Genomic DNA, 66,335 nt, shown 5'->3' on the forward strand with positions numbered 1-66,335 from the left:
AAAAAATTGAGAATCAAAATTTTATTAGGAAAAAACAATGAGGTGAATTTGTTATAACATGAAAGAAACACATGTTAATCCGCATCCGTTAAAGGTCATTCCAAACATTTCATGGTGGTCATTCTAGCATGGTCACGCTTTTGCATGATTAAATCCAAACATTGCATCATCACAAAAGATCTACACTTTATTTGCTATACCTAATTAGCACAAAATTTCACAAGAGAAATGAAAGGGTGATCCAATTTGCCTGAAACTGCTGGGACTGTACCATAGAAACAAGCAATCAATGGTCATGGTGGGTTTATTAATCATGTTTTATTCAAATATTTTCGGGCAATGTTAAGTTGATTGTTGACTTGAGGTTATATAATCTCTCCAGCCCAATCTTCAGCATCCATGTTTATGCAATAAATATCAAACACAAATTAAACATCAAGATTTTATGAAAGTGATTGGGATCCATTGCAAACACCCAATGTGTTCATAGAGTGTATAAGATGTTTACTAAATGATCTGAATATTGGATTGTTGTACTGACCTAAATATTCTCATGATTTTGGGTTGTCAAATAAACTATTCACACTTCAAAGCCTATATCCGAGGTAATATGAAAATATCTGACTTTCGTTTTACAGATTGATTCACTATTTGATTTCCTAGTGTGTGGTTAACAAAGGAGAAGCTAACTAATTGCAACTGCAAAATAAACAATAGGAAACCAGTTTGTTTAATCATGGAAATACTAGGCAAAAGCTGATTGACCCTTTTCTCTAATGTTAAGACTTCAATTGCAAGCTCCTGATAGCAACAACCAACAATGTGTTAAGAAAATATCTGCAATCACAATGTTAAATATAACAACCCATTCAAGATGTTCCAATATGACATCTTCGTCGAATGATTCTCGAAGTAGCTTTAAACTTTAGTTGCAGCAATCACTGGACCAGAACTTGAATCATAATTTTTGGCCAAGATCTGCCAAACAGTGAGAGCTTGTAAGCACAATCCTTTACTAGCATACAAGAATGCGAGTGTTATGGGAGGAGGTCCATTTGAAGTGGGTAAGCATGGAGGATTTCGATGAGACAACAACAATGTTCCATAGAGGGGAGCCAACCAGTGTTAATGGTGTAATGAAGATGAGTGAAAGAAGAAAGAGTTATTAGATAAACAACTTAATGAAATTATATATTAATCTTTATATAAAACACCCATTATGCATAACTAGCCTTAATGAATGGTGTCGTATCCAATTTGACAAAAATATGTGAAAGTAGGCATCAGACTAAAATAGAGACAAGATGAAAAATGTCAATTAATTTGAATAAGTGATTGTTCATTTATGTTAGTCTAGAATAAATAAAGAGACAACTTTCAAGGAAGAAATATATGACCCTTAGTTTGCCTAATAGTGAAAAGTGCAAGGAGATTCAGGGTTTCAAGTTTCTACTTGTACAAAGAGTTAATATTGATTCCACGATGAAATAGATAAAAAACTAATGCATCCAACATGAACATAGAAGAATTATAGACAGACTTAAAACTAAGTTGCTAGAGACAGGTTAAGCATGACAACACAATGATTTTGTTTCTAGTAAAGTTGTATTTCTTAGAAGAATAACTTGTAATTGCAATGAAATATGTAACACAAACACTCTTGAAGGAACCTAGTGTTGGCAGCTTCTCATATCAAGAAATAAACTAATATACAACGACTTCTTTTCCCTGTTAAAGTTATCCATGCTTTAGAAAATTCAACAAGAAATTAGTAAAACAAACCTAGCAAAGGAAAGACTTCTCCAAGACACTATTTACAGCAGTTCATCTATTTTCTGCCCAACAAGTTTTCCATCAAATTCATTTAATTTAATCTTGTTTTCACAATCGACCGATATAAAAAGATTCAATATATCGTCTGATCTCATTTGTAAGTATTCCCAACCGTTGTCTCAAATTCCTAAAAACCTCTTCCTTTAATATACAGTTTCTCATCTCGTCAGTAGAATCTGATTTCTTCTGGTTAGGAAAGCGCACGATTATCTCTTTCTCTGCCTCGGTCGGGTTGAATGTTAAATCGTCATCATTATACAATAACTTTTCCCTGCAGAGTCGAATCACCTTGTTGTATTCCTCCTTGCTTTGCCAAAACTTATCGCAGAAGTTACCGCCGTCTATAGAATTTCCCTGCCCTAAATCCGGTATCTCAAGCCACGTGTCGGAAGCCACATCGTACACGAGCGCCGATTGCAACTTTTGACCTTTGTCGTCAGTCCCGCCGACGAGTAACATCTTCCCTCCAGTCTTGACTTTTTTGTATGAAAATCGCTCTGGGGCTTTAGGGTTTGGAGCGCCTGGGCGCCAGGCCCCAGAGAGTAGGTCGTAGATGTTGACCTCCCCAGTACGGCGGTTTTCCATCGCGTCCCATCCACCTATCACCACCAGCTCTCGCCCGACGACCGCGGCATTGCTGAAGCCGCCCATCCTGAGGTTGGAGAGGTCGGGGGGCAGCGGCCGCATCTTTGGCCGGTCAGGGGCCAGCTGCCGCATGGTGCAGACGTCCGTGTCAGGCTCGTATAGGGCTAGGTGAAACTTACCCATGGTGTGCGGGAGCTTGCCCCGGAGGAGCAACGAGACGACGCGGGGGGCGAGGCCGGCGGCCCCGCGGATGTGGTAGAAGGACGGCGAGTCGAGCTCGTGCTTCCACCTCTTGCAGACGGTCCGAGCGTTGAGGATGCCGTGGAAGGGGAGGCGGAGGAGGCACTCGAGAGCGAGGCAGTCCGGCAGCCCTGGAATTAACTCGGCCTCCATGCTCATGATTCGTTTGGCACGGGAACGCTCCATGGCCGGAACGGTTGGAACGGGATCGGAATGATGATTGCCGCTAGAGAAATCGATCGGAGAGCGACGACGTCGAGGACACTCCCCGGCGTGGCCTGATCGGGCGGCTCACGGGCGCGAGCACGAACAGCGGTGGAGGGATGTGCGCGAGAAAGCACCGGCCGTTTAGGGTTGAGGGAGTTCGATGGTTTTAATAAACAATTTTCTCAATCTAACTCTTATAAATTAGATAGTTTCAATACGATTTTGACAAAGTCTAAACGATTTATTCTATTAACATATAATAAAAATTATTTTAATTGTTTAAAAAAATCTAATAAATTTTATATAATCATATAAATTTATTTTTTATTAATTTTTATTATTATTTTATATATATATATATTATTAGAAATGGTAGATTGTGTATAAAATATTTTTTAATTTTCATTTTCTTTAATTTAAATCTTAAATCCCCTCCACTCCTGCCCGCCTCCTCTCTCTATCTCTCTAAATATATATATATATAGAGAGAGTTTTGTTTTGCTGGGCGACTCTTCCTGGGCGATTCGTGGGCGACGCCGATGTGGAGATGCCGACGTCCGCCCGCGTGGCCAACGATTCCGCGCAAAACAAAAATCCCCAAAATCGCGATTTAACCCTAAACCCATGATCGCCCTCCCTCGTCGCCTCCCCGTCCCGATCGCCGCCCTCGCTCACTCTTCGCCTCCTTCCCCATCAATGGCGGCTTCTTTGATCTCCATCGTGAGTCGATCTCTCCTATTTCCTCTATCCTTTGAATGCTTTCGTGGGTCGAAATCCTGGCTGCGGCCAGGAATTTTTTTGTGCTTATGCCTTTGGCGCTTGTTTCTCCAAGAAGAACCCGCTGCAAACGTGTCGAGCGTTTCTAGCAGCAAGGTGTCTGCTTCATCTTTGCCTTCCACTCCGCGGAGTGAGGACGATATCTTGTCATCTTCGAACCTGAAGAGCTTTGCCTTCAACGACCTGAGAACTGCCACCATGAACTTCTGGCCGGACAGCATGCTGGGAGACAGGTTTCGGTTCGGTCTTCAAGGGTTGGATTGATGAAATCACATTTGCAGCAGCCAAGCTCTCGCCAATCGCGCCCGTCGTCGCTCGTCCGCCGTCGCTGCGTTCAGGCCCGAGGTTAGGTTTCGCCTCCGCCATCGCTTCCACCGCCAGCGAGGTCATCGAAGCACACCGCCTTCGAAGATCTCGATGGTGGTGGCTCACCGGCCGCATTCACGTTGGTGCTTCTCAAGGTATTCTCAGCCTTCTCACGGAGGAACATCAACCTGACAAAACTGGAGGTGATCAACTCATCATCGTTGAGTTCGTGAGGATCTTGGGCTGCTACACCACCGACGCCAAGATCTACGACCTTCATTAACAACCGTGATCTATTTCTCAAGGAAACCTTCCTACTCCAGATAATCATATCATTGTATTTGTTGTTAGGCTTTATATTCCTTATTTTTCTTGCTTTTTGGTTTGAAAATTGCAGATGCTACCTCTATTAATCCCAGGTTGAACCTGAACCAACTCACTGTTAGTGGCAATGCCAAAAATATGAAAACTGCAACTAACAGTATCATCCCCATCTCAATCAAAATAGAAATCAGATGGCTCCTCAATTCCCAAGAGTGGTGTCAGCCCAAAGTTCCAGTGCCTACAATCCTACTTATATCTCTTCTTCTGCCCTAATTCGATCGCCATAAGTTTTCATTCCTGGTCCTTCAATTGAAACTTGATTTTTTTTTTGGGAGAGATTGCTTTTTTCTAACCTTAGGTTTATGATTCTGAAGCTGTGAGCTATAGATATGGAATCAGGGAGATGTGCACGAAAGCTAATACCGGATATTATTGTCTTTTAATCGATACGTTTTCACATTTGGTTATCTGGTGATAGGTTTGAAGTTATAACATAAAAATCCTGTCTTAATTCACTATTGCTTGTCTTTTTTTATTATTATTTTTTTGAATTCAGATCTTGATGACACCCTCTATCCATTGAGTTCCGGAATCGCCACCGAGTGCCCCAAGAATATTTTAGGTATATCATTATGTTGTCTTTTTTCTATCTTATGGTCTCTATTTTGTTTCCATATCAACTTTTCCCTAAGAATTGAGACGTATATTTTGTCATTTTTCAGAATATATGCTTGAAAAATTAGGGGTTGAAGAAAGCAATCTACTATAGTTGTGTATTTTTCTGTATAAGCACTATGGAACAACAATGACTGGTTTAAATGTAATTAAATTGTGTTATATTCATATCTTGCTCATGTTCGATAAAGGTGTGCGCTTGTAGTAAAGAGAAGCTTTCTACTTGTTTCTCAGGCCATTGGCTATAACTTCGATTATGATGATTTCCATGGGTTTGACTCTATCATTTTTTTTATCTTTGCTTCACATGTTTCATTCTATGGTTTTAGTCAATCAAAGAGTTTACTGATTTCCCGTGGTTTAATAGCTCTGTCCATGGAAGATTACCATATGAAACATTAAAGCCAGATCTTCTACCCGTGAATCAAAGAGTTTACTGATTTCCTGTGAAGCAGCATCGATGAATTGGTGCTTGCTCTTTGTCTGCTGCATTTAGGTCTGTTCTTAGAACTTCTACCTGTCGTTAGCATCTTGAAGCTGTTCTAAAGTAGTCACTACTTGATCCATGGTTGGCTTGTCCTTTGCTTCCGTGGATAGGCATTGTAGTGCAAGAGCAGTTGCCTTCTGGGCTCCAACCACCGAGTACTGCCCTTCCAATCTGGGATCCATGATGTTCATAGTACTTCGCTTGCTCTTGCTCATGAGATAAGGTTTTGCCCACTCCACCAAATAGTGTTGTCCAGACGGTTGGTTCTTGTCGATGGCCCATCGGTCGATCGGTCAAACAATTCAAGAAGAACAACTACAAAGCTAAAAACATCACTCCTAGATGTCAAATGACTTGTTGAGAGTCGGGTGAGTCAGTTATCAAGTTCATGTCTCAAGTTATTGTATCATCAAGAACACAATGAGGTCAGAATTTAACTGACACAAATATAACAACAAATGTGTTGATATATAGACGTACTTAATTTGTATTATTGATATGTCTGAAATTTATAGTGATTGAAACAATTGTGGATAGATTGAAGAAATTAAGTTTAACATGCTAGATGATAAGTACAATTGTACTAGAACATGGTCAGAAACACTACACCAATATCAACAAAAGTGAAGCAAATTACCAGTCGCGAGATACTCTGGAGCAGCATATCCATATGTACCCATGATCCTTGTAGAGACATGGCTTTTATCCCCAGTCGAGCCATCTTTCGCCAAATCCAAAATCAGAAAGCTTCGCCAATCCAAAAGAAAAGTAATCAATTTATTCAGCATCACCATAAGAGGATAAACAAGTAAAGAAGAACGACAAAAGAAAACATTAAATTCATCTGCACTCTAATCTGCAGTTGCATCGACCTGTACGCACACTTTCTAAAATCATAGCAAAAAATGCTAGGCTTAAACCAATCAAGATGGGCCATGATAAATCAAATAGGAAAAGACTTGTCCACAAAGCGCTCAGGAGAACAATCCTCATTATCTTATCTTCTGTGACAACATTGAATAAGCTTTATTTAATAACCAAACTTAGCCTTTTGACAAGAAAAGAAAGCATATTTTAAACAAATATATTGCAAAAACCATGCATAGTGATTAGTTTTACCAACTCAATTGGAGATGCTAGCTGCAAGATCATCTTTTTTATGTCGAGAAGTGCATTGAATATAATTCTCCAATGACCAACTTCTCTTTCAGTGACTGCAGCTGGCTTGTGAAGTAGCTAGCACGTGAGGATTTGATTTTGTGAACTAATTGGCAATCTCGCAAGAGAAAAGAAACAGGCATGGGCATAAATAACTACTTTAATTTGTTGAAACATGAATAAATGAAATAATAGATAGGAAGTCTACTAATAGACGACAACTATAAAGTCTAGTTTCTTAATATATAACATATATAATTTACTAGGTTTGCTAAATCTACTCAAAATACAATTAATAATGATATTATACATGCAACTAAATAAAGAATCCAACATTTAATAAAAATTCTTGATAATAAATAATTAAATCACCAAGACAAGTCAGCATGCACCACCATGGCCAAACAGGTAGGAGTTCTAGACTAGGTTGTATTTCTCCAGATCATCTGGATTGAGACCAAAAAAAAAAAAAAGTTTCCGACCTGCATATTGGCAAGAATATGAGCTAGCTTTTCCTTTGGATAACGGAAAAGTATAGGCTTTCAAATCCCAAATATATAGTTGTTCATTTTCTTAATTTCCATATGAACATATCCATATATGATTGCCCCACTAAGAATACACACACACACACAATGGGCTGGCTACAGGAGATCCTGATCGTGCAATAAAAAACAATTAAAATGAAAATACATGCATGACTAAATGATAGAGCTGATATATATATATGCTTAAACGTAACAAGCACCTGCTTGTTTATGTCATTTGACACAACTTCCTCAAAAACTCCAAATGGTAGAGCGACTGATGTGGGAATGAATGCCCACCTATGAAGGAACCTTAATTTCCTTTTAGAAACGAGCTAGATATTCCGTGATTTAGCACCAACCTAGCTAGCTAGCTAGGGGTATAAAATACAATTACAACTTGTTGAATGAATAAAATACAAGGTTTTTTTTAAAGTAGCAAATGATCGATGTCAAACATTTAAGGTGATTTCTAGTTTCACCTTATTGTAAATCTTACTGATAGGATCGGAACAACAGTGAGTTTGATAAAACAAGAACAAAAAATGATAAATAATATGTATTTTAGCACAAATTAACCATTAATTTCATTGGTAAATTCTTCAGCTGATATATATAGTGTACTTGCCGCTGAAGTGCTTCCGATCGAACCAATGTCACAGATGGCAGTGATTGCTAATCTCCAGCTTGAACTGGACCCATGTACATCTTCAGGTTCAGTTTTTAATTTCTATTTCACTAAATGAGCTGCAAAGAGACAACATTGATTATATATAGTATTAAGCAAGTCATGTATTTCTAGTACTTCACAAGATCGAGGTTCACAAAATTTAATTGTTTTATTGTCTTTAAACGAGGATTACCTATATACAATATCATCAGACGTGGGCATTAGATGAAAGAGCTAATTTCCTGCATTTCTCCGAAACTCATCCAGGATATATATTGTCATCAAAGCTGCAGGTAGCTAGCAAAGCATACCTGCATGGTGGTAATCTAATCATGAAAATTCATTCTGAATGAATTGAACAACCAAAGCATTAGTATGAAATCAGCTGGACCTTGCTGTTTCTAGCTCGCACAGAGACATACATGAGATAGAACATCGATCTGGCATATCATGTGTTAGTTAGTTAGAACAGCAACTGTGCCATCTGCATGGTATTTCCTCTTCTCCCCTTACATGCATGTTTTGCAACCAAAATTGTTGATTGCATGTGTATATGATTTATTCTGGACAGCTAGCAAGCAATTCTTCTACAATTTCAACATATCCAGCAACTTCAACAGGGCTTATGACCTGCCAGCTGTTCCAACCAGCTAAAAATTATGAAATTGAAATAAAAAAGAAAGAATCTAAAAGGCATCAAAGTACATGCTTAGAAATGATTAGCTCACTTATGATATTATAGTTGAACTTTTGATGACCGGACAACTCTCATATTATCATGGAATGAAATCTTGAGTCATTTCGTTCGATGCAAGCAAAATTGACATAGTCAAGCCTCCAGTGTCGGCACACCTTAGGCCCCACAGAGGCATTGTCGGGCCCTCACGACTCATCCGAAGGGGCCCCCGCTGCCGCATGACTCTTCCGGAGGCGTCGCGTGGGTGCGAAACGATGGTAGCAAGTTGAACTTAAGTTTTATTAAATTAATAATTTTAATAACTCTCAAATGGAGATAAATTAAATAGATTTAATTCAAATCTAATAAAATTATCTCATTGATTATATATATATATATATATATATTATTTTTATTTTTAAATATTTAAATTAATTTTTTTAATTTTTAATTAATAAAAAATAAAATTCGATCGGGAGAGAGCACTCGGTTTCCGATCGGGAGGCTGGGACGAAACGTGCGCATGATCCGGAACTAATTAGAAGCCACAATCGGAAATCTGTAGTAGATATCATCGATGCATGGATTCTGATCGACAAATTGACAACTTCGATCAGCCAATTAAAGCAAAGCAAAGATATACCTCGCGAAAATTAGCAAATATTTAATTTATTGAAGAAATTTCATTTTCGGCTTCAAGGTACGTAATTCCTCTTTTTTTCTTACTAAAAACCTCGTACAGATTGCTCTTCCGAGACGTTCCAACCCAATTCGACTTCGACGCTGCCGAAAACCAGATCTAATCGACCTTCATTGGAAGAAATTAGGGTTCTTGGCGAGGTAGCATTAGGGTTTACGCCGGACAGCAGCATCCTTCGGCTTCTTCTCCAGCACTCCACTCGCCGATGGTCCAATAATATTATATATTCTTAGTGGCCCACCGATCGAAGACTTCGCCTTCTGAGCTGACCAGCGCCGGCGTCTCTCTCCCTCTCCGTCCGTCTCTCTCTTCCCCCTTCAACTTCGCTGGTGTATTTGAGAAGCAAAATTGAAGCTTTCAACGCGGGCTTGGCCCCCTTTCTCTCCATCCCCCAATCTAACAAAGCAACTTGCTTTGATTGTTCTACTTTTCTATGCCAAAAATGTATGCACTTTAAATCATCTTATTAGTTCAGATAAGCTTTATATCATATTGTTAATCACGACTGATCTTGTTTGCTTTATCTGTCTGTGTTCATGCCTCCTGCAGTGGTTGCTTCGAGGACTCTGTATATATAGGTTTATACTGACAATCTCTAATTAGTGATTACTACAAGTTAAAAAAAAAGAAGCAAAATCATGATACAAGTTGCTGAAATCTCTTTACTTTTCTAGGCTTTATCATTTGCAAGTAGAACCATCAATAGTAAGCATACGATACTGTAAATCGAGTATTGCAAATCAAGCAAAGATCTTTTATGCAGAAAGTTTGCAGTATCTTTATTTAAGATCATATCAGAGGAGCAATCATAACCTGAAAAATACTCTGGAGAACTCTTCATGCAATCTGAAGAAAAAAAAAACAGCATGAGGAACCTTGTGGCTTTTGAACACTCAAACTGAAATTTGGAAATTTAAATGGAAACCAAAAATCATGTTTCATACCCCTAAACGCTTCTTGGCCGCGGCCAGTAGCTTTTTAGGGTCTTGTACGGTAGATGTATAGGCATCAATCTTGTTCAATTCCTAAACAATGTTATTCTTGTTAGAATTAACATAAGTAGGAAGCTTGCATTGTTGGCTTATAAATATTAGACTTGAAAATAATTTTTGCATCTAAGTCAAGCAGACATATAAATATAACTTGTATCGAAACATGAATATAGAAGAAAGATGCATGTGATTGAAGAGCATCCAATTTTCTAGGTGCATGGAACTACCTCAATCCACAATGCCAATTTAGGCCGGCCTTGTGTAATGTCATAATTCTTCAACTCGGTTAAGCTGTACTGGAATCTTTCAACGAAAGGAGCATAGGCAATATCAACCTAGAACAAAACAAGTTTAGATACGCAAATACTGAAAAGCTAAAAACACAAGTCATCAGCTTATAGTATTGTTCTCTAAATGCCTAAACATCGTATCTGAAATAGAATATAAGTTATGGAGCTAATGATTCATTGACCAAAAAAATTTATCAGAGATCAACTTTCAAAGTTGAAGCACCACTTCCAATATAGAACAACTCGTAATGCACACTGAATAACTTCATTGGATAATGCCATTTCAGAAAAAGAAAACACCGGATGGTGTATGTCTATTGATAAGTGCTTAAAATTCTTGAAGATATTTAATCCTTAAGTGGGCATCCAAACCAACACAGACAAGTAAAATAGAAGGAATAAATATTGACTGAGACAAAAAAAACAGTGTGAAGGGTTGTTTGATTTATAGAAGTTGGCAGGAGAATAGATAATAGTACATTATTGATTGATTATGAGCAAATCTGTTGTTTAAAACTTCGAGCTTGTCCTGATTCTGCCCTCGGCTGAATATTCAATAAAGAAAGCAACAACTGACTTAGGAATTCTAGTTTGTACTGATTATATTAAGGGGACTAAAGATTTGCATTACATTGTAAGACACAGATATATAAAGTTTTCAAGACAATACAAAAGACAGATAATGAAGCATATAATATCATAATTAAGAAAGCACATTGCCAAAAGATCTGTACACAAGGAATTAACTTGACAACGTGAAAGGCAGGAGTAATATGTGATTGAATTTACATTATATATTATTTATACAACTGCATAGTTACTCACCAAACTAAATTGTCCAAGGAAAAATGGTCCGTCGTCAAACTTTGAAAGGGCATCTTCTAACTTGTTGAAGGCAGCAACTAGTGAAAAAAAAGTGAAGTAGATTAGTGCTTAATACATCAATTTCATACAATAAGATAACAGAAATTAATTGATAAGAATTGTAACTCACCAACTTCTTCACCAATATCTCCCAGAGCAGGCAATGACTTGAAATTGACTATGTTAAAGTTATCACTGTATGAAAAGAGCTCCTCTGCAAACTGCCTCTTTGCGGGATCCTATAACTCCCAATATTATACACCAAAAAACCATAGCATTCGCAATCAGGAGAACTTTCAGAAATCACTTACATCAGGCAGTAACTTAGGACCCTCAAAAGTGTTTCATCAATAAATTTAATCAGATCAAGACTCTCTCCCTTCACCTCGTTGTTATGCTCCAAAGCCGGCACCTATTGAGAACACATTGACCTCATGACCAAGCTCGAATCATCAGCGCAAGCTATTGAACAGATCGATTGGAACCAATTTGATCGTTTCCTGCAAGCCCTGCTCACGAAGCCCGCAAACAAGAGAAAATATTTGATTTACCCACAACCGTCCAAAGCCGTAATCTTTCTAGACAATATTTGACAACTTAAACTTATTGCATCAGTTAAATCAGTAAAGGAAAAAAAATACCTTAAAATTCCTAACTATCCAAGGGCGTTGCGCATATGAGCAGATGTATGAAATGTACAACCTAACCTAAAAGCCGATCGCAAGGAAGCAAATCAACAAACTGCAATTCAAACATAATCCAAAACTAAATATTCGGCAAAGGGATTAGATTACCTAGTGGTGCCATGCCATCGAAGAGAGCTGGCGGTTCCGAAGACGAGATGAGGGACGGAGGAAGCACCTCCTTCACAGGTCTGCACAGGTGCAACTCCAGCATTAGCGAAACCTAGAGGCTACTAAGCGATCGAAAGAAAGGATTAAAAAGACTAAGAGAAAGGGAGATCAACCCGAAAGACGCCGCCCGCCCGCCCGCCATCGCGAAGACCAACGATGAAGGGGGCAAAAACTCCGATCCGGAGGATTAAGGAAGATATATATAATGACAAGGTTGAACTGAAGGTGAGAAATCGTGATTAAGGAAGGAATCTAATCAAGGCAAGGCGGTGATTGGTTGCTATTTTCAAAAAGATCTCATTAACAACGTATATTATTTTTTTATTTTATTTTAAAAATGTCATTCATTATTTCAACGAATATTTATGGTCAAAATTATATCTCGAGAGATTATAACTCGCATCAGAACCCACCCGTTACGCTCAACCGTTACATATTCACCGCCGATTTCTCGATACATACGTATATCGTGAGCGTCCGCCAAAAGGGCCAAAACCCCAAGGGCTCCGTTGAACCCGGTCGCAAAGCCATGGATGAGGATCCGCCTCCACTGGAAGCGGCGCGGCGGTAGAGAGTCCTACCGCGGGGGCGGTGGCCTTCGCCACCAAGCTTGCTCCTCCCCCAGCTGACCTCGCAAATCTCACCTCGACTGCACAGCAGTCCGATGGGAACGCCAAGGAGCCTGGAAAGCCTGGGCGGACGGAAGAGACGAAGGTGGCTAAGCTTGTGGGCGTCAGCTTAGGGATTTCGAGTAATTCCGAGGCCAGCGCTCGCTGTCACCGATCTTGAGAGAAAGCTCCGGCGAGCCGAGAGATTTGGGGTGCAGGTGGTTCTTTCCGAAGAGGAGAAGCGAAATTCTCGAGCAGAGAGGTGAAAGTTTTGAACTTCGATCTTGTTCCTTGAATTCGAACTGTCTAAGTTGCTCCCTTTTGTACATATGCTAATGCATGTTTTCTATTTTGATTTTTCCTCAAAATAAAAGAAGGTATGTTTTGTAATTTTGCAACTTAAGCATTTGAAAAAATGGAACCACGCTGAATTGGAGATTAAACTCTAGATAATACGGAATACCTTGGGCGGAGGTGAAAGATAATATTTTGGACAGGTCAAAACCTTTGTGCTGTGGTAGATAGATATGATTGAATGTTTAGTTCTTTCTTTCAATAGTTCACTGAAACTAGGCTTTCGTTTCATTATCTACTTCGTTTCAAATACAATTTCTTTATGAACTTTACCTGCCACTAGTATTGTTTATTGTATTGTGACTTTGTAAATGGAAATATGGTCTATATATATGAATTGAATTGAATAGCTCAAAAGTATACGAGTCGAGGCAATGCCCTCCCCCGTAGTGGTCAACTGCAGTTTGTTAGGATAAGAGTTGAAGTTTTCAACTACAATAAAGCCTATTAATTAGGATCTAGTTTGACTTTACCACGTTATACGTGGATTGCTTTCTGAAAGTTTATCTCTTTGTAAGGCTATATAAAGCCAATTCATGTATTGATTTTGCACGGTGAATAAAAGTGTTTTTCTCCCCTAACATCTGGTATCAGAGCAAAGTCCTCGATAGAGCCCCTCTTCCTCCGAAGTTTCTTTCTTTCTCACGAGCAGGGAAAGTATATCTTTGGGCTCGCTGTTCTTGGTTGTCAAGCTCAAGCAGGACGAAGGGCGAAGGGAATCCGAGTGGTGTCGCTGCCTGGAGTTCGAGCAAAGAAGGAGAGTTCACTAAAGGAAGCATCGAACTCGACCGTCTCAAGAAGAACTTCAGCAACATCTAGGCAACTTACGGCGAAATCCCCAGCAACCTCGAAATTAATCGGCGCCAAGTTTCTTGAAGGATGACTGATGATTTTGTTCAACCTGCAATTACTAAGTTTGATGGACATTATGATCATTGGTCTATGCTTATGGAAAATTTCCTACGCTCAAAAGAATATTGGAGTTTGGTGGAAACAGGAATCTCTGTTGCAGAAAAAGGAGTGGAGTATACTGAAGCACAAGAAAAATTATTTGCAGACTAGAAGCTGAAAGACTTGAAAGTCAAGAATTATCTATTCCAATCTATTGATCGAACTATTATGGAAACAATTCTCAACAAAGACACTGCCAAACACATTTGGGACTCTATGAAGTAGAAGTATCAAGGTTCCACAAGAGTCAAAAGGGCGCAACTCCAAGCACTTAGGAAGGAGTTTGAGATTCTACATATGCAAGAGGGTGAAAGTGTTGATGCATACTTTGCTCGAACTCTTACTATAGCAAACAAGATGAAGATTCATGGTGAAACCATGCAACAAGTAGTGATTATTGAAAAGATCTTACGATCAATGACCTCCAGGTTCGATTATGTTATTTGTTCCATTGACGAATCTAATAACTTAGACACTTTAACTCTTGATGAGTTGCAAAGCAGCTTATTGGTACATGAGCAGAGAATGAACAGACATGGAAACGATGAGCAAGCATTGAAGGTGACCTACTATAAGATTGGTAAAGATGCAGGAAGAGGGAGAGGCAGAGGAAGAGGCAGAGGCAGAGGGAGAGGCAGACAAGCATACAATAAAGCAATGATTTGAGTGTTATAAGTGTCATCAATTAGGGCACTTTCAGTATGAGTGTCCTAAATGGGAGAAAGAAGCGAACTATGCAGAGTTGGAAGAGAAAGAAGAATTATTGCTGATGTCATATGTCAAGCTTAATCAAGCAATGCGAAAAGATGAAGATGTCTGGTTCCTTGACTCAGAGTGCTCTAATCATATGTGTGCACACAAGGAGTGGTTCTCGGATCTTGATGAAGAATTTCAGATTTCTGTGAAGCTCGGGAATAACTCCACAATGGATGTATTGGGAAAGGATAACATCAGGCTGCAAATTGTTGGAGTTACTCAGGTAATTACTGATGTTTTCTATATACCTGAGTTGAAAAATAACTTGTTAAGTATTGGACAATTGCAAGAAAAGGGTGTAGCTATTTTGATGCAACATGAAGTATGCAAAATCTATCATCCAGAAAAAGGGCTTATTATGCAAACAACAATGTCTGCAAACAGAATGTTTATACTACCTGCAAGAATTCTACCGAAATTACCCACTTGTTTCCAAACAACTCTCGAAGACCATACTCACCTTTGGCACTGCAGATATGGGCATCTAAGTTTCAAGGGTTTGAGAACGTTGCAATACAAGCAAATGGTGAGAGGGTTACCACAATTGAAGGCATCATCCAAATTTTGCACTGATTGCATGATAGGAAAGCAACATAGGAATGCAATTCCAAAAAAGAGTTTGTGGAGAGCATCACAAAGATTGGAGTTGGTTCATGCTGACATCTGTGGACCCATCAAACCTGCTTCCAATAGCAAGAAGAGGTATTTTATAAGTTTTATTGATGATTTTAGTCGTAAAGCGTGGATATATTTTCTTGCTGAAAAATCTGAAGCTTTCACTATATTCAAGAATTATAAATCCCTTGTTGAGAAAGAGACAGGAGCTTTTATTCGTTGTCTGCGCACAGATAGAGGTGGAGAGTTTACCTCTCATGAGTTCAATTTCTTTCTCAAGACTAATGGTATCAGCAGGCAACTCACAACAGCCTACACTCCCCAACAAAATGGAGTAGCAGAACGCAAAAATAGGACAATCATGAATATGGTTAGAAGTATGTTATCGGAGAAGCAAGTTCCAAAGACTTTTTGGCCAGAAGCAGCAAATTGGGCAGTTCATGTACTCAATAGAAGTCCTACATTGGCAGTAAAAGATATGACACCTGAAGAGGCTTGGAGTGGTGTCAAACCAAATGTTGAATACTTTCGGGTTTTTGGATGCATTGGTCATGTTCATATATCAGACAATAAGAGAAAAAAACTAGATGATAAGAGTCTTCGGTGCGTGTTGCTAGGCATGAGTGAAGAATCTAAAGCATATAGACTATATGATCCAGCATCCAAGACAATAATTGTAAGCAGAGATGTGATTTTTGAAGAAACTGAAGGTTGGGAATGGAGACAAAATAATAAAGAAGCAAGACTTGATATACTAGTGCAGGGAGGAAGTAATGCAAAAAGTACACATGATCAAAGTGAAGAAGAATATGAAGAGGTAGCAGCTAAAGAAGAAGAATGAGAGGTTAGTTTATCTTCAAGTGAGTCACCTGGAAAGAATTCTCCAGAAAGAAGGCAGAGAAGAAAATCAATTTGGATGGAAGATTATGTAACTGGGGAAGAATTCTCTGAAGAAGATGTTGAGCATAACAATTTGGTTTTGTTTACCTCTACCTCAGATCCAACTACCTTTGAAGAAGCTATTCAGAGTTCCAAATGGAAAGCTGCAATGGATTTGGAGATAGAAGCAATTGAAAGAAATGGGACTTGGGAGTTGACAGATTTGCCTAAAGGAATGAAAAAGATCGGAGTAAAGTGGGTTTACAAAACCAAACTCAACGCAAATGGCGAGGTTGACAAATGCAAGGCCCGGTTGGTGGCAAAAGGGTATACTCAACAGCATGGCATAGATTATACTGAGGTATTTGCGCCTGTGGCCAAGTGGGATACGATTCGAATGATAATTGCCTTAGCGGCTCGAAATAGTTGGAGCTTATACTAGCTTGATGTCAAAAGTGCTTTTTTGCATGGAGAACTAAATGAAGCAATATTTATTGAGCAACTGCAGGGCTATGAGAAGAAAGGCGAAGAGTATAAGGTGTACAAGTTGAAAAAGGCATTATATGGCCTTAAACAAGCTCCTCGCGCATGGTACAGCAGGATTGAAGCATATTTTGTCAAAGAAGGGTTTGAAAGATGCAATTGTGAACATACATTATTCATCAAATTGGGAGATAAAGGTAAAATTCTGATTGTTAGCCTATATGTTGATGATTTAATTTTTACTGGCAATGATGAAAGTATGTTTGTTAAATTCAAGAACTCTATGAAACTTGAATTTGATATGACTGATTTGGGAAAGATGAAATATTTTCTCAGTGTGGAGGTGCTAAAGAAAGTATGCAAAAGATGTTTTGGAGAAATTTGGTATGGAGAAGAGTAACAGTGTGAAAAATCCCATTATTCCTGGCGTTAAACTTACGAAGGATGAAGAAGGATCCAACGTGAATGTTACCATGTATAAACAATTAGTTGGGAGTCTTATGTATCTAACTGTTACTAGACCAGATTTGATGTGTGTGGTGTCTCTCATCAGCAGATTTATGGCAAGTCCAACGGAGTTACATTTGCAAGCTGCGAAAAGGGTACTAAGATACTTGAAAGGAACTGTGGATTTGGGAGTCTTCTACCAAAAAGAGGGTAATGGAGAGTTAACGGCATATACAGATAGTGATTATGCAGGAGATACAAATGACAGGAAAAGCACTTCTGGTTATGTGTTTCTGCTCAGTGGAGGGGCTGTGTCATGGTCTTCTAAAAAATAGCCCGTAGTTGCTTTGTCTACTACTGAAGCAGAATTTGTAGCAGCTGCCTCTTGCGCTTGTCAAGGGGTTTGGATGAGGAGAGTATTGGAGAAGCTCGGTCACTTTCAAGGCAAGTGTATCACTGTGTTATGTGACAACAGCTTTACCATTAAGCTCTCCAAGAATCTAGTCATGTATGGACGTAGCAAACATATTGACGTAAGGTTTCATTTCTTATGTGATTTGACCAGAGATGGAATTATTGAGCTAAAGCATTGTGTCACACAAGATCAAATTGCAGATATTATGACAAAACCACTCAAGCTGGATGTGTTCTTGAAGCTGCGTGAATCAATGGGTGTACGTGTGGTACCGTAACTAAACTGAAAGCATGGCTGTCAACAGTTTAGGGAAGGGATTGTTAGGATAAGAGTTGAAGTTTTCAACTACAATAAAGCCTATTAATTAGGATCTAGTTTGACTTTACCACGTTATACGTGAATTGCTTTCTGAAAGTTTATCTCTTTGTAAGGCTATATAAAGCCAATTCATGTATTGATTTTGCACGGTGAATAAAAGTGTTTTTCTCCCCTAACACAGTTTCTCGATTTATCTCTCACAAATGGTTGTGGGGTTGACCGTGTGAGGCCTCTGGGGTGTCGGATTTCACATTTTTGTTGAAATGAATTGAATTGAATAGCTCAAGTTTAGATTGTTTTGTAACGTTTGTTGTACTACTTTTGGTTGATTTTGACTTTAGATCATGAAACTAATCAGGTCAGATCATGTCAGATATATTTTACTTGTAATGTAATTCAGTAGAATTTTCTGTGCCGTATGGATGCTGCTGCAGTTATTTATAGAAAAAGAAAAGTGCAATCATGTGCATTTAACACTTGCATTATGAGCTAATGAAGAAGGAGAGGTAAAGGTAGATGAGTAAGATTAATAACAGACAAATGATTGATTTCTGTTTATTTAGGTGATGGTATTATACAACATGAAACTCAACGGTAATAAAAAGATCTCAGTAATGAACCTCCGTAAGTGCTTTCTTATCCTGTTTTTGTCATCAAATGGTGGAAGTCCTTGTGCTTGATACTTTGTGTTGTTTTCTCAAAATTATCAGTTACTTTCCCTTAAAAGTCAGGAAGATTTTTTAGGACGAAATTTTTTCACCTTTTCCCACTTGAATGAGCATAAACGCTTTCACTGTAGAATAAATATTGTTTTAATAAAAACAATAATGATGATAATGTCATACCTAATCTATGTATTTTGTCAATGTCTTGGTTATACACTTGTTCCTGCTTGAATGAGTATAAACGCTTACACTGTGGAACATATGAGGTTCAAAATTGTTTTGATAGAAAATAATAATGATAAAAATGCATGTACCTAGTCTATGTATTTTGTCAATGTCTCACGTTATGAACCAGATCTCCTTTTGTTTTTTTTTTCATTTTCATATCTTGTTTTAGTTCGATAATTGTTCTTTCTACTCTAAATGCTAGTCATTTCTCAATTTTTATGGTAGATGTGGTCTGAGCATCTGTGATTTTAGTTAAGTAGGTAATAGTATATTTATTGCCCAAGTTATATGACTGCATTGTTTCACACAATATAAGGACTAGCCTATTCATAATGTGCTTTGCAAAGTTCTTTCATTGAGAACATATATCCCCATCATTACTTTATGATCCCAAGGCTATTGCTCGAATATTATGTTCCTTTCTAGCAGGCAATTAGTTATGTTTTCAAAGGTACATACCCATTTTTCAGATTTACTGTGTTAAGGTTATAGTGGACAATTGGTTATGTTTTCTTCATACAATTATGCATCTTAGTTATTTTTATTTTACTAGCGATAAGAAATGCATCCAATTCTTGTTGTTTCTTGTCCTCAGCTGATGATGATAATTGTGTAGTCATAAAGAGCATTTAACTGGTCTTCCATATTTTGCTCTATGTTTGATTGTTAGCATTTTTTGGATCACTAATTCACTATCCATTTTTCAAAAATGCCTTAATAAGATTCAACTTGTTTATCAAGTCATGAATTGTGCTTTTCCCAATTGTTTTGTTGTTCATTTGTCAATTTAACTGAGGTTGCTTTTTAACATGTGATAAGTGTTACTGACATATATTAATTTTGTTAAATCTTATTTACAGGTTTGGAATTGGTTCAAACATAACTGGAAGCTGTAGGATCGTGTACGCGCTAGAGGGGGGGGGGTGAATAGCGCGTGTAGCTTTTGAAAATCGTTCGTTCAAATCTATTAAAATACTAAGCAGCGGAATTAGAAAACAAAACAGAGGGGACACGCGGGATTTACTTGGTTCCTAACCCCCCCCCAGGGTTAGTACGTCCAAGGCCTAATTCGGGAGGTGCCCGTCTACTAATGGTCTCCTTTCCGAACGTCGTTCGGAGACGGAACAACCCGTCTTACAGTCCAATAAGCAATAAATTAAAAATAGAAAAGAAGAACAATAATTTAAAAGCAAACTCTTATTGCCGATCTGGAAGTCCTGAGCGCCGCATACCCCTTCTGGATCTTCCCCGGTTGGAAGAACTTGGCCTCGGTTGCGTTCAAAATCGCCACTGGATGAAGAGGGGAATTTCTGGAATGAATGTCTTGATCGTGCACGTTCACCTCCTTTTATACTGGTCCTGAGTCGACTCATATGCCAATCTGGGTCGACTCTAGCTTGTGTGGCAGATAGAACTTCTTCCTGCTCGTTATTTACTGTCTGAGTCAACTCAAGTGCCCTTCTGAGTCGACTCCAGTCGACGTGGCAGATAAATCTTCTTTTCGTTCGTTTTTCCACTATTCAGTCGACTGTAGTTGTAGTTTCAGTCGACTGGCCTCCCAGTCGATTGGATTCCAGTTCCAGTCGACTGGATCCTCTAGACTGTTTGGTTTGGCTTTGCTTTGTTTGCTTCATTTGTGTTTTCTCCATCTTGCTTCCATCTCCAGGTTCCTGCAAGACAAACATGCAAATGTACAAACAATCCTAAGCCTTATCTAGTGGGTCTAACTTTAGATTTCTACCGAAATCTTAGGTTAGTCTAACCCACTCCATTCTAGAGAATTTATGTCAACCAAGTCCTCCAAACTTGTTGGACTTGTGCTCGGCTCTGTCCTCGCCCCCCAGGATTTTTGCTGCGGTTCGGTTCTATCTAACTTATCCAGACTTCTGCTGCGACTCGGTCACCCAGACCAGCCCAGACTTCTGCTGCGACTCGGTCACCTAGACCAGTCCAAACTTCTGCTGCGACTCGGTCACCTAGACCAGCCCAGACTTCACCTGGTGCACTTGACTCTGCCAAGACTTCCGCCTGATCCTCCAAATCAGGACTTCCCTTTGCCTAGCCTACAACTAGGACTTTCTCTTGCCCTGCTTCACTCACCAGGACTTCTCTTGCCCAATCGTCCAGATCAGGACTTCCACTGCCTAGTCTAACTGACTAGGTCTTCTCGCTCACATCCAAACATCAAGTCCTGTTTGGATCAACCCTTGGTCAAACTGATCAGACTTAGATGTATTGTCAAACATCGAAACTCTAGACAAGATCTTAGTGCATCTTGCACCAACAGAAGCAAGATCCCGGGACAAGCAGAAGTGGAGAAAAGAAAAGCCCGAGCAGAGAGGTGTTATTTTGATCCATCATAAGTATTACCTTTTCCAAATCCTTAAAAGTCTCTTTCTTTTCCATATCATAGGTTTGGACTTAAGGTGGATAATCCAATTGATGAGGCAGCAAAGAAGAAGGCTGATTGGAATGATTCGCACCAAACCCAAAGCTCGACACTTCAGAGGAGGAAAAAAAGAAGGCAAGAGCAATAAGGTGATTGGTTGTTTCATTGATCTTTGTCTCAGTTCGTTGTATTTTGAACATATGGTGTGCTGGTTTCTTTCCTTGATTTTACCAGACTGGACATATTGGAAAACTAGTGCATCCTCATTGATGCTCAATTTTGGAACATATTTTTTCTTGAGAAAATACGAAAAATGCAAGTGTATGTATTTGGAAAAGATTCTCATATATGATCATTTACCTTATGCATCAGATATTATAATATCACATAGATTATGAGATAAAATGCATTCAATATCATTGACAAACAATAACGATACCTACTTTTAATCCATATTCACCGGATTTGCACATGCTTAATAACAATATAGTTTACTAACAATCACTCACTTAAGAGAATAACATTCGACTTTATAGGGTTTTCTTTCTCATATATGTTGATTTGACAACAACACACTCTCAAGGAATTCAATTGGAATCCAACTCTGGGCATGACTGTTAGGGAGGTTATATCTTTATACTGTTATATGATATATAAAGCACTAGAAAAAAGGAAGATCTCACCTGAGAACTCCTTGACCGTCTCCTACAATTTGTGGACAAACACTGTCTTTTTTTTCCATGTCTCTCCAGTCTCCACCCACAAAGGAATTTAGTTGTGCTTTTATGAAGCTTGGGTCAAGTTATTTGTTGAAAATAGTTGACAGTGATCATAATCTTCCCTTAATCCTATTATAATCATTAATTTAATTAAGAATCTGATTAAATGTGGCTTGTTTCTCAAATTTTACCATTAACTATCTGATTATTTAATTTTTTTTAGAAAACAGGCTATAATAAAATCAATTTATTTAAATTGTCTCTAACAATCTATCTATTCACAATTAACTCGATAGAACTTGCAAAAAACAAAAAAAAAAAGAGAGAAACAACATATTGGATATGATTTTTTTTTTCCAAGATGTTTTATAGCCAAACCTAGACAAGCAAATTGTTTGTTAGATTCGTAGAGACGGCAGGCAATGACACCCTGAGGCTAGCAAATCTTACCCACAAAATCTTTGTTTAGTTGGCATTCTACCTAAATGGGCAAATGCCAGTACTGAGTGTTGGGTTGCAAGGGTACAAACATAGTCCCACATCTAAAACACATGGGAAAGATCATAGGTTTAAAAGGATGGAAAGTATCTCCATTGGAATGAGGCCTTTTGGGTAGAGCCCAAGAACAAAGTCATGAGGACTTAGGCCCAAAGTGGACAATATCATGTCATTGTGGAGATACGAACATCCTTTTAGACCCAACAATTCGTATCAGAGCGAGGCCGCTCTTCACCGGACTAACCGCCGGATGAGCCATGATCTGGATCTAACCATGTGGGGACTCTCGGGAAAAACAAAGGAAGTAGGGGAGGCTCGGACCATGAGGGACATGGCAGCTGGACCATGAGAAATGGTAGGGGAGCTTCCAGTGGTCCTTTGTTTGAGGGGGGGATTGTTGTGTTGCAAGGGTGCAAACATAGTCCCACATCTAAAACACATGGGAAAGATCATGGGTTTAAAAGGATGGAAAGTATCTCCATTGGGATGAGGCCTTTTGGGGAGAGCCCAAGAACAAAGCCATGAGGGCTTAAGCCCAAAGTGAAAAATATCATACCATTGTGAAGATACAGATATTCTTTTGAACCCAACAATTGGTATCTGAGCGAGGCCGCTCTTCACCGGATTAACCGCCGAATGAGCCATGATCCAGATCTAACCATGTGGGGACCCTCGGGAAAAAAAAACAAAGGAAGTAGGGGAGGTTCGGACCATGAGGGACATGGCAGCCGGACCATGAGGACATGGCAGTCAGACTATGAGGGACATGGCAGCCGAATCATGAGAAATGGCAGCCGGACCATGAGAAATGGTAGGGGAGCTTCCAGTGGTCCTTTGTTTGAAGGGAGATTGTTGGATTGCAAGGGTGCAAACATAGTCCCACATCTAAAACACATGGGAAAGATCATGGGTTTAAAAGGATGGAAAGTATCTCTATTGGCATGAGGTCTTTTGGGAAGAGCTCAAGAACAAAATCATGAGGGTTTAGGCCCAAAGTGGACAATATTATATCATTGTGGAGATACGAACATCCTTTTGGACCCAACACCAAGCAGGGAGCAAGGATCAACTTGTGTTGCTCCTAGCCTTGCCTGTTCATTTTGTGCTAGGTTTGGTATCAGCTTGACCATCATCTATTGGCACCTTTGACTTAGCATACTTTCTCCATAATACAATCATCTGATTCTTTCCTTCTGTGTATAACTTCCTCCTCTACAGGTTCTCGCAAGATTCATCTAAAGTGAGTGGCGAACCCAACTGTGATCTGGTAACTCTCACCTAGCCAGGAAACATTCATGAAGAAAGGCAGTTGCTTTCCCTCTAAATTCATCTTGCTTATTCTTTTTCTGAAACCAGAAGGCGAAAACCATGCCGCCCACCTGATTGGGTTTTGCAGCAGATCATCAACGGTTTCATGATCAGGGATTTGGATAAACTATTCCTCTTATGATCTTCATCAGTAGCTAACAGATTCTTGTACCGTCTGTAGACATCTCTTTTAGCAGGTTTCCTCTGTTGAATTGTGCCACCCAAGTTCAGTCAGCGTATGAAGTTTTGAAGTATCTCCGTGTTCTAAAACATGATTTTGATGACACTTTTGCTGTGTACTTATGTTCCCTTTGAGAACGGGTTTGGATGTGGGGGTTAATGTGCTTCAGAAATCTTGATATCATAATTGTAGCATTTGTATTGCTAATTACTTCTGATCAGCCTCGGAGAATACTAATTATCACTTTCTTTTTAGCATATAATTGGAAGAAATTTACGACATTGTTATTGGAACTAGTAAGATTTGTAACATTGCGGGTTTGATCGTGTCGTCTAAATGAATTACGACATCTCTTGTCATTTCCCAAGCACCAGATGTCATTTCCCAAGCACCACTCGTGGACAGGCTATTGGCCACATGATTGTTATTTATTTAATAAAAAATTAAAATCCTTCTAAATTATTTTTATTTTTATATTAAAATCGGGGTGTTTATTTGAAATATTATTTGAAAAGATGTTTTTGTTTGCTAGATTAATTGTATCTATTTTAGAAATTTAGATTTTTTTTTTAAAAAAAATGGAGTTTATATTTTATCATAATTTAATATAAGCTTGATTTTAGTTTTTTTTTATCTTAATTTTCTTTATTGTTTTATGAATTTAGATTTCAGAAAAAAAAAATCAAGGTTTAGATTTTTTATGATCGTAATTCTTGATTTTATAATATTTTTAAACTCCAATTTTAGAATAGTAAATCATGATTTTTTAAAACCAATTTTGGATTTTAAAAAATACAAAAGATTTGGGTGTAACCCTCTTATGTTGTGTATGTGTGTATATGTATATATTTCACTTAATTTATAGATTTTTTTAAAATGATATCTACAAAAATATAAATTTTTAGGTCACAATATTCATTCACTTTTTTTATCATCTAGTTATCTAATTATATGAATTAACTGATAATGAAAATGACAACTGATTATAAAAAACTAGGATTAATCAATTGCAACTTTTAATCGACAATACATTACAATGCACCATAATCCCAGGAGACGAACACAAAATTCGATCGCTTGAATCATCCACAGAGTGTTTTCACACATGAAACTCTTTACAATTACATTAAAAAAAGAAAAGGTTTGTGTTACAGGAGGGGTGTGTTTAACTGGCGCGTGGCTGGTGCACGAGAACGGAGATGATGTCGAAGCTGGCGGCTTGACGATCGGAATGGCAGAGGTTAAGGTGGCAGGTGAGAATCCTGATGATGCTGCAGATGAGAACAGTGGCCGTGGAATCCCGTGATGCATCTGCCATGTCTGATGGGCTTCTTTTTCTATGTTTTTTCCCTGCAATTTATAGGACGTCCTCAAGCAAGATATTACAATAATAATTTGCGATCTGCAAATAATAGCTTCTACTTAACTTGGAGTATGTATTCCAGAGATTTTCGACTGCTGTGATCGATATTACAGGCACATAATTTGATAGGTTGAAGCTAAATTAAAATGTACAAGGAACAGGCAATTTGGACAAGTATGCATCTTTGGCAGGAATTAGCATCATTAAGTAAGTGGTTTAAGGAAAACATTGCTAAATTTTGATCAAGAAACAAGAGAACCTGATACATCTAATGGCTAGTGCGCCGAACAGTTTGAGCACTCTACTATTTAAACAGAGGTCTAATGTTATTGGAAGGATCCTTATTCTGTTTGCAGTATCAAGATAGAGACAGCCACAGCTCGAAAGAAAAGGGGTGAATTACCTCGATGTTGGAATTAAAAGCAGCTGGACTTTGAGCGGTTCATGAGTGGGAATTCCAAGGGGATGTATCTGTATCAGTTCTTTCCGAGGAAAGATGATTATTCTGTAGTTAAAGAAGGATAGATGCCAATCAACAGCAATGAAAACTATTTTCTACTAAAAGATCAAGTCTTATGGTTAAAGAAATATAAAGTAGACGCAATTAGTGATGAAATAATGCTTCTGTAGGAAACCAGACAGACTATCCAACAGATGAGCAAGGTCGATGTTGAGCAATGTTTAAACAAGAAACAAAATAGGCAGGGAATTTTCTTTCTAAAGATGATTGTGATAGTTCGAACTGTCTGAGCTCTACAAGGAGCTATAGTTTTGAGTCTACCACTTTAGGAAGAGAAAACACTCTTCTGAATATGAGAACTAATGACTCAAAAGCAAAAGATATTGCAAGAGTAACAAATTACACTATTACCTTGTCAGTAGATGAAGCTTCAAATGAGATATTGTCTGGTTTAGTTACATTCCCTTTTTGAATATGAACATCAGGTTGAGAAATCCTCAAGTTCAAATCAATTTCATGGCCTGGAGGAATGACAAAACAATCCAAAGAGCACATGAATTACAGCAAACAGATGGTCTATGAGTGATAGGAAAGGAAAAACATAAAAATGCAGATTATACCTTCAGCATCAGCCTCGATCAAAACATCTCCCTCGTAGATACTCAAATCAAAATTTGTCACAGCCTCCCTCCCATTGCATTTTATAGCTGCCTTGTCATAAGCCCTAGTGTTGAACAACAACAAAAATAAAGAAAGCGATGTTGGCATATAAATGAGATACTTGAGGAGTTACAATTAAAATTTCAAGAGATTATAGTGAGGAATGAGGAAATTCCATGCTCAGTTGAACTTTGCAGCTTCTATTTCGCTGTTGAATAGGCCAAGATATATATACCTGCACATCCAACCATTGTTTTCGCATAGGTTAACTGTAGGTTTCAAAATCTTCTTTATTTAGTTTGGTAGAATATGTATATTTATCATTAGAACTTTTTGTGGTTTGATCAAAAGAAAGAATTGATGCTACCTTAATATTTTTTTTTAAAGGAAAAATATAACACAAGAATAAATGGCTTTGGCTTTTTACTTCTTTCCGAGCAACTGCCCGATACGAGCTTCCCAATGACCACACTTGTGAAGAGTAACCCCTCTGTATTTGGAGCTTCCCCTTGAAAAGCCATTGCTTTGTCGCCGTAGAATGTGTATAAATTCTTCTTTTGTCAAATTTATCATCTAACATTGTAGAAGGGCATTTCAATCTTACATATCCATCTATCATCTATCAGAACCATTAGACAGTATATACATGCCAGTATGCAAAATTACTTGTTTCATATCCTCCTTGTAGTCACTTAAAATGAAATTAATATCAGCATCAAGTCCCCTGAACTTAATTGCAGCTCGATCATATGCTCTATAAACAGAATCAAAGAACATTTAGAGTTGCTGGTAAATGAACAAAAAAATGGAAAAAAAATGCAACAGTTCAAATAATCATAGAAGATCATTCCAACCTTGCAGCAGACTGAGCAGTATCAAAACCACCTATTGGAATTCCACCCAATAAGAATATATATCTATTAGAGAATCTCATAGCACAAGTGCTAAAAATCATGAGAATAATATAGCTGAGAAAGATCTTACCCAAATAAACCTGCTTTCCGCAATCCCTGTTGTTTAGGAAATTTTCGTTAATTGATAGCAAGCCTGCACAAATATGTTTAGAGAGGAAGGGAAAAAAAGATACACAGCAAAATGCCTACCAGATGTGGGATTCCCATCTTCCTGTTCTCCGGTAAAAAGTGACTCCTCTGTATTGAGAGCTCCTGGATCGAGGCCCCCTTCTACTCTTCTTCATTTGTTGTTGCTGAAGCTGTGGCTGTAGCTGCTGCTGCTGCGGATGCAAAACTTTTGCCACTGAGGGATCATTAGTCTGATAAAGGCTAAGATCCATCAACTGTGATCTAGATGAAGACGGCAAGGAAGACGAAAAAGCTATTGTCTTTGAACCGTCAGGAACCACTGCCTCTAGAGGAAAGAACTGCTTTGTTACTAGCCGGGACACGTGTGAAAAATAATCTCTCTCCTCGTCGATCTTCACATCATTCTCACCTTCTCCTGCTTTGAAGACGGCAACAACAACCAGCCGAGTAGAGCACGATCCCTCGTCGGCTGGTGCGCCATTGGAAGCCTCAGTGTTGAGGATGGACGACTCAGAGGTTTCCGAGGTAACCATGCCCACTCCGCCGCCGCAACCATCAACAACCATCGACTCCCCCGAAAACACCATGTTGAGATCCAACATTTCTTTCTTCACCCACCGATACAGAATTTTTAAGAAAAAAAATCACCCTTGATTAATCCGAATCAACCCACCGATCGCACGCAATTCCTCCACAGCCCGGAATCTACTTCTTAATTATTTCAGAAGAAGAGCCAGAGCAAGTAGAGGTAGAAGCAGGATAAGGCAGAATCGTTCTTATGGAACATCTGAACTTCAATCCTCGATGATTCGAACTGAACGATGGATCCCAAAGCTCGATATCTCCTCTCTAAAGCGAAATCGATAAAAAGGTAAGTAAATCATTAAAAAAAAAAGTCAGCGCGGATTGCTCGAAATATCAAAAGGGATTGAAAGAACACAAACTCACGCCCAATGGAGCAACGATGTATCGTGAAGGAACATCAAGCGTGCGTCGACGAGAGATGGCTGACGACAATCAGCGGTAGCGGCCAATGATAACCAATATATAGAGAAGGCAGTGGTACCATAATAATAAAACGGCAGGCAGGGCCGTGACCAGAAGAAATGGGTATCCCGACTTCGCATTTCTCCAACCGCTACAAGACACAATATCACTGGCATTGACAACCCTAGATTTGCTATGTGTCACGAGTAGGGTTGCAAATTAGAATTTATAAATTTATCGAAAACTCACGATAAATACAAGCAAATCAAGTATAGGGGCCTCGAGTCGTATTTTTCCAAGGACTAATAGACAATTGCTTAAATTGAACTTGGGTGTGTCGCTTTTTTTTGTTTTCTATGAAAATAGAAGGTTTTGGAGTTTTGAAATGAAATGCAAATTAAAATTGGAAAGTGAATGAAAATTGCAAGTCACTGATCTAGAAATAAAACTCTAAAACAAACCACACTCCAATGCAAACTCTAAACATCATCAAAGTAATTAAGTAAACAACTAAACTTGAAACGAAACTAGGCTAAACTAACAATTGAGAGGAAACAATTCTAGCTTGCTAAACAATGATGCGAACTGACCTATCAGCTACAATTAACTAATACAAACAAATGCTTAAACTAACAAACATCAACCCTGATACCATTGAGCTCAGATTGGCACGGAACAGTGCCAAACCTAAATTCAGATATCAGATTCGATGGCAAGAAGAGTTTGAGTTAAGCTATGGTAAATCTGAATCCAAACCAAGACTAAACACTAATTAATAACTAAATTAATGGAGTTTGATTCAAACACAACATCAAATTTGAAGTTAAACAGATACAAATCAGAAATCAGAAACATTGACAGAAACAGAAATGCAGTAACATTCAGCCTCCCTTTTCCAATTGTTTCTCCTCAAGTTGGTGTCAAAAACTTGTTAAATCCCACAATGTGGCTTCAATAATCCCTTTGGAGTCTTGTGTGTTATATTCGCTGCCCGAGCCACGAACAGCCGAAGAAACCCTCTCCGGAGCAGAACAAGCTCGTGCAGACCTCTTTTCAACTGGCAAAACTGGATTTCTGTCTTCTACGTGCTCCGATCAACTTGATGATGATATAAGAGCTAGCCACAAACCTCAGAGAACCCCTCAAAGGCTCACGACTTCGGATTGTACAGCAGGTGGCCGGAAAACGCGAAAACAGGGCTCAACACCGCCGGAGAAACCCTTTCCTTTGCGCCAAATTCAACTGTTGGAATATACCCATTCGGTCGGCGTTCGACTCCTCACGGAATAAAGATTACAATGGAAGAAGATTGGGTGGAATCGGGCTCGCCGTGAGTTACGCTCCTCAACAGAGGAACGCTATCGCGGGGGACGAAGCACAGTGTTGGGCAGCCACTGTTCATCCCGAAGGTTGCGGCTTATATGCCTTTGATTAATCAAGCAATCTCAGCCGTTGATTTCTGAATCCAGTGGTCAGAACTTGATCTAGGCTCTAGGGCAGCTTAGGGCTTCCAAAAATTTTAGGGATATTCCGGCTTGATCTTCCATGTTGGCTTGATCAATTTGAGCAAATTGACTTGATTTGGCTTGATTTGATTGCGATTAAGCTCGAGTTTGATCCGATTTGAGCCCTAAAATCAATTAAAACCCAATTAATGCAAAAATTATCATTAAATCATGAAAATTATAATCAAGCTTCAGATTATGCAATATAGGACAATTAAGATCAAATCGATTTATTTTATAATTTATTTTCATGTAAAAACTTAAAATGAATCGATTAAAAATGCATAAAATCCTAACTCATCAAATCCCCCACACTTACCCTTGAGCGTCCCGCTCAAGTCAACAAAATAAACTAAGGTCGTCGTACCCCCCTAAATCATTCTTAATCATGATTAAAAACAATTAAAAGAGAATTATCTAAGTTGTAGAGTCTCAAAAACTTAAATCCATGGACTAACCCTTGTATTTGGTTAACTACATAGCAAGTTTCACCCTTCATGATTAATTGAGATAAATATATCACACTAAATCTCACGAAATTATTTTCAGTGAATAAAATCAGTGGCTCTCATCCTACATTCTAATTCATGATCAAAGTGAAATGAAGCTCACTCAAGCAACTTAAGTTCATGCATTACCATAGGCTTGCTTGTTTTCTACTCTCCACCACCATTCTTGATTTGGAATCTACATATACTAGGCTTATTCAAGACATAAAAAGATATGAACTGAGACAAATGAAATAGAAATTTAGAAGTGAAATTTCAAGAGAAAAGAAATTCAAAAAAAGAGAATAAATGCAAGTGGTAAACATGAGTATAGTTAAATGCTAATCAATAAATCCTTGCCCTTTTTCTAATTTCTTTCTCTTGTATTCCATTTGTTTCAATGTGTTTTGCATATTCATGAATCAAAAATGAGTCAAACTCCTTAGGTTCATTTCCTTGATACATTCTCTTCAATTCTTTTTTTTGCTTCAAGATTCACCACATGTGCCATTTTTGTTTTCCCTTTGAAATTTAACTCAATTTCTTCACATTTAGATTTCACAACAGATAAAAAATAACATCCAATCATCACAAACTAAAATTCACTTCACATGAAACCACAATTTCAATGTATCATTGACACACTGAATTCCAAAAATTATTCAAATTCAATCTGAAATTTGACTTATTCTCTCTTGTTTCTTGTTGTTTTTACTCTATTCTTTTTCCATCATGAAACTTAATTGATAATGCTAATAACCATGCAAAGTTCTGTGCAATTCAAATTCGGATTAGCAATTCAAAAATTATAAGAATGGGCTGAAAAAACCAAACTGCAAATCTGATTTTTCTATTTTTTTCTTTCTGTTTTTCATTAATTCTTTTCTGATCTGTTGCAACACAATTTTGAAAGTTTAGAATCCGAATTTGTTGTTTAGGAAGTAACTGAATAGAAGTGGATTTTTACAGGATTCATCAACTGATCAGATTCTTGAAACCTTTATTGATGCATTCACAATTTCCATTTTTTTCTACATTCTGCCCCTTTTTTTCTCTGTTTGATTTCTTTTTCTCAATCTGATCTGATTTGATCCATGATATCTTGTATCCATTCCAATCCTACTTCTTCGATTGCTTTGCAATTGGTTTGTTGAAGGAAATCCAAGCAAAACAATTCACAACTTCAATTCATCATCATTTTTTTTTCTTTCCAAACTGTTTTCTTCTCATTTTTGTTTCAACTTTGATTCCTGATCATAAACACAGTATTAGCACTTCTTTCAGCCTTTCATAGCTTCACAACATAGAAGCTTCAGTAGATTACATCATAGCAAATCACAAGGGCTTCAAAATTACGAACTTGGCACATTGTTTTTCTTTCTTTTCTGATTCTGTTTTTTTTCTCTAATCTGATGCATTTCGCATCTAATTTGCATCCATAATTCCTTGCACTTCAATCCTAATTCTCCAAATGAATTTCAATCGATTTCTTGAAGACAAACAGATTACATTCATTCCATTCTTCACAGCCCATCAAAAACCTCATTTACCTCACTGTTTTTCCCTAATTTCCAGCCTTGTTTCCGTTTTAGTCTTCATCAATTTCCAGAAGTTAATCTCCATAATGACTCTTCTTTAGCACTGAAATAAAATGGTTGAATTCAGTTTGTAGATGATCAGGAATGAATCCAAAATTTCAGAAATTGAGAGTCATGCAAAACTCAATTTGTGCCATTCTTGTAATACTTCCATCCTTTCCTTTGTCAACCTTTCCAGATCTTAGACCTCTGAAGATTCACATTCAAGACTTTGACTTATTTCCAGAATTTAGATCCTCCAGAAGCTAGAATCTCAGTTCCAAAACAAAACTCCAAGACAAATTCGGTTGACTTGAAAAATTCTGAATTTTGTGTTTCAAATCCTAATGGCACACTGATTTTTGTTGCCTTTGTTTTCAGCTTCATAATTCATCACAAAAACATTGTATTATCAAATAATGATGAAGATATTAAGTGCTCTACTTGGAATTCTCATTGACAAATTGTTACAAATCAAGATTGGCACAACAACTCCAATTTGGCACATCTTTTTCTTTTCTTTTCTTCTTTCTCCTTTCTTCTATTTTTTTTTTTCATTCTCAAATGAATCTGATCAACTTATCATCTTGAAACACTTCAATTGCGGTCAATCACAAAAATTTTGAACATCCAAAACCTTGTAGCATCAATTCCATGAAAACTAACTCCAATTTAGAAAATTTTCAAAAATTTTCATGATAAAGAACACCTCCTCCCCCACACTTAAATCTTTGACCGTCTCAGGCAAAGAAACATTAATATCAATCAAAAATACTCATGTCCAAGAAAGTATAAAAATTAAGCCAAAAATGAGGGTGAAAAAGGCAGTGGTACCATAATAATAAAACACCAATGATAACCCCAATGAAACGCCAATGGAGGTTGAAGGAGACGCCAATTCGCTTCCCTTCAAAGTTCTGTGCAATTCAAATTCGGATTAGTAGCTCAAAAATTGTAGGAATGGGCTGAAAAAACCAAACTGCAAATCTGATTTTCTTTCTGTTTTGTTTTTCTTTTCTGCTCTGTTGCAGCACAATTTTGAAGGTTTAGAATCCGAATTTGTTGTTTAGGAAGTAACTGAATGGAAGTGGATTTTTACAGGATTCATCAACTGATCAGATTCTTGAAACCTTTATTGATGCATTCACAATTTCCATTTTTTTCTGCATTCTGCCCCTTTTTTTTCTCTGTTTGATTTCTTTTTTCTCAATCTGATCTGATTTGATCCATGATATCTTGTATCCATTCCAATCCTACTTCTTCGATTGCTTTGCAATTGGTTTGTTGAAGGAAATCCAAGCAAAACAATTCACAACTTCAATTCATCATCATTTTTTTTTCTTTCCAAACTGTTTTCTTCTCATTTTTGTTTCAACTTTGATTCCTGATCATAAACACAGTATTAGCACTTCTTTCAGCCTTTCATAGCTTCACAACATAGAAGCTTCAGTAGATTACATCATAGCAAATCACAAGGGCTTCAAAATTACGAACTTGGCACATTGTTTTTCTTTCTTTTCTGATTCTGTTTTTTTTTCTGATCTGATGCATTTCGCATCTGATTTGCATCCATAATTCCTTGCACTTCAATCCTAATTCTCCAAATGAATTTCAATCGATTTCTTGAAGACAAACTGATTAGATTCATTCCATTCTTCACAGCCCATCAAAAACCTCATTTACCTCACTGTTTTTCCCTAATTTCCAGCCTTGTTTCCGTTTTAGTCTTCATCAATTTCCAGAAGTTAATCTCCATAATGACTCTTCTTTAGCACTGAAATAAAATGGTTGAATTCAGTTTGTAGATGATCAGGAATGAATCCAAAATTTCAGAAATTGAGTCATGCAAAATTCAATTTGTGCCATTCTTGTAATACTTCCATCCTTTCCTTTGTCAACCTTTCCAGATCTTAGACCTCTGAAGATTCACATTCAAGACTTTGACTTATTTCCAGAATTTAGATCCTCCAGAAGCTAGAATCTCAGTTCCAAAACAAAACTCCACGACAAATTCGGTTGACTTGAAAAATTCTGAATTTTGTGTTTCAAATCCTAATGGCACACTGATTTTTGTTGCCTTTGTTTTCAGCTTCATAATTCATCACAAAAACATTGTATTATCAAATAATGATGAAGATATTAAGTGCTCTACTTGGAATTCTCATTGACAAATTGTTACAAATCAAGATTGGCACAACAACTCCAATTTGGCACATCTTTTTCTTTTCTTTTCTTCTTTCTCCTTTCTTCTTTTTTTTTTTCATTCTCAAATGAATCTGATCAACTTATCATCTTGAAACACTTCAATTGCGGTCAATCACAAAAATTTTGAACATCCAAAACCTTGTAGCATCAATTCCATGAAAACTAGCTCCAATTTAGAAAATTTTCAAAAATTTTCATGATAAAGAACACCTCCTCCCCCACACTTAAATCTTTGACCGTCTCAGGCAAAGAAACATTAATAACAATCAAAAATACCCATGTCCAAGAGAGTATAAAAATTAAGCCAAAAATGGGGGTGAAAAAGGCGGTGGTACCATAATAATAAAATGCCAATGATAACCCCAATGAAACGCCAATGGAGGTTGAAGGAGACGCCAATTCGCTTCCCTTCAAAGTTCTGTGCAATTCAAATTCGGATTAGTAGCTCAAAAATTGTAGGAATGGGCTGAAAAAATCAAACTGCAAATTTGATTTTTCTATTTTTTTCTCTTTCTGTTTTTCTTTAATTCTTTTCTGATCTGTTGCAGCACAATTTTGAAGGTTTAGAATCCGAATTTGTTGTTTAGGAAGTAACTGAATGGAAGTGGATTTTTACAGGATTCATCAACTGATCAGATTCTTGAAACCTTTATTGATGCATTCACAATTTCCATTTTTTTCTGCATTCTGCCCCTTTTTTTTCTCTGTTTGATTTCTTTTTTCTCAATCTGATCTGATTTGATCCATGATATCTTGTATCCATTCCAATCCTACTTCTTCGATTGCTTTGCAATTGGTTTGTTGAAGGAAATCCAAGCAAAACAATTCACAACTTCAACTCATCATCATTTTTTTTTCTTTCCAAACTGTTTTCTTCTCATTTTTGTTTCAACTTTGATTCCTGATCATAAACACAGTATTAGCACTTCTTTCAGCCTTTCATAGCTTCACAACATAGAAGCTTCAGTAGATTACATCATAGCAAATCACAAGGGCTTCAAAATTACGAACTTGGCACATTGTTTTTCTTTCTTTTCTGATTCTGTTTTTTTTTTCTGATCTGATGCATTTCGCATCTGATTTGCATCCATAATTCCTTGCACTTCAATCCTAATTCTCCAAATGAATTTCAATCGATTTCTTGAAGACAAACTGATTAGATTCATTCCATTCTTCACAGCCCATCAAAAACCTCATTTACCTCACTGTTTTTCCGTAATTTCCAGCCTTGTTTCCGTTTTAGTCTTCATCAATTTCCAAGAAGTTAATCTCCATAATGACTCTTCTTTAGCACTGAAATAAAATGGTTGAATTCAGTTTGTAGATAATCAGGAATGAATCCAAAATTTCAGAAATTGAGTCATGCAAAATTCAATTTGTGCCATTCTTGTAATACTTCCATCCTTTCCTTTATCAACCTTTCCAGATCTTAGACCTCTGAAGATTCACATTCAAGACTTTGACTTATTTCCAGAATTTAGATCCTCCAGAAGCTAGAATCTCAGTTCCAAAACAAAACTCCACGACAAATTCGATTGACTTGAAAAATTCTGAATTTTGTGTTTCAAATCCTAATGGCACATTGATTTTTGTTGCCTTTGTTTTCAGCTTCATAATTCATCACAAAAACATTGTATTATCAAATAATGATGAAGATATTAAGTGCTCTACTTGGAATTCTCATTGACAAATTGTTACAAATCAAGATTGGCACAACAACTCCAATTTGGCACATCTTTTTCTTTTCTTTTCTTCTTTCTCCTTTCTTCTGTTTTTTTTTTCATTCTCAAATGAATCTGATCAACTTATCATCTTGAAACACTTCAATTGCGGTCAATCACAAAAATTTTGAACATCCAAAACCTTGTAGCATCAATTCCATGAAAACTAGCTCCAATTTAGAAAATTTTCAAAAATTTTCATGATAAAGAACACCTCCTCCCCCACACTTAAATCTTTGACCGTCTCAGGCAAAGAAACATTAATAACAATCAAAAATACTCATGTCCAAGAGAGTATAAAAATTAAGCCAAAAATGGGGGTGAAAAAGGCTAGTGGTACCATAATAATAAAATGCCAATGATAACCCCAATGAAACGCCAATGGAGGTTGAAGGAGACGCCAATTCGCTTCCCTTCAAAGTTCTGTGCAATTCAAATTCGGATTAGTAGCTCAAAAATTGTAGGAATGGGCTGAAAAAACCAAACTGCAAATTTGATTTTTCTATTTTTTTCTCTTTCTGTTTTTCTTTAATTCTTTTCTGCTCTGTTGCAGCACAATTTTGAAGGTTTAGAATCCGAATTTGTTGTTTAGGAAGTAACTGAATGGAAGTGGATTTTTACAGGATTCATCAACTGATCAGATTCTTGAAACCTTTATTGATGCATTCACAATTTCCATTTTTTTCTGCATTCTACCCCTTTTTTTTCTCTGTTTGATTTCTTTTTTCTCAATCTAATCTGATTTGATCCATGATATCTTGTATCCATTCCAATCCTACTTCTTCGATTGCTTTGCAATTGGTTTGTTGAAGGAAATCCAAGCACAACAATTCACAACTTCAATTCATCATCATTTTTTTTTCTTTCCAAACTGTTTTCTTCTCATTTTTGTTTCAACTTTGATTCCTGATCATAAACACAATATTAGCACTTCTTTCAGCCTTTCATAGCTTCACAACATAGAGGCTTCAGTAGATTACATCATAGCAAATCACAAGGGCTTCAAAATTACGAACTTGGCACATTGTTTTTCTTTCTTTTCTGATTCTGTTTTTTTTTTCTGATCTGATGCATTTCGCATCTGATTTGCATCCATAATTCCTTGCGCTTCAATCCTAATTCTCCAAATGAATTTCTATCGATTTCTTGAAGACAAACTGATTAGATTCATTCCATTCTTCACAGCCCATCAAAAACCTCATTTACCTCACTGTTTTTTCGTAATTTCCAGCCTTGTTTCCATTTTAGTCTTCATCAATTTCCAAGAAGTTAATCTCCATAATGACTCTTCTTTAGCACTGAAATAAAATGGTTGAATTCAGTTTGTAGATAATCAGGAATGAATCCAAAATTTCAGAAATTGAGTCATGCAAAATTCAATTTGTGCCATTCTTGTAATACTTCCATCCTTTCCTTTATCAACCTTTCCAGATCTTAGACCTCTGAAGATTCACATTCAAGACTTTGACTTATTTCCAGAATTTAGATCCTCCAGAAGCTAGAATCTCAGTTCCAAAACAAAACTCCATGACAAATTCGATTGACTTGAAAAATTCTGAATTTTGTGTTTCAAATCCTAATGGCACACTGATTTTTGTTGCCTTTGTTTTCAGCTTCATAATTTATCACAAAAACATTGCATTATCAAATAATGATGAAGATATTAAGTGCTCTACTTGGAATTCTCATTGACAAATTGTTACGAATCAAGATTGGCACAACAACTCCAATTTGGCACATCTTTTTCTTTTCTTTTCTTCTTTCTCCTTTCTTGTATTTTTTTTTTTCATTCTCAAATGAATCTGATCAACTTATCATCTTGAAACACTTCAATTGTGATCAATCAAAAAAATTTTGAACATCCAAAACCTAGTAACATCAATTCCATGAAAACTAGCTCTTGGCACAACAACTCCAATTTGGCACATCTTTTTCTTTTCTTTTCTTCTTTCTCCTTTCTTGTATTTTTTTTTTCATTCTCAAATGAATCTGATCAACTTATCATCTTGAAACACTTCAATTGTGATCAATCACAAAAATTTTGAACATCCAAAACCTAGTAACATCAATTCCATGAAAACTAGCTCCAATTTAGAAAATTTTTAAAACTTTTCATGATAAAGAACACCTCCTCCCCCACACTTAAATCTTTGACTATCTCAGACAAAGAAACATTAATAACAATCAAAAATATCCATGTCCAAGAGAGTATTAAAATTAAGCCAAAAATGAGAGTGAAAAAGGGTTAAAAGTAAGTGGTGAAGAATGAATGAAACATGGAATTGTATGGGTTATGAAAAAATTTTAAAAATCTAGATAAAGGTGGACCCATCATAAATATTATAGCCTTAAAAGAATACAAGCAAGTTCTAGTGTGGCAATTGTAACATCCCCCTTCCTATATATAGGGGATGCTACTTACTTTAGCATTATTAAATCCTAAATAGAAATTTCCATAGATAAATGATAAAAAGAAATATTCTTAAAATAACGGAAAACTATTATTCTTAATGAAATAGAACAACTGTTCAACTCTTATGATGCGGAAGCGATTACTATAAAAGACATAATCAATACTAAGCATGGTTATTTATTTATTTATTCTAATCCACGGTTCCGCCGCCACACACATCGAACACTGCTCCTGCTGCCTCCCGACGCTTAAAGCTTTTCTTTACCTCTATCTGCAGTATAAGGAATGCAACTATAAACAAAGCTTAGTAAGTACATACCTAATCTCACAAAACAACGAAAATCATTGCATGCATTCTTAGTAATTAAACAGGAATGACTTATAATTATAAAAATATGTACTTAAGCAGAAACTACTTGAACATGGAATTTGCAGTTGATGCACTTTCTTAACTAAACTTGCTTTAACTTGAAAGCTTTAAAATACTGACAAAAGCTTGCTTTACTTGTCTTGAATACTTATAACTTATACTTTAAAATAATAATCAACTTTTTCTTGGGGCCCAGGCATAGTACCAAAGCGCACGCCCTAATAGAGACAGGGGTAGCGAGCCACCAATCCTAGGAGGGTAAAGACCTCGATCTTACCAGGGCCAAGACTTCGGAATTGGTCACCTGGATTTATTTTACGACAACTTCGGAAGTCGGGTACTAGCCTTTTCAAAGTAAAATACTTAATATCCTTTTTCTACTCATATAGTACAATGCTTGGCATTTCTTCAAACATTTAGTATGCCTAAACCTCTAAATCCTTGGATTAGAGATTCTTGGAAGGCCTCGGCCTTATAACTTTCTTGTAGTATGACCACATAATGTTAAACATACTCTCGATCGTATAACATAATTTCTATGCTTAAACCAGAAATTTTCATGTTTGTACTTAAAACTGATAATTCTACTAAACCTTGAAACAGAAAACATGCTAAATCAATTCTAAAAGCATAAAAACGACTTCGAAACTACTCTTACTGCAGGTAAATAGTACTTACAATATCTTACCTCTTATATCATGCAATTCTACCCTTTTCATATGTTTTAACAAAATCATGCCTATATACTTCAATCAAATCATGTTTAACAGAAATCATGTCATGTAAAGCTTAACAGAATCATGCGAAAGAACAATACGAAAACAACTTATACTGCAGGTGAGAGATGTACTTACCTTGTCCGCTCACTAAGATTTTAACGCTAAGGTTTGTGAAATCGCAGACCTTCTCCGAGGTGCTCTAGCACCTTCTTCGCACGACCTTAATTAATATAATTAATTAATTAACTTTAATCTTCTTCTTCGCGTGAACAGGGGCTCGGGCCGGCGTCAGCTGAGGCAGGGCAGACCGGCGGCGTCTTTTCTTCAGGATGTCTAGAAGGAGTGGATGACCCCTTGATCTTCAACTGTATAACCTTTCCTCTTCTCGAACGTTATATGGGCAACGATCCTTTGAGATGATTCCACCAATTCTCTTCTCTCCGATGGCAAGCAAGCAAGGAATAAGAACCCTCCTTTCTTTCTCTTCCAGAAGCCTCCAATTAATTTGCCATGCAAATTAATTTGCCTCCATCAATCATGGTCATGATTAATGATATTGCCCTGCAATGGGAACCAATGGGAAAGAAGGCCAAGCATGCAATGCATGCAACGCCCAACACATCCCATGGAAAGCTCTTTCCATGCATCCAACGTGTAAGACAAATCCCATGGGAAAGTCATGCAAACAATCCCATGGACGTGCAAGAAATCTCTCAAAGCCAAAATCCCATGGAAAGCTTCTTCCATGCATGCAACGTGTAAGATAAAGCAATTGGAATTGCTTTATCACGTTGATGCAATTAGCATGCAACGTTGCCTTCCCATGCATGCTTCCAACGTTGCCTTCTCTCCAATGCACGCTTCCAACGTTCGTTCACCGCCGCTGGCCCTAGGCACGAAGAGGAGGTGGGGTTGGCGGCAACAAAAAACGGAGAGATTCCTTGGTGCCGCCGCCTCTAAGGGAGGAGAGATCTATTGAGATGTTCTCCGTTCTGATTCTTTCGCCGGCGGAACCCCACCACGTCGGCCACCTCTTCCGCGAGCCGCGTCCGCCCGCGCAGACTGCGTCCGCCGCGTCCGGTTCCGCTGGCGAAAGAATCAGAACGGAGAACATCTCAATAGATCTCTCCTCCACTAGAGCCGGCGGCACCAAGGAATCTCTCCGTCTTTTGTTGCCGCCAACCCCACCTCCTCCTCTTCGTGCCTAGGGCCAGCGGCGGTGAACGAACGTTGGAAGCGTGCATCGGAGAGAAGGCAACGTTGGAAGCGTGCATCGGAGAGAAGGCAACGTTGGAAGCATGCATGGGAAGGCAACGTTGCATGCTAATTGCATCAACGTGATAAAGCAATTCCAATTGCTTTATCTTACACATTGCATGCATGGAAGAAGCTTTCCATGGGATTTTGGCTTTAAGAGATTTCTTGCACGTCCATGGGATTTCTTGCACGTCCATGGGATTGTATGCATGGCTTTCCCATGGGATTTGTCTTACACATTGGATGCATGGAAAGAGCTTTCCATGGGATGTGTTGGACGTTGCATGCATTGCATGCTTGGGTTGCATGCTTGGCCTTCTTTCCCATTGGTTCCCATTGCAGGGCAACATCATTAATCATGACCATGATTGATGGAGGCAAATTAATTTGCATGGCAAATTAATTGGAGGCTTCTGGAAGAGAAAGAAAGGAGGGTTCTTATTCCTTGCTTGCTTGCCATCGAAGAGAAGAGAATTGGTGGAATCATCTCAAAGGATCGTTGCCCACACAACGTTCGAGAAGAGGAAAGGTTATACAGTTGAAGATCAAGGGGTCATCCACTCCTTCTAGACATCCCGAAGAAAAGACGCCGCCGGTCTGCCCTGCCTCAGCTGACGCCGGCCCGAGCCCCTGTTCACGCGAAGAAGAAGATTAAAGTTAATTAATTAATATAATTAATTATATTAATTAATTAAGGTCGTGCGAAGAAGGTGCTAGAGCACCTCGGAGAAGGTCTGCGATTTCACAAACCTTAGCGTTAAAATCTTAGTGAGCGGACAAGGTAAGTACATCTCTCACCTGCAGTATAAGGTATTTTCGTATTGTTCTTACGCATGATTCTGTTAAGCTTTACATGACATGATTTCTGTTAAACATGATTTGATTGAAGTATATAGGCATGATTTTGTTAAAACTTATGAAAAGGGTAGAATTGCATGATATAAGAGGTAAGATATTGTAAGTACTATTCACCTGCAGTAAGAGTAGTTTCGAAGTCGTTTTTATGCTTTTAGAATTGATTTAGCATGTTTTCTGTTTCAAGGTTTAGTAGAATTATCAGTTTTAAGTACAAACATGAAAATTTCTGGTTTAAGCATAGAAATTATGTTATACGATCGAGAGTATGTTTAACATTATGTGGTCATAATAAAAGAAAGTTATAAGGCCGAGGCCTTCCAAGAATCTCTAATCCAAGGATTTAGAGATTTAGGCATACCAAATGTTTGAAGAAATGTCAAGCATTGTACTATATGAGTAGAAAAAGGATATTAAGTATTTTACTTTGAAAAGGCTAGTACCCGACTTCCGAAGTTGTCGTAAAATAAATCCAGGTGACCAATTCCGAAGTCTTGGCCCTGGTAAGACCGAGGTCTTTACCCTCCTAGGATTGGTGGCTCGCTACCCCTGTCTCTATTAGGGCGCGCGCTTTGGTACTATGCCTGGGCCCCAAGAAAAAGTTGATTATTATTTTAAAGTATAAGTTATAAGTATTCAAGACAAGTAAAGCAAGCTTTTGTCAGTATTTTAAAGCTTTCAAGTTAAAGCAAGTTTAGTTAAGAAAGTGCATCAACTGCAAATTCCATGTTCAGGTAGTTTCTGCTTAAGTACATATTTTAATAATTATAAGGCATTCCTGTTTAATTACTAAGAATGCATGCAATGATTTTCGTTGTTTTGTGAAATTAGGTATGTACTTACTAAGCTTTGTTTATAGTTGCATTCCTTATACTGCAGATAGAGGTAAAGAAAAGCTTTAAGCGTCGGGAGGCAGCAGGAGCAGTGTTCGATGTGTGTGGCGGCGGAACCGTGGATTAGAATAAATAAATAAATAACCATGCTTAGTATTGATTATGTCTTTTATAGTAATCGCTTCCGCATCATAAGAGTTGAACAGTTGTTCTATTTCATTAAGAATAATAACTTTCCGTTATTTTAAGAATATTTCTTTTTAAAATTTATCTATGGAAGTTTCTATTTAGGATTTAATAATGCTAAAGTAAGTAGCATCCCCTACATGTAGGAAGGGGGGATGTTACAGCAATCACCTAAGTGCATCACATAAAATGGTTAACCTCACTAGGTAGAAAAATCACATTATCTCAATTTCATCATTCTAGATTCCATCACTAAAAGTAATTCAAGTTTTCAAAAATGTTCATCGATGGACTTAAATTCCTAGAATAATCAATCAAATTTAACTCTCTTTCAAGAGCTTCCAACATGATGTAAAGAAGTCCTAGGGGGATACATTTATTCCCTAGCCTAAACCATGCATGAAGTGAACTTCAAGAATTTATTTCAAACTAAAATGCTCATGATAATGGAAAATTGCTACTGATATAAAACTGAAAATTAAAAAGAAATACAGAAAATGATATTAACAATGAAAAGAAAGTGCAAAGTTGGAACACTCCCCTGAGTTCTGGCGGTTGTAGACGGTTCAACAATAAAATCCATGCCGACAATGGAATTGATCGGGGAGAGGTAAACATCTTCATAATATGGCCATGCATGTGCTAAGTTGCTTCCTTAAAATTCTTCACCTCCTTGGATGGTATCTCAGGTGGTCGGAATCGACTCAATAATATCTTCCACCCTGGAGATGGAACTGTAGTGGGTGATGAAAATAAAACTCCTTCTGACATAATCTCTTCGAGTATTCTCTCTGGTGGTCGAAGATGATTCAGATGAAGCACCCACATTGGTAACTCGACTGTTGCTTGAAATGTTGGGGTTTTATTCAGCATTAAAGGAGACTTTATCAACCTTGGAAGTGTACAATCTGAGTTTTTAAATACATCTGCAAGTCCAAAGAAAGAATTCATCTTCCACACGCATGTGGAGTAAAAAAGAGCAGAAATAACAATATCAAACTGTGTAGGTCATGCATAAAGAAATGAATCACATCCAACAAAATCAAATACCGGTACCTTTATGATATTTTCTGAATGATGAGCATGAATACTAACCGTGGATGAATAGGAGGTACCTAAAGCATGGCAAATACTGGAGTGACTACAAATAGGCCCTAATTGCTGCTTATGTGGCTCCACAACTTTATCCTCCTCGGATAAGGATTCCTGTTCTGACTCAAGTGAATGTATAATAAAAGAAAGTGATTCTTGGGGTATTGCCTCCATGCAATCCCCTACACTCATACATCTGCCCTCTAAATCCTTTGATACCTCAATCACTAATAATGGTCCCTGGGGCTCAGTGCAATCCCCTACACTCATTTGGTTAGGCTCCATCATTCGAACTGAAATTAACTTGCACTTATGTGTTTCCTGGACTTGGTTCATAATTAATTTCTGAACTTTGAGCTTGCATTTGATTCATGGTACTTACAAATTGTTCAAGTTGCCTCTCAAGATTTTGCAAGGTTGTAACAGCCCTTTGTTAAGATTGTTGTTACAGTAGCATTTGTTGCATCATCTCCTCAAACTTTTGTTGTTGTTGAATAAACTCAATAAAATTTTCATATTCATCTTGGTTTGAGCATGCATTTTGTTAATCTTGAAATGAGGTGGGATGTTGAAAATTGCTTGAAATCTGTCCACTTTGAGAAAATAACGATTGACATTGATTTTGGGCTTGAAACAATGCATTTTGATGTTAGAAACTTGCTTGAAAGTTCAAGGGAGGTTGCTGAAAATTTGTGCCTTGAAAATCTTGATTTAGGGGCTGTCGGAAACCACCATAAGATTGAAAAATTTTGATTTGAAGGCTGGAATTGAGCTTGCTGAAAATTGTTGAATTAAGGTTGTGAATAATGAAATTGTGACTGAAAATTATTATATGGTTGCTGAAAACTTTGTTGTTGTTGATATGGTTACTAAAATTGATTTGATTGCTGTTGAAAACCTTATTGAAACTGCCCACTTTGAAAATTCTAATTTTGAGGTCGAAATTGATGATCCACATGTTGAAAACCTTGATATGGCTCCTGCAAATAAAAATTTTGCTGTTCAAATTGTTGATAAAATGGTTGTTGATAAAAAGAATTTTCATATATTTTAGAATCCAACAATGATCCAAGTAACAATAAAAGAGATTATTCATAAGCTCAAATCAAACAATTCCTACTAATTAGTCCTCGGCAACAGTGCCAAAATTTGACAACCCTAGATTTACTATGTGTCACGAGTAGGGTTGCAAATCAGAATTTATAATTTTATCGAAAATCCACGATAAATACAAGCAAATCAAGTATAGGGGCCTTGAGTCGTATTTTTCCAAGGACTAGTAGACAATTGCTTAAATTGAACTTGGGTGTGTCGCTCTTTTTTGGGTTTTCTATGAAAATAGAGAGTTTTAATGTTTTGAAATGATATGCAAATTAAAATTGAGAAATGAATGAAAATTGCAAGTCACTGATCTAGAAATAAAACTCTAAAACAAACCACACCCTAATGCAAACTCTAAACATCATAAAAAAAATTAAGTAAACAACTAAACTTGAAACGAAACTAAGCCAAACTAACAATTGAGAGGAAACAATTCTAGCTTGCTAAACAATGATGTGAACTGACCTATCAGCTACAATTAACTAACACAAACAAATGCTTAAACTAATAAACATCAACCCTGATACCATTGAGGTCAGATTGGCACGAAACAATGTCAAACCTAAATTCAGATATCAGATTCGATGGCAAAAAGAGTTTGAGCTAAGCTATGGTAAATCTAAATCCAAACCAAGACTAAACACTAATTAATAACTAAATTAACGGAGTTTGATTCGAACACAACATCAAATTTGAAGTTAAACAGATACAAATCAGAAATCAGAAACGAAATCAGAAACATTGACAAAAATAGAAATACAGTAACATCCAACCTCCCTTTTCCGATTGTTTCTCCTCAAATTGGTGTCAACAACTTATTGAATCCCACAATGTGACTTCAATAATCTCTTTGGAGTCTTCACGTCAGTCTCTTGTGTGTTGTATTCGTTGCTCGAGCCACGAACAACCGAAGAAACCCTCTCTGGAACAGAACAAGCTTGTGCAGACCTCTTTTCAACTGGCAAAACTGGATTTCTGTCTTCTACGTGCTCCGATCGACTTGATGATGATATAAGAGCTAGCCACGAACCTCAGAGAACCCCTAAAAGGCTCGCGGCTTCGAATTGTACAGCAGGTGGCCGGAAAACACGAAAACAAGGCTCAGCACCGCCGGAGAAACCCTCTCCTTTGCGCCAAATCCAGCTGTCAAAATATACCCATTCGGCCAACGTTCGACTCCTCACGAAACAAGGATTGCAATGGAAGAAGATTGGGTGGAATCGGGCTCGCCGTGAGTTACGCTCCTCAACAGAGGAATGTTGTCGCGGGGGACGAAGCACAATGTCGGGCGGCCACTGTTCATCCCGAAGGTTGCGGCTTATATACCTTTGATTAATCAAGCAAAATCAGCCGTTGATTTCTGAATCCAGCGGTCAGAACTTGATCTAGGCTCTAGGACTGCTTAGGGCTTCCAAAAATTTTAAGAATATTAATCCGGCTTGATCTAGGTCATATCCTCCGTGTTGGCTTGATCAATTTGGGCTAATTGGCTTGATTTGGCTTGATTTGATCGCGATTGAGCTCGAGTTTGATCCGATTTGAGCCCTAAAATCAATTAAAACCCAATTAATGCAAAAATTATCATTAAATCATGAAAATTATAATCAAGCTTCAGATTATGCAATATAAAACAATTAAGATCAAATTGATTCATTTCATAATTTATTTTCATGCAAAAACCTAAAATGAATCGATTAAAAATGCATAAAATCCTAACTCATCAGGCATCCAAAGTTGCTACCGTCCGATTATATCAGACGTACAGTATCATTCCACATGGCTCCATATTAATAAATTGTCATCCACAGGACCAAGACACGTCTCAAATAGTTGACACTCGAATCGAAACACTTATTTTAATACCTACATTTTGGTTGGTGATGTTCAGGGAGGACGTAGGCGGTCTCATAAGATGCTTTCGGGTGGGCAAAGATGAGTGCGAAAAGTGACATGGTGAATTAGCGAAAAGTGATAAGATTAAGGTAACGTTTGATGTTTGGTTCGTTAATATTTGGAAGGGTATTAGAAAGGGCACTTCAAATGTAATTCATTGTGTTTGAGGGGTGATATTGACATTTTATAGTATTAATAAATAATAATAATAATAAAGTGGTTAGAGTAAGATGTAATATTTTAGTTCATATTAAAATTTACAATAAAATTATTAGTGACTTAAGTCTAAATAAGCACATTATTAATAAAATGTCTTAGAATAAGTATATAAAAATGTCAAAGAAACCTATCCGTACCCACTTGCTCAAGTCTCCACATAGGTGGGTCCCGCTCGAGATTGAACGACATTTCCAATTACGATAACCTTTGCCGAACCTCAAAAGAGATTAACCAAACGAAAGCAAAATTGTATATTAAATCTTACTGCCTTCCTATTTATGGCAGCGCTGGGTGGGTGAGTGGGTGGGCCACTTGGGGCCTGACCAACCAAGAGGTGCCACGTGAAATGGAGACCTTCTCGAACATTCTTGCTTGGTTCGCAAAAAAGTCCTTTATTATATGTACTATTTATAACAATTATAATAAAAGTAGCAAATTTTAGAAAAAGGTGCCTAGTATATGGGATTTAACAAAAGACACCTTCATAATATCAAAAGTGCCTTATTTCATTCTCCTTAAATTTAAATACACAATATATTTTAAATATCCAACCCTTTTAGGACTGCATGGCAAATGGATTCTTTGGCCTATTGCACTTTAAACTTTTCAAAGTTGAATATTGTGTCAATATGTAATTTTTTAAAAGTGTAAGTAAATTATAATTAAGTTTATATATATATATATATATATATATTGAATTATCCATGAGCACTCTAAGCATTGTGTTAATTTTTTCCCAATTTTTACTTCTTTTAACTTAATCATTATGTCTTAAAATCTAAATCATAAAAAAAATTAAAAATTTATATTTTTCAATTTTTACTTCTTTTAACTTAATCATTATTATGTCTTAAAATCTAAATTATAAAAAATAAAAATTTATACTTTGTTTTCATGGATGCAACATATCATCTACTTCCCAATTTTGACATTCATTTTTCATGCTACCTATCATTCAGAAATCGAATAATCCAACATCTAGTATGGTTTTAAAGACAAAGCACCTAAGGGGGAATGATATACTGAGCTAAGTAGAAACGAACTCAAAACATGATAAACCCCTATATTAATTAATAAATGCCTCGAGGACAAAGCCACAAAGAAATACGTAACTGTAAACCTTGAAGCTGAAAGCGGAGGCAAGACTAAGATACATTAAACTAGAAAAAGAACACTATAAAAAAATATTTTCTTCTTCAACAACCAACTACATCTCCATACGTGAAAAAAAAAATCCGGACTAGAGACTTCACCAGTAATTCCAACTTTAAAAAAATCAAGATATGCACATCGAGGACTATGACACCAGGAAACGATAAGTTAAAAGGCCAAGCAGATGGTTTAAAACAAAAAACAATGCCTTTCGTCGATTTATAAAATTCCATAAGCAAAGACATCATCTTTGACAATCATAACGAGACAACATCCTCCGAGTTATATCAATCAAAAGTAGTAGCTAGTTGCTCTAGTGGAATACAGACAGATTCTATAACAAGGTTGCTTAACGATTCTGCCTACGAATAACGAATCCGTCCGATAGATGTTATGCAAAACTACAACAGCGTTATTAAGGCAACCGGTAATTAATCCAACATATAAAACTTATAATCCGAAAAGTAGAAACAAAATAACTAAATCATTACGCGATATCCCAAACGTGTTGCAACAATTCCGATCTTCTTAACCGCATGATAACCAGCTAAAAATAGTAATAACAGACGATAAGAACGATATCTCACCAAATGAAGAACTCGAGGAGAGGAAGAGACAGCTGGCCGCAACAACCGAGCGCCGAGCCAAGCAAATGAGAGGGGTTGCAAAGTTCGCCTTCTCGTCGACTTTATAGACGGAGGGGACTGGCAACCCGCATAGGTTTTCTATTTCAACCGTCAGATTGTAATCTGATGGTCATGATCGGATGGGAAATCTACGGCCACGCAATGTTTAATCAAATAAGTAATATCTCTTTGTGAAAGCCCAATAACCGTTCTTTTTTATCGCAGTAGCCCAAAACATTTGGCCCAAATAAATAAAACTCATTAATTTTTAAAATAATAGAGTGATTAAAGATATATAAAGTAATAAAATATCATATATATATATATATATATCTTTTTATATGCAATTTTTTTATTGGTCTATAGGCATTAATTATCATTAGTTTTAGCATATGTCTTCATTTAGGATTGTAAATGAACAATATTCTTGTGAACAAGTTCAATGCACTTGCAAATGTCTACTCACGATTAGTGCTTCTCAAGCGTATGGATAAAAGGAATCTTAATTACCTTAGTTCCATCGAAAAGGAAACTCTTTATACTATTTTTATATGAAAAATTAAAGGCAAGTCTAATTGTCAAAGATTCCGCATGATATTGATAATGCCTTGTGATTCCTTGGCCTTAGGAGCTGACAAAGGCCATCTAAGCGGCCAATTTAGTTATCCTAATGTTCTTTCTCTAATGAATTTGAAGTAGTACATTTTAATACAACATTAAGTTTAACACATAGAACATGAGTGTGCGCCTTTTTCAGAATCTACAACTTTTTTTTATATACAAGTGGAAAATAGTATTGAAAATAAGTTTATCGATATGGATTCCTCTCAAGTCTCAATTGACGTGCTCGACAATTTGAATCCATTGTGATCGTGGTGATGGTCTACCTTTCCATCAATTCTCTTCCCACTCGTGATGGATTGTTTTTAGTCTTATTGATGGAGAAAGCTTTATGTTTTATGGCATTACGTGTTGAATTGTTATTGGGTAGAGTGAATGGGTCCCATGAATAATAAAGGATCCTTTAAATCAAAATTATTATAAGAGTAATGATAGATAACATGAAAAATACAGCATGAATGTAGCATGATACACTCAATTGTATGGATGTGGGTCCCACTGCATGTCAGTAGGACCCACTGTATGCAGTGTGTCATGCTACAATTTTTTATGCTATTTATCATTATTCATTATTATTTTCCAGTCTTCCGGTTTGACCAGAAGAGTAATGATAGGTAGCATGAATGTAGCATGACACAGTGTATACAGTGGGTCCCATTAACATGCAATTGAGTGTGTCATGCTACATTCATACTGCATTTTCATGCTACTTATCATTACTCAATAATAATATAGATATTCTAATCTTTTTTTATATGTATAAACAATTGGTATTACTTTAATAAACATATTAAAATTGTAATAAATCGATTGATGAAATTATGGATTTGAGAAAATGACACGAAAATATTACTTATCTTCACTCTTCATATGTATTTGTAATGTTTCATTATATATCATCATTAATTAAAATTTTCTAATACATATAACATTAATATAATATATAATTAATTAAATATATTTATATATATGATATATCATAAATGATTATTTTAAAGTTAAATAGTTAGATAAGTTAATTATTAAAAAAATTAGAAAAGAAATTGTACCTGTGGGCTGGGGTTTTAACTACTGTCACCTATTAATAAGAAATCACATACAAAAAACTGAGACAAGAATTCAGTTTGTCCTAAGCATTTCTGGTTTTCACTTTTATACTGGTCGTATCTGTTTTTACTAGTTTGCTTAACACTCAACTTTTCAGTCAAACCGGTCTGAATTTTTCACTGGCTCCTACCTGCAGTTTAATCAGTTAAACCAGCTGGTTTTGATGGGTTTTAAAAGCACTGCTTCTATGTATACAACAGTATACCAAACTTTGTAACAGTAAGATTGTATTGAAACATAGACTATACAACTTTTCAAATATTGATGCAATTATTAGATGTGGTTCTATTGCATGGAACAAGAAAAAGGTTGTGTTTTTTCTGAGGGTCATTTTCTTGTGTGATCTCTTCTAACTTTGCCTCTTCATTCGGCCATGAGGTATCCATATTAATGTCTCTGTGGCTTTGTTCTGGAGGCATGCATATACTGACAGTATAGGGGGTTTTCATGTTTTGAGTTCATTTCTTATTGTCTCAGGATATCATTTCCCCTTACATGGTTACAGGAATATCTCCAATATTGGAACACAACCATTATGAGCTAGTCTTTTATACCATGTTAGTGTTGGAATTTTTGATACTTTTTTCACTCTCTTGTTATAAAATGAATTGTCAAGTGGCTATTTTACTCAATTCTCTAAATTTTTTGATGTATAATCATTAATTCTGTGATTCTCACATGTGGAACAATGGAAACACGAATTTTTTTTAGAGTTTATTTTCTAGGTTGATTTCTGTTCGCCTTACCTCTGCTGTTAGCTGGGAGGTCCCATATTTAGTGTTTCTCTGGCTTCGTCCTGAAGGCATAAGTTGAGGATATAGGGGATTTTCACTTTTTGAGTTCATTTCTGGTTGGCTCAGGAGATCATTCCCCTTTGCAGCTTTACAAGAATATTTTAAATTTGGAACATAACAATAATATATTTAATGATCTAGCTAGAGTGAGACAGTAATATTTGATGGCCAAAAATACTTGTAATAAATGGCTATCTTTGTTTTTTGTATACTTTTTGTTAATTTCTTATGATCTTTAATTCCTCCTAGAATAGAAATTATGGGCAAGGAAAAGGTTCACATAAACATTGTGGTCATTGGCCATGTCGACTCTGGCAAATCAACCACAACTGGTCATCTTATTTACAAGCTTGGGGGTATTGACAACCAGAGTTGTAGAAGAGGACAAGGGTTCGAATCCTGATGAAGTCAGGCAATATCCTCATGCGTCGTGACCAACTGTAATTTCTCGATTTACCTCCTTATAAATGGTCGTGGGACCGATCGTGTGGGGCCGGTAGGATGACGGATTTCACCTTTTGCAGAAGAATTAGGGGTATTGACAAGCTAGCGTGTGATTGAAAGGTTTGAGAAAGAAGCAGCTAAGATGAATAAAAGGTCTTTCAAATATGCTTGGGTTCTCGACAAGCTTAAGGCTGAGCGGGAGCGTGGTATCACCATTGATATTGCTCTTTGGAAGTTTGAGACCACAAAATACTACTGCACTGTTATTGATGCACCTGGACACCGTGATTTCATCAAGAACATGCATGATCACTGGAACCTCTCAGGCTGACTGTGCTGTTCTCATTTTTTTTTATTTTATTTACAAGGGGTATCTGGGCATTTGGTGCTGTTCTCATTATCACCCTTGGTGTGAAACAGATGATTTGCTGCTGCAACAAGCTAAGGTGATTCACAAACTCAAAACTTTCAGTAAATTAATCTTTTAGACATGACTACAATCATGTAATTCTATTTGATCTTCCAATGATATATGGATATAGTTCAATCTCATTATTCTTTTCAATTTGTTGGTTGTAGGTTCAGATACTTGATATTCCTTGATATTTTGTATTGCATGTTATAGAAGGCCATTAGCTGGATGATTTCATCTAATCTTTTGATGTTTTGTTGTGTTTTGTTTTTAGATGGATGCTACTATCCCAAAGTACTCAAAGGCACGATATGATGAAAGAAATCGTCAAGGAGGTCTCCTCTTACCTTAAGAAAGTTGGTTACAACCCTGACAAGATTCCTTATGTTCCCATTTCTGGTTTTGAAGGTTATAACATGATTGAGAGGTCTACCAACCCTTCTGGACTGGTACAAGGGTCCAGGGCCGTCTCAAGGTTTCATGAGGCCCTAGGCCAATTTTTTTTTTTTGACCTTTAATATAATTTTTTTTTCACTTTTTTCATCGTTTTATATATAATATATTTTTATATAAAATTTAGTTTTCTAACTATTAATTTAAAAATAAATTTTTATATAAAATTTAATTTTTTAGTTTTCTGAAATGTAAAATTATTAATTAAAATTTTATATTTAAATTGTATTAATAATTTTTTTTAATTGATAAAGTTACTAAATTATTTAATCTTTTTGAGATATGATTGAACGTAAATAAGATTTTATTAATTTTAATTTTAAAAAATTTATTTATGCTGAAACTACATTAACAAGTTAACAATATTCTACAATATTCTATAAGTTATACATACATTAACAAAAGAATTTAATTTTTTGATAAGATTCAACACCTCAATAATTTTTTTTTATAATGTTGGGATCCTAATAAATTTCCATTAAAACTTCATTAAAATATATTTTTTAATATTAATGGGCTCTAATTTTTATTGGGGCCCTAGGCATAGGCCTTAATGGCCTATGCCTTGAGCCGGCCCTGCAAGGGTCCAACCCTTCTGGAAGCCCTTGAGTTGATTCAGGAGCCAAAGAGACCCACCGACAAGCCCCTTCGACTGCCTCTCCAGGATGTCTACAAGCTAAGATTGGAGGTATTGGAACTGTCCCTGTTGGGCGAGTTGAGACTGGTGTGCTTAAACCAGGCATGGTTGTCACTTTTGGCCCAACCGGTCTGCATGACCACTGAAGTCAAGTCAGTGGAGATGCACCTCACCACGAGGCTCTGCAAGAGGCTCTTCCTGGCGACAATGTTGGGTTCAATGTTAAGAACGTTGCGGTCAAGGATCGAGGCTTTGTTGCTTCCAACTCCAAGGATGATCCTGCAAAGGAGGCAGCTAATTTTTCATCTCAAGTTATCATCATGAGCCACCCTGGCCAGATTGGAAACGGATATGCCCCTGTGCTTGATCGCCACACCTCCCACATTGCCGTCAAGTTTGCTGAAATCCTTACCAAAATTGACCGGCGGTCGGGCAAGGAGCTCGTGGGTAGAAAATTTATTTATTTATTTTTAAATTTAAATTTAAAATAGTAAATTGAATGAATTAATGAGTTTGATTTATTTAAATTATAATTCAAGTTTAAAAATTACAATTCAAATTTAAAAATTTCAATTTAATCAATTTAAATTATAATTCAAATTTAAAATTTTAAATTTTTTTTTAATTTTTTAATAGATTTGTGGATTGATCCGCCTAATCTGTGAGTTAAGTTGGGTTAGAGATTTTTCAATTTGTCAAATTGGTGTGTTGATCTGTCTCGCCCTATCATATAATGGATTCGTCATGGGTTGGTCCGCCCCACCATGAGTTGTTCCATTTGATAGTTCTCATCAACGATGATATTTTTGTAAAAAATAATATAGGAAATAATTTGGAGTCAGGATGGTTCTGTTAAGGAAATTTTTGGTATTGGAATTAAGATAAGTGAGTTTAAAATTTTGTGATTATGCTGTTCCGAACAAAATTTGACGGATTGCTCAGTCTTCGTGTATAAAATCATAGCTGCCCTGTCGGTTTCTTGATTTCGCAACATCCAACTCAAACCCTCAAGATTCCTCCCTTCCGATCGAGAACGCCAGCATGAAGAGAAGCTACTGGGAGACGGAAATGGAGAAGGAAAATAAGAAGAAGAAGGTGAAGCTGATCACCTGGAAGTTGGGCAGGAAAGTCGTGGGCACCACTCCCTTGTTTTCAGCCGCCAATCGTCATGCCGGGCGTTGCCGCCCCTCCCTCCTCTAATTCTGGAACTCGTTCTACGTACTTTGAGTTCTGGGAGGCGGTTGCTGCTGGAACGGTGCGGCAGGTTGAGGGAGAAGCTGGCGCAGCATGGGTGTGTGCCACCCTGTTTCAGTGATGAAGAAGACTATCACGACCAGCGACGTCAACCTCGGGCAGCACCGCCTGTAGCTACCCAACAAACTCCTGGACCGGCTGCTGCTGTGTGCCGTGATGAGCGAGGCGGAGGAGGCGCGAACGAGGGAAGATGCGGGTCTGGGGGTGAGAGTCCTCGACCGGCTGGGGCGGGAGTATGAGCTGAGGCTGCGACTGGTGCACTCCATCGAGGCATACCGCGTGATGGCCGCGACTACACAAGGCTGGTGGAGGCCAACGCGCTCCGAGAGGGGCAACTGCTGGAGCTGACAGCTCTTGGCCTTCCGCCTCGACGACCAGCTTGGGCTAGCGGTGGTGGATCACGAAGAGAATCAGCAGAAGATGGAGGTGGCCGCCGGTTGTGGCGGCGAGCAGCAGTCGGCGGTGATGGGGTGGCGGCGGGGGAACGAGATAGTGGAGGCGGCGCTGACGCTGATTAGCTTGAGAAGGCCACTTCCTTCTCCTTCATGATCATTTGTAAGAAAATAAATCGAGAAGTTGCAGTTGACCACAATAAAAGAGGGCATTGCTTCGCTTCATCAAGATTCAATCCTTATCTACTTTAATAATTCTGTTCTATCGTAACTGTTCCGGCTAGATCCCAACGACAGTCAAGACACCAGTCAAGATTATGCCACCTCAACCGTCCCCCACCTTCCCGTTAGCTGAGTCCTGCCAAGAAGAACTGAACGAAGGGTTAGATGGGTGTCGGGGATTCCCGACAGGCCACTCCGACGCTCAAGTCAGTCAGGGTCCTTGAGAAAAATGAGTAGTAGTATTAAAAATTCGGAGAGTCCAGAGAGAGTGTTCATACCTCAAGGGGGGTTTTATACCTGCCTAGAAGGAGCGATCCGTTTTACTGAAGGTGGGTCCTTGTCGGGTGTTAAGCCGACAAACTCTGCAAATTATTGCCAGGTAAGCGTATAAGATGGCATCTAGGGGACAGGGTCTGCCACCTTGTAACCACTTTTTGTTTTAGCCAAGCGAATGATTTTTGCCTTTTTGCTATGAGTGGAAGTAGGCGAGGATCTAGGGTACCAGTCCTGATGACTGAGCAACCGTCCTCATCCTTCCTGATTACACGTGTTATTGTTGTCTAGCACCTTAGGAGAGGGGTGAGACAGCTAAGCAGATGGAGTGACTTATTATGTCTGAGCGAATCAGGCAAGACGAAGGCTGATCCTTTGAGGAGTAGACTAATTAATCCGAAAGAATAGTTGAGCCCTGGGGAATCAGGGTCACTGAGCCGATATAATTCTGCTCTTCTGAGTGACCAGAATGCCAAACCAGTACAGGGAGCTGAGTCCTGAGATTGCTGAACCAATATAGTGAGCTGAGCTAATATAAAGAGTTGCGCCCTGGGATTGTTGAACCAATATAGGAAGCTGAGCCCTAAGATTGCTGAGCCGATATAGGGAGCGGAGCCCTGAGATTGCTAAGCCGACATAGGGAGTGTAGCCATAAGATTGCTGAGCCAATATAGTGAGCTGAGCCCTGAGGTGGCTGAGCCAATATAGGAAGTTGAGCCTTGAGATTCCAGAACTTTTCCACATCATACTCATTCTTGACTTGACCAAGACTTTTATCGCCACGTGGGATTGCAGAATACGCATCGTATCAGTAACCAACTCAACTATTCCCAAGGGCTAAATTTATTTATTAATAAGTTTAGATAAAGTAGATAGATTTTGGAAGGGGTATGCTCCATCTCTGTCCATTTTGGCGCAAACTTTTGGGGCTAATTGCTCATGTAAAAAACAGAAAAATTAAACATATATATTTTTTATTTGAGACCAGTAATTCACTTCAGTAAAAATTAAAATTCGTCATCCCAATGGTCTCACACGGTCGACTCTATAATCATCTGTGAGGAGGTAAATCGAAAAATTATAGTTGGTCACTACGGAGAGGGCATTGTCTCGGCTTCGCTGAAATTCAACCTTTCCACTCCAATAAGTCTGCCCCGTACAAACCCACTCAATTATGCCCCCGAGGGCAAAATCAGTTATGTACAATTGCAAAAGTTGAAATGTGTCACTCCAACGGTTCTACACGACCGCCTCCACGATCATCTGTGAGGAGATAAATCGAAAAACTACAATTTGTCACTACGGGAGAGGGTATTACCTCGCCTTTGTCAAGATTCAACTCTTTTACTTCAACAAGTCTACCTCGCACTAACTAATTCAATCATGATGTTCTGAGGACAAAGGCAGTTATGTACGGTTTTAAGGATGAGGGACATCATTTTCTTAATCCATCGAATAAGTTGTAATATGGCAAGACAGTCCATTTAAATATTTCGAATTAAAAGATAATACAAATAATAAATTTTCAAATTATTAATATTAATAATACGGTTGGTGAGAGGGACTTGATTAGGGCAAAATTATAACTATTTGACATAAAATGATTAGGAAATGATTGTTCTTTGTTTACTAACTGTTCATTCAAAAAAAAAAATGATAAATCTCAGTCAGTCTCATGGACTCAATCCCTGGGGGTGGCCGGTCCGGTCTCACGGAAGTTTCCCACCGACTACCAGGGCAAATCGGGAAGCGCATACGGTGGCCAATCCAGATGCCTAGCATCCTTTGATTGCGTTCCCCATTTGAAGGAAAATTCTTGCAAATACGCCGTAACTGTTCATTCATAATACATAGGATAACCTACTTTAATAGGTGTTATTTTAATGTACCTATTAGATTAGCGTTGTATTTTAATTTAAAAATAGTTAAAATAAATTTAAATTCATTTTAAAATTTCAAAATTTAAAGCGACATTAAATGTCACTATGGAAACATCAAAACTTTGAATACGTTATGGATTTAGTATAAACACGTCGCCTTCCTCCATCTCTATCTACTATATGAAAATTCTTGTGTGCTTAGAAAAATAGTTTAAATATTTAATAATCAAAATGCCCATCGATCGTTGTCTGTTTTCATCTATAAATATTTAACAACATTGAGCAAAGAAATTTACTCTTTACAAATGATTAATCACAACAAATAAATGCTAAAAAATGTAAATGATATTATATTTTTTTCATAGCTTTTTCATTTTCTTTTGACATGATTTGAAGATTCCTCTTCTCGCATAAGAAGAATACGTACGCTGTCTTCGATCTTATCAACTCACAAATCAATATCTTCCTCTTCTTTGACATATTCAGCTTGTTAGATAAATATTCTAACAAAACAATATCTTCACATTTCTTAGTTTTTTTTTGAATGAGAACCTTGTTTGATATTGTTTTTTCTACAAATTGTTAGTAGGAAGGTACTAACGCTAAACTTCTGGGCCGGGTGATATATATATTGACTATTTTGGCTTATAAGATGATCGCAGTGACAATTCGAACAATGATAGACCTCAAACAAGTCCTCGAAACCTCGTTCCTTGTCCATTATAGTTAGTCTTGTCCAAATACTGAACGTCACAATGTTCCACAAGTTACATCCTCCTCATCTGTAACTTATAATATTAGCTTTTGACAACATTCACAAATTTGGACATTTTATTTCTCGGACCGATCGATTCCTCATGTCTTCCTAGTCCAAATGCTGTTGTGTTTCTGATATCAACTCTTGCTATTTAATCTTACTAATTTTCTTGGTTAAATGTTTTCCATATTAGTATTATTTACACTAGTGCCTGCCTCTTTTTTTGTTTTTCAAACAAGGGGCATAATATTTATTCATTTGGCCGAATATATTAATAGTTCAATCTTGGGCTTTTTTGTATCAGGTGTACTACTACAGTCTGAGCAGAGACAGCCAATCTGATCAACCAATCTAACACATCCAAGATTCTTACTACATCCCCTGCCATGAGGTGCCCTAACCAGGTATTTAACCTAATTTTCTAGAGATTAAATTTGTATTTTTGCAAAAACAAAAACCAAAACGAAAAGAGAGTTTTTAATTAATTTATTTTGATGTTTTTTTCTCCTTTGATATCTCTCGCAGGGTTGTGATTGTTGGAATTGAGGTTATGGAACAATTTGTCCCTGACTAGAATCTTTTAATTATATGTTTTTTTTTTCCTCTTGATTTTTGAGTTTGATAAGATCAAAGACAGCAATCTTCTTAGAAATGGAGAGGAAGGAATCTTCAAATCAAATCAAATAAAATGAAAATTCTGTGAAAAAAATATATAAGATCATTTCCATTTTTTTATTGTTTATTTGTGAAGATAAATCATTTTGTAAGGAGTAAAAATTTTTGTTCAATGTTGTTAAATATTTATAGATAAAAACAGAGAACGAATATTGTACTTGAAGCACATAGTGCTTTTTTTATGTCGCGGCACGGAATCTCTTCAAGAACCTCGTTGAAAGAATCGCGAGAAAAGGGGGAAGGGAAGTAGAATTGCGGCAAGCGGAATAGGATTCGGGCTCGGTTAGCTCACGACAAAAAAATTAAGAAAGAGAGATGTTACCAGGTATTAACAAAGATCTAGATCTGTTTCGATCGTTAAAATTAGCGACCGAATTCTATTTCGATCGCTAAAATTAACGATCGAAATAAAATTCTGTCGCTAAAATTAGCGACCGAACTCAAATTCAATCGCTAAATTTAACGATCAAATTTGAATTCGGTCGCTAAATCCAATTACGACAAAAATTTTTATGATTTTTTGAATCGGTCATTAATCGGTCATTAATCGAATTTAGCAACCGATTAGCAACCAAAAAATTGACCGCTAATCGATGTTTTTTTTAGTGTCTTATCACACACAAAAATCTTATCACAAGAAACTAAAATTGTCAAAAGAAACCAAGATCAGTCGCACCGCAATCTAATCATCGTCAAAAGAAACCAAGACCAGATAGAAAGTCAGCAAGATTCATTGAGAAAACACAAAGGCGAAGAGGAAGGCATCCGCCCCAAGGATTTTGAGGCGGAACGCATCCACCGGCTCCAAGAAGCTGCCATTGACCTTGAGGTCGGTGTTGAGGAAGGGGAGCGGCGCGCGGAATCTCTTCAAGAACCTCGCTGAGGGAGAAGAGAGGCGGAAACTTGAGAAGAGGGGAAGCGGAATCGCGGTGAGCGGAATAGGATTCCGGTTAGCTCACGACAAAAAAAATTAAGAAAGAGAGATGTTTACCAGACACAAGATCTCTTACCAGATACAAGAAACTAAAATTGTCAAAAAGAAATAAAGATCAAATTAAAAAGAGGAAAAAACTAATCTACGACGTAGATGTGGGCTTGCCCCGGTGGTGCACTGCAGCGGTGCTGGTGCTGCAGGCGACGGTGCTGGTGCTGCAGGCGACAGTGCTGGTGCTCCTGTGGTAGCGGCGACCGCGTCCGCAACGACGTCCACACACAAAAAAATTAAGAAAGAGAGATGCTACCATGGATTTTAAATGTGGATTGTAAATATAGATTGTATGAGTAAAAATTTTAATAATGATTGTATGTTAATTATCGGATCTAATAAATTTTTTAAAATATTAATGATGAAATTAGCGACCGAATACAAATTTGGTCATTAAAATTAGTGACAGAATTTGTATTCCATCGCTAATTTTAGCGAACGATTTAGATTTCTGTCGCTAATTTTAGCGATCAAATTCGTATTCGGTCGCTAATTTTAACAATAAAATTCTGTTATGATTTATAAATTTAGTGATTGAAATCAAATTCGATCGCTAATTAGCGACCGAAACAAAATTCTGTCGCTATTTTAGCGACAGAATTTTATTTCGGTCGCTACCGAATTCGATTTCGGTCGCCAAATCCAATTACGATGAAAATTTTTAACATTTTTTGAATCGGTCACTAATCTGTCGTTAATCGGATTTAGCGATCGATTAGCGATCGAAAAATCGGTCGCTGATCGATGTTTTTTTTTTGTAGTGAGATAACCTCGTTGCGGCAGAAGAGAGGAGGAATCTTGAGAAGAGGGGAAGCGGAATCGCGGCGAGCGGAATAGGATTCTGGTTAGCTCACGACAATAAAATTAAGAAAGAGAGATGTTTACTAGACACAAGATCTCTTACCAGACACAAGAAACTAAAATTGTCAAAGAGAAATAAAGATAAAATCAAAAAGAGGAAAAAACCAATCTAATCATCCTCGACGTAGATATGGGCTTGCCCCGGTGGTGCACCGCAGCGGTGCTGGTGCTGCAGGCGACGGTGCTGGTGCTCTTATGGCAGCGGCTGTAGCAGCGGCGACCGCGTCCGCAACGACGTCCACATACAAAAAAAATTAAGAAAGAGAGATGTTACCATGGATTTTAAATATGGATTGTAAATATAGATTGTATGAGTAAAAATTTTAATAATGATTGTATGTTAATCATGGGGTCTTAATAAATTTTTTAAAATATTAATGATGAAATTAGCGATCGAATACAAATTTGGTCGTTAAAATTAGCGATGGAATTTGTATTCCGTCACTAATTTTAGCGACTGATTTAGATTTTTGTCGCTAATTTTAGCGACCGAATTCGTATTCGATCGCTAATTTTAACAATAAATTCTGTTATGATTTATAAATTTAGCGACCGAAATTGAATTTTAACAATAAATTCGGTCGCTACCGAATTCAATTTCGATCGCTAAATCCAATTACGATGAAATTTTTTACGATTTTTTGAATCAGTCGCTAATCAGTCGTTAATCAGATTTAGCGACCGATTAGCGATCAAAAAATCGGTCGCTAATCGATATTTTTTTTGTAGTGAGATAACCTCGTTGAGGGAGAAGAGAGGTGGAATCTTGAGAAGAGGGGAAGCGGAATCGCGGCGAGCGGAATAGGATTCTGGTTAGCTCACGATAAAAAAAATTAAGAAAGAGAGATGTTTACAAGACACCAGATCTCTTACCAGACACAAGAAACTAAAATTGACAAAAAGAAATAAAGATCAAATCAAAAAGAGGAAAAAACCAATCTAATCATCCTCGACGTAGATGTGGGCTTGCCCCGGTGGTGCACCGCACCGGTGCTGGTGCTGCAGGCGGTGGTGTTGGTGCGGCAGGCGGCGGTGCTGGTGCTCCTATGGCAGCGGCGATCGCGTCCGCATCGGCGTCCATACACAAAAAAATTAAGAAAGAGAGATGTTACCATGGATTTTAAATGTGGATTGTAAATATAGATTGTATGAGTAAAAATTTTAATAATGATTGTATGTTAATCATGGGGTCTTAATAATTTTTTTAAAATATTAATGATGAAATTAGCGATCGAATACAAATTTGGTCGTTAAAATTAGCGACAGAATTTGTATTCTGTCGCTAATTTTAGCGACCGATTTAGCCCAGGTGGCCGCCGACTTCGCCTAGGCAGCCGCCGACTTCGTCCAGGCGGTCGCCGACGCCGACGCGGTCAGAGCACTGCTGCCTGCGCCTGCAGAAGAAGCAGCGCCTGCTGCAGAAGAACCGCCGCCGCTGGCAGAAGGATTAGCGCCGCCGTTGCTGGCAGAAGAACCACCAGAAGAACCAACTGCACCGTCGCCGCCTGGTGCACCACCGCCGCCGCCTGGTGGTGGTGCACCACCGCCGCCGCCTAGTGGACAATTCTATGTGGAATTAGACTGATTAGATCTATCTTTGTTTGTTTGTTTTTTTTTCTTTTGACTTTCTTGGACCAATTCTTTCTTCATTCCCGTTTAAAGATTCCCAAGACATTGCGACCCTTTGATGACTAAAGAATCAAATTCTGAAGAGTTTTGGCCGATGCTCGACTTGCAGAGGATCTTCGCCGCCGGCTGGAAGTCGCTCTTGTAGTGGGTCGATTCGTCGAGCACGTGATATCCCATCTCGAGGTACAGGCGGATGTGGAGTTTGCTGGAGAATTTCTCCTTCTTGTCGCCGCCGGCCTCCTCCTTCGAGGCGCTCGGCTTTGCTAAGCTGTACCACCGTGACTCAAACAGCTTGTTCTCTGTCTGCTTGTGGACGGCGGACACCGACAGGTTTAGCCGCCCGACAGGCTCGTCCTGGTTAGCAGCCACCCGGTCCTCGACCGTAAAGACGAGCGGCTCGTCGATCGGCTCCGACGCCATGAACAGGAATTCGTCGCCCCAGATTGGGTTGGTCGTGCCGGCTACTGGCCGCGTGCGGCGGACCTGCCCTTTCTGGTAGAATATTTCCATTGTGCTTAGTGTTTTTTTCTCTAGTGAAATTGGTTAATAATTATAATGCAAGAATGGTTTTTTTAACTGCTTACCAGCTGCAGACTTAAAGCCTTTGTTTTATGTTTTTTAGTAGGCTTGAATGCATCCAAACAACTAGAGAAGAAAAGGAATACGAGTTCAAGTATCTGTTAGTCTTCTACAAAACAAGACATTTTGAGAAGTTCAAATTAAGTGTGCAACCGATGCACTGCAACATAACAAGCTTTTGTCTTGTTTTCACACACCATCTTTATTTCTCCTTTTGACTCCATTTTTGGTCTCTCAAAGCTTCCGACACTCTCGACTGCTGCGCTAGCTGCAAGATAGAAGGATGACAAGATATTTTACAAAGCTTCTACTTTCCTAATTTTTTTCTATTAATTCTTCATTCTTGTTTCTTTTCCTTCAGAAATATAGATTGCACTCAAGAAAGATCCCCGATGGTTCAGCAACTGCCAAATGGCCAGTTGTATTCTTTGAAGGTCTGTGGATGCCTCCTGAAGACAAGACTTCCTCATCACCACCACACACTGTTTCTCAGTCTGGTTCTCCTCAAAGCCCTCTTCAATTTGCTGGCTCTAACTTAGCCATCGCCGTCACTGCCGGAGATAGCTGCCAGGAAGATGATGGAAAGTCTTAGAGCTTCAATTGGAGATCTTGAGCAATATTTGTGATACGGTAAGTCTTGCCGGATCTGACGTGGCGCGATCGGTCAATAGATTGCCCAGCCTGGCCGGCTTCGGGGCCCACGGTCAAGGTAGTCTTGCCCGGTCATGTGCGGCCCCACAGGTCAACAGACTGGCTGACATGGCCAGCTCTAGGGCCCATAGTCTCGTTGTCGGTATTCTCAGTTAAGAGAATCTGAGGGGTCTGATAGATCATAACCCGGAAGCTCAGCCCGTTCACCCGACTCAGCCGGAGTTCCCTTGCTCGGCCATCCCTATACGATGCACGGTTCACCCGGCTGCTATCGTCTATACCTTCTCCCGGATGTCAATTACACTGCTGGATCATCTTCCGGGAAACATACTCCCAGATCTTCATATTATGTCTCGGCCATCACTCCCTATCACCGGGACTGCTCGGCCGCATTGAACATTACCGTGCCCGAGCATCTCTGGCCTCCTAGACTCGCTTCCCAGGATACGCATTGGATAACCTGCTCACTGTATCCATACTGCTTAATTGCCCGGCCATCCCTCCGAGGCGCATGGCTTGCCTGGCTAATACTAAGCATAATCAGTCCCGAGCCTAATTTACCTTCCGAATGCAGTTCCCGGGAAGTACCCCACGCAATCAACCTAAACTGTGTTTATCGGCTCATTGTAGCACAGCTTGTCAAGTAGCCCGGCCATTCACCCACGGTGTCTGGTTCACTCGGGCGACACACACCCTACTTGGTCCCGGGTAAACCCGATCGCTGTCGGTCCCAGATATCATCCCACTCCGATAAGTAATTCTAGCTCAAGTCCGGTTAACACTACAGACAAAAGAACATGTGAACTGGTATGCAGGGAAAAGGTTGCGCTCATGTCCTCACGATCCTTCCCTCCGTGGCAGTCATCTTCCCCTTTTTTGGCTAAACGACAGAAGCCGGGTACATCGCCACGCTGGAAGACGGTTATCGACAGGTCGCCCTTGTCCCTCAGATGCCATCCCTCTGGCGCAGGTGTCAGACAACATCAGATGTTGTCCCCCCGGATACCCCCAAAGCCTGCTTCGTTGGCAGATGGAAGGTTCTCTTCACAGGTATATCAGTCCTCTCGCAGGTATGAAGAAATCATGGAATCTCTAGCATACTCACTATTGTCTTCTTCTTCGCTACTATTTTTCCCCGTCGGAAACCTAACTTGAGCGTCGGAGTGGCCTGCCGGGACTTCCCAGCGCCAGCTAATCCGTTCGTTCTTAAGTGATCTTGCAGGTCCCCTTCTTCATTGGGCCCACGTCGGTTGAGGTGGCACATTGTTGACCAGTGGGTCGACTGTCGTCGGTTTTTGGCCGGAATATTTTGGCGCCGTCTGTGGGAAATCTGAGCTGAACGACGCGATGGTCACCACCAGATGCACCACCGACAACCACGAGCGTGACGGAGAAGGAGATCCAGATACTACTAGTCATGGCGCCCCAAACCTGGGGCAAGGAGGCGATTTACGGACCATCATCCAGGAGGTGATGGACGCAATGATCGCTCGGGGTCGGCTACTACCTCCCCCTGCACCCGCAGCCGATGCCCCTGTAGGGGCTCACAGACTCTCGCCTATTCGAGGTTCCTCGAACCGCGGTGGGTGCTCCACAGAAGCAGACTCACACGGATTCCTTGCTGGTGGAAATAGGCGATACGATCCCAAGGGGAAGGCGCCTATGGCTTCCCCATCAGCTCCCCCTATGAAGCTACACACGAACCCCTTCTCCAAAGAAATTTTGGAGCAAGGATTGCCCCAGCGCTTCAAGTTCGCGCCTATAGGGGAATACAACGGTTCCTCTAATCCGGAAGATCATCTCAGCAGGTTCGAAAATGCGACCCTGCTATATGTTAGGATCGGTTGAATAGCTAGAGGGGGGGGGGTGAATAGCGTTTCTCGATTTTAACAAGATCTTTCTCTGCACAGAGATTAGCGGAAGCAAAAATATAAAAGAGAAAGAAAGAGATCAACGCTAACCCGGATCCACCTCCGCAGAGGTGACTAATCCAAGGATCCACACGCACGCACACACCCGATGCACTATGAATCTTCTCCTTCTCGAAAACCTCGAAGGCGGAGAAACCTTTACAATTCTTTAGATCTTCTCAAATATGATATGAAATATTGTTTAGGAGGAGAGGAAGAAAGCAGAGAATAGAGAACAAACAAGTTCTCAGAAGAAGCACAAAAGAATGAAAGAATGGCAAAAAGATTGAGTTGTTCTCGTGCAGGCTTTTTTTATAATCTCTGCAACATCAGTCGACTGCTGGCAGGGCCAGTCGACTGATGCCTTCAATCGACAACAAAATCTCGCATTAAAGCGCATTAAATGCTTGCCAATTTTCTGCAACGTTCAAATAGCAGTCGACTGTCCAAGACCAGTCGACTGGCAACAGTCGACTAACCATAGCACCAGTCGACTGACCAGTCGACTCCTGTCTTCCTCTGGCTCGACTGATCTTTCTGTGTGCGTCTGATTTATGAGCAGTCGACTGCTGGCAGGGCCAGTCGACTGGTGAAGCTGAAAAATCTCATTTCAGCTTCTCTTGACCTAGACCTCGGCCTTCAAACACCTCCCACAGCCTCATGCCTCCCTGCACTAGCCTGAGATGCTTCCATCAGCTTTGTCATGTCAAGTCTTTGCCAAGACCACCCTTGGACTTCTCCTTTGCCAAGATCACCCTTGGACTTTTCCTTGCCAAGACCACCCTTGGACTTCTCCTTGCCAAGACCACCCTTGGACTTTTCCTTTGCCAAGACCACCCTTGGACTTTTCTTTTGCCAAGACCACCCTTGGACTTTTCCTTTGCCAAGACCACCCTTGGACTTTTCCTTTGCCAAGACCACCCTTGGACTTTCCTTTGCCAAGACTACGCTTGGACTTCCCTTTGCCAAGACTACGCTTGGACTTTCCTGCAAACTTGCATCACACATGTTAAATCAACAAGAATTGCCTAACTTCAAACATAGTTTAGCCAAACATTGAAACTCAATGCACTTGGGGCAACTATTGCACCAACA

The 66,335-nt window shown here is 38.2% G+C and overlaps 2 protein-coding genes, 2 long non-coding RNA genes and 2 pseudogenes across 5 annotated transcripts; 2 read left to right on the forward strand and 4 right to left on the reverse strand.

The window, feature by feature from the left end:
- Positions 1–1,985: 1,985 nt before the first annotated feature.
- Positions 1,986–2,844, reverse strand: LOC141816749 (F-box/kelch-repeat protein At1g15670-like; the record flags this gene model as incomplete). The annotated part of the gene is made up of 1 exon (XM_074704488.1): positions 1,986–2,844. A coding segment is annotated over exon 1 (859 nt), but the record flags the coding sequence as incomplete, so codon positions are not given.
- A 6,919-nt stretch (positions 2,845–9,763) lies between these two features.
- LOC141816750 (protein IN2-1 homolog B-like) lies at positions 9,764–12,307 on the reverse strand (annotated as a pseudogene).
- Positions 12,308–20,377: 8,070 nt separating this feature from the next.
- On the forward strand, positions 20,378–24,195 carry LOC141816753 (uncharacterized). The gene is made up of 4 exons (XR_012600733.1): positions 20,378–21,225; positions 21,298–21,422; positions 23,709–23,757; positions 23,847–24,195. It is a non-coding gene; the product is annotated as an uncharacterized LOC141816753 (long non-coding RNA).
- A 783-nt stretch (positions 24,196–24,978) lies between these two features.
- On the reverse strand, positions 24,979–29,183 carry LOC141816751 (APETALA2-like protein 3). Its single transcript, XM_074704490.1, has 8 exons — positions 27,566–29,183; positions 27,447–27,472; positions 27,317–27,347; positions 27,129–27,216; positions 26,890–27,035; positions 26,423–26,526; positions 26,214–26,323; positions 24,979–25,329 (listed from the first exon to the last, which is right to left on the reverse strand). The coding sequence occupies exons 1-8, from the start codon at positions 28,105–28,107 to the stop codon at positions 24,979–24,981; spliced, it is 1,398 nt and encodes a 465-aa protein (XP_074560591.1). The 5' UTR covers positions 28,108–29,183.
- Positions 29,184–29,253: 70 nt separating this feature from the next.
- Positions 29,254–48,730, reverse strand: LOC141816748 (uncharacterized). Of its 2 annotated transcripts, XR_012600732.1 has the most exons (3): positions 48,666–48,730; positions 45,588–46,359; positions 29,254–30,122 (listed from the first exon to the last, which is right to left on the reverse strand). It is a non-coding gene; the product is annotated as an uncharacterized LOC141816748 (long non-coding RNA). The 2 variants fall into 2 exon arrangements; XR_012600731.1 differs by lacking the exon at positions 29,254–30,122 and having other exon boundaries at positions 45,452–46,359.
- Positions 48,731–51,485: 2,755 nt separating this feature from the next.
- Positions 51,486–54,372, forward strand: LOC141816752 (elongation factor 1-alpha-like; annotated as a pseudogene).
- The last annotated feature ends 11,963 nt before the right edge of the window (positions 54,373–66,335 follow it).

The sequence above is a fragment of the Curcuma longa genome, unplaced genomic scaffold, assembly GCF_044706935.1.
Source record: "Curcuma longa cultivar G26 ecotype Majalengka, Jawa Barat unplaced genomic scaffold, ITB_CL_G26_1.1 contig_17957, whole genome shotgun sequence".
In the NCBI taxonomy this organism is placed as follows: domain Eukaryota; kingdom Viridiplantae; phylum Streptophyta; class Magnoliopsida; order Zingiberales; family Zingiberaceae; genus Curcuma; species Curcuma longa.

What these genes read in the sequence shown, in the direction of transcription:
- LOC141816751 (XM_074704490.1), bottom strand. Translation starts at nt 28,107, where the DNA reads ATGTTGGATCTCAACATGGTGTTTTCGGGGGAGTCGATGGTTGTTGAT. An exon ending in AGATGGGAATCCCACATCTG is followed by an intron (nt 27,473 to 27,565) that starts GTAGGCATTTTG and finishes CCTAAACAACAG; the next exon opens with GGATTGCGGAAAGCAGGTTT. An exon ending in CGGAAAGCAGGTTTATTTGG is followed by an intron (nt 27,348 to 27,446) that starts GTAAGATCTTTC and finishes GAATTCCAATAG; the next exon opens with GTGGTTTTGATACTGCTCAG.